Raw genomic sequence first — 72,089 nt, 5'->3', positions numbered from 1 at the left:
AAACTCCGCCATGGACAGATGAGCAACCCAGTCAGTATGACACTTGGAGACATAACACCTGAGGAACTGCTCCAAGGACTGGTTCACCCTCTCAGTCTGCCCATTAGACTGTGGATGGTAGCCTGACGACAAGCTCACAGAAATCTGGAGATCAGAACAAAATGCCCTCCAGAATTTGGCCACAAACTGGGATCCACGGTCAGAGACCACATCAAGTGGCAACCCGTGGAGGCGCACAACATGCTGCATAAATAATTCAGACAGGCGTCTGGCCGATGGCAACCCAACCAGTGGAACGAAATGCGCCATCTTCGAAAACCTGTCGACGACAACCCAAATGGCTGTCATCCCCGAGGATTTGGGCAAGCCCACCACAAAATCCATGGAAATGTGGGTCCATGGCTTAGACGGAATAGAGAGTGGATGTAATGGGCCGACAGGAACCCCTCTAGGAGTTTTATTTCGGGCACAAACGTCACATGCCCGAACCCACTGATCCACATCCCTAGCCACCGAGGGCCACCACACCGCCCTAGACAGCAACTCCCGAGTTCTGACAATACCCGGATGCCCTGCCGACCTCTTGGCATGGAATTCCAGGAACACTCGCTGTCTTAACCTAGAAGGCACAAACAAGAGACCTACCGGAAGGTCTGGAGGAGCCTGCTCCTGTGCTCTAAGGACTAATGACAAGAGGTCCTGGGTAATGCCCACTTTAATACATGATGGGGACACAATGGGCAATGGCTCCTCGGTGGTCTCTTGAACTGGAGCAAAACTCCGCGAGAGCGCATCAGCCTTGATGTTTTTTGACCCAGGGCGATATGTTATCAAAAAATTAAAGCGAGCAAAAAACAAAGCCCATCGTGCCTGCCTGGCATTGAGCCGCTTCGCTGACTCTAAATATGCCAGATTCTTATGGTCGGTGAGAATTGAGACCACAAACTTAGCCCCCTCAAGCCAGTGTCTCCACTCCCCGAGTGCATCCTTTACAGCCAACAATTCCCGGTTACCCACATCATAATTCATCTCGGCACGGGAAAAGTAAGCACAGGGATGAAGGCGATTATCAGACACCCCCATCTGAGAGAGCACTGCCCCAATACCTATCTCAGAGGCATCCACTTCTACCACAAAAGGACGCTCTGGATCTGGGTGTCGCAGCACCTTGGCCGAGACAAATGCCCTTATGAGATGGGCAAAGGCCGCTTTGGCCTCACAAGACCAGTGAGCAACATCCGCCCCTTTCTTAGTGAGTGCCACCAAGGGGGCCACTATAGATGAAAATCCAGCGATAAACCGTCTATAAAAATTTGCAAAGCCCAGAAAATGCTGAAGCGCCTTCAAACTAGTGGGCTGCACCCAATCCAGGACTGCCTGTACCTTAGAACCCTCCATTTGGAAACCTTCTGAGGAGATAATATACCCTAGAAATGCGATTTGCTGGACTTCAAACTCGCACTTCTCCAGCTTCGCCCCAAGCTGGTGGTCTCTGAGTTTCTGGAGGACTAAGCGTACATGCTTCCGATGTTCCTCCAGGGAATGAGAGAAGATTAGGATGTCATCTAGATAAACAACTAAGAATCTATCCAAATATTCCCTGAGCACATCGTTCATGAATTCCTGGAAGACTGCCGGGGCATTAGAGAACCCAAAAGGCATCACCAAATATTCATAATGCCCTGAGTGGGTATTAAAGGCAGTCTTCCATTCATCCCCCTCTCTTATTCGGATTAGATTGTAAGCACCGCGTAGGTCAATCTTAGAAAAAATGGTGGCAGTACGAAGCTGGTCAAACAAAACCGAAATGAGAGGCAGTGGGTACGAGTTTTTAATCGTGATACGGTTCAATTCCCTGAAGTCGATGCAGGGTCGCAACGAACCGTCCTTTTTACCCACGAAGAAGAACCCCGACCCAACTGGGGACTGTGAGGGTCTGATAAATCCCTTAGCCAAGTTCTCCTGAATGTACTCTGCCATAGCCTGAGTCTCAGGACGTGACAGGGAGTACAACCTGCTCTTGGGAAGCTTAGCATCCGGCAACAAATCAATGGCACAGTCATAGGGGCGATGGGGAGGTAGTACCTCCGCAACTTTTTTGGAGAACACATCCGCAAAATCTGCATAACATCCTGGCAATCCTGGCAAACTTAGCTGCGAGAGCCTGACTGGAAGGCTCAAGCAACTCCTGAAACAATCACTACCCCAACTAAGAATCTCCCCAGAGACCCAGTCAAATTGAGGGTTATGGGCCCTTAACCAGGGTAACCCCAAAACCAATGGGGCAAAAGAACAGACAGTCACATAAAAAGACAATTTTTCAGAGTGTGTGGCTCCAATAAACAAAGGAATTTGGCTGGTGCAGGAGGTAATTTTACCCTGGGACAATGGTTCCCCGTTTAACCCACAGATCTCAATCTCTGATGCCAAAGGTACTGAGGGAACAGAGTGTTCCAGGGCGAATTGACGGTCCATGAAAACCCCATCGGCCCCACTGTCAACAAAGGCCTCAGTCTTGACAGTTTGACTGAGGATCTCCAAAGTCACCGGAATGAGAAAAGTCTTTTCGGGAAATTCTGACTTCTGGCCTGACAGGATATTTCCCATCACCCTCAGGCCCTGAAGTTTTCCGTTTTTTCTGGGCATGATACTACAACATGACCTTTATTCCCACAGTACAAACACAAACCCTGCTGTCTCCTCCGCGTCTTCTCACGCGAGGAGAGACAGATAGCCCCAATCTGCATAGGCTCCTCGGAATATTCCTCAGAGTCTGAGGTTCCCTTGGGAAAAAAGGAAACTGCGGTCTCCCTTTCAAGCCTACGCTCTCTCAGCCGTCTATCCACCCGGATGGATAACTGCATGAGCTGATCTAAGCTATCAGGCGAGGGATATTGTACCAGTTGGTCCTTTATCTGGTCAGAAAGGCCCCTTCGGTACTGGTTTCTCAGGGCTGGGTCATTCCACTGGGTATCATGAGCCAACCTCCGAAACTCCGTACTATAAACCACAGCTGGCCGTCGCCCTTGCTTAAGAACCGTAATCTGAGCCTCGGCTGAAGCCATCTTGTCAGGGTCATCATACAAAATGCCCAGTGCCGTAAAAAAAGCATCAACACTTTTAAGCGACGGACAGTCAGGCTGTAACCCATATGCCCAGACCTGTGGGTCTCCTTGTAGCAAGGAAATCACCATGCCCACCCGCTGAATCTCCGACCCAGAAGACTGGGGCCTAAGCCTGAAATATAGCTTACAGCTCTCCTTGAAACAAAAGAACTGTGAGCGATCTCCAGAAAAACGATCCGGGAGATTTACTTTCGGCTCCTTAACCCCTGAACTTGCCGCTGCTGCTGCGGGAGCTCCGCTAGCAGCCTGCGGGGTGTTCATTTTAATGGACATCTCATTAAATTGTTGAGTCAGGACCTGCACCTGATCGACCACCTGTTGCAAAGTATTTTGAGGGGTATGCTCCATATTCCCACAAAATTTCAACAGGATTAGGGCTGCTGAATATGTTACGCACACCAGTGCTAACAGGAGTATACCGGTGTATGAACAGAGAGGGAAGCGAAGCAAACGAACTCACAGACAGTATAACATAACATACACAGGAGGTGATGGAATAACTAATAAACACAAAGTGAACGGAGAAGCCCAAAGGCTCAGGAATTGGGTGTCTCCCTAGTGTCAGGAATGCTCAGATGGAATAGAGCGGACAATGAAGCGAGGTGTAGTGATTTAACATGTGGAGCACCTGAAATGATGTTGCTAAGAGCAACAGAAAAAACCCCAAAGGGTTACCAACGGGTGTGGGAATAAACTCCTTGGTCAGAGATAGAAATATAGACACAAGGAGAGTATCCACAATCCTAACCCCCACTTGCAGGGCACAGGTTCAGCTTACTGCCACTAAACTGACACCTGGACGCCCTGCACAGTGAGGGAGGATTAAGCAAGCAGGTCTGAGAGTACAGCCGCAAACCTGCTGGGTTCACAGAATAGCAAAAGAACCCCAGCAGGTCAAACAACTGACTCCAGTCTTACTGCTAGGTCCGGATTGGCAGAATGAAGTACCGAATCCCAAGGCCTATTCGCAGTAAGCAACAAGTAAATACAAAGTCACACAGTACTAGCTAACTCTCTGGAACTGACTAACAAACAAAGATTCAGCAGCATTTGCCTAGCCTGAGAGGATGGTTTATATAGCAGGTGCTGTCCACGCCCCACTCAGACGTCACAGACTGTGAGCACAAAACCAGCGCCGGATTCCCTGCCGTGCACAGAGCCTGTAACCACTACACAGTAAAAACCCGGACCGGAGTATCAGCTGCGATCAGGTTACTTCGCTAACACTTGCCTCCCGGTTGCCATGGCGACGTGGCAGCACAGAGCAGGAGATCCTAACAACGGGTGAAAGAAACGGACCGTGGAATCACGTCTTATCACAACATTGTCTCTATTGATGGGTCATAAATTAAATCAGTTGCTGTACCAATGCCCCCGCTCCTCAAACTCATCACTTTGGTACCGCGCTTGCACCGCATTAAAATTCGAACACATCTAAATATCAAACCAATCATTATGACAACTCCCAGGATACAAAGGAGAAACTTTCCTACACTCACGATAACATTTTGAGCCCATTCTCCTAAACCTGAGAACCAATTGCATGGGTTCAACCATGAGACCCAGCCGGTCAGTTCATTACTCACAGCAGTAAGGGTAAGGTTGTGTCTCCTTCGGAACTCCCACTTCAACTGCAAGATATCGTCCATCTTTTGATCTATGACCTCGGTTGGGTCATCAGTGCTGTTTGTAATATACGTGCAGCACTTCACACCATACTGATTTGCCAAGGTGACACAGTACCCGTCTGTCACCGCTGTGATATAATTTAGAACCATCCTGTGCTGGATTAGTTCCGTTTTGTAAGCTTGCAACTCCCTCCCTGTATACCTGAAGGTGTCATCATACATCTCGGTGATATTATCTATCAGGTTCGCTAGCGCATGAATATACCTATAATTTATAATTCCTCTGGCGGTACGGGTGATATCTAACGCGAGTAGGAATTGAATCCCGGTGGATTCGTGGATCAAATCAGAGGCTGCGTGCTCTGTCCTATCTATAAGGTGTCTCTTAACGATGTGTTCATAGTGAGTGTGAGTGTATGGAGCTTGAGCATTGCGGTGAACGTCTTTCATCTTATTATGGGTTATGGTCATAACTTCTGGCAACACTCTTCCAATGTAACACAATCCCTCTGAGTTTGGGGCAAGCCACTTATACGCCTTCCTCCCGCATATGAAATATGCATCAACGGGGAGAACATATGGGACAGAATATGACATCACCATATTGCAAACCTTCCAAGTGAAAAATACTATCCCTAACTCTCTGATCTGTTCAGTACACGTATCAGGCTGTATGATATGCGCACAGTACCCTGGTGATACTTCTCCAACCCGCATGGTCCTACTTCCTAGAGTATACCTGTACCGAAAATACCTTCCACCGTCGGCTATTTGGCGTATAAGTTCTGAGTCTACGGGCATTCTGTCGGCTCTGTGTGAAAATGCCATGGTTTGGTTATTCCATGTCACTTCCCAATTTCCCGGCTTTCGGGAATTGGAAATGTTGAAACATACTAAGGATTTATCCACGTGATATTGGTGGAGCTTCAAACTAGGGGCCTAGAAATATTAGATTTCTTGTCCACCGGTCTCCCACCCCTTAATTCAAGTACCTCATCTATTGTTAAAGGGTACGGTACTAGTCCTGACTTGCTCTGACCTTGAGGTACTTGTGAGCACACCCAGCATTCTGTTTGGTTTAAAACCTTACCCACTAATGAGTGATAGTCACTCAATGGATGACGGTCCATGTTGATATTAAGGCTGGACTGACATCTCTGGATGCACCTGTCCTCAACTATGTTTTCACAGTTTCTACAGATACAATTTTCCTCAGCCAATAACCCTTCACAGTGCCTCCTAGTTTCTTGACTACCAGATCGTTTTCTGATACTTGCCTTTGCTCGGTGGATGTGTTGCTCTTGGAATTCTACAAATCCGTCCTTGTCATCAGAACCCATTCCAGATCCTTTCTCGACCTCTCTGGTACTCTCACCGAAACAGACTGCTCTGGTCAACAACAGGGTCAACAGGAAAACCCGGAATGCAGTCTCTTGGGGTAAGTCCATCTTGCTAAGGGGAGAGAAAAAGGACCAAGGAAGGGGGGAAAGGAGGGTAATGGGAGGTGGAGAAAATAATAAAAAGGAAAAAAGAAATTTTGTGCGACAACCGCCTCTGGTCTTGTAGTTCTCTGTGCTCAGGTGCCGTGACAACAGTCCTGCCTCTCAACCTTCCCGGAACAGGCACTCCAGTGATACGATTTCCTCTACACTCTGATCTTTGTCACGGGCTCTCTATGGGTCAGTGACCTTCTTACAGTGGGACGAGTGGACCCAAGTCTCTCTCTCGGCAACCTTTAATGCTGTCGTGCTGGTTAGTAAGACTTTGTACGGTCCTTCCCACCGGTCAATAAGACAACCTGAGCGTAGAAAATTTTTAATCATTACATAATCCCCAGGTTCAATGTCATGACAATTACTGTTTGGTAGGTCAGGAATCACCAGCTTTAGATTTCTGTTTTGATTCCTCAGCTGCTGGCTCATCTTAACCATATATTTTACAGTCACCTCATTATTGCATTTCAAATCATCCTGGGGGTCAATCATTACATGGGGTTGTCGACCAAAAAGAATCTCAAAGGGTGATAGGTTAAGGGGGGACCTGGGAGTGGTTCTGATGCTGTACAATACAAGTGGCAAAGCTTCTGGCCATAACAATCCAGTTTCAGCCATTACTTTGCTCAGCTTGTTCTTAATAGTGCTGTTTACTCTTTCCACTTTCGCACTCGCCTGTGGGCGGTACGGAGTATGCAGCTTACTATTAATTCCCATCAGTTTGCACATTACCTGAAAGACTTCACCTGTAAAATGGGTACCCCTATCACTTTCAATTATCCTAGGGATACCATATCTGCACACAAATTCCTGCACGATTTTCTTTGCAGTGAACGTAGCAGTATTTGTGGCAGCGGGGAACGCTTCTACCCAATTTGAAAACACGTCAATACAAACTAACACATACTTTAAATTTCTGCAGGGTGGCAACTGTATGAAATCAATTTGTATTACCTGAAAAGGGCCGTCTGTTGGCGGGATATGGGATGGTTCTGTTGGTATTGACTTTCCAATATTCTTCCTCAAGCAGGTAAGACATGTCATTGCTCTCTTACCCGCATGAGAAGAGAATCCTGGCGCACACCAGTAGGCTCTCACCAGCTTACACATACCCTCTTTGCCCAGATGAGTCAGACCGTGTGCCGCCTCAGCTAAGCTTGGAAGATATGCTCTGGGGGCTACTGGCTTACCTTGTCCATCTGTCCAGAGTCCTGAGGACTCCTGGCCATATCCTTTTGACCTCCAGACTGCCTTTTCCTGTGGAGAACACAAATTTTGTATTTCACTTAATTTTTGTGTGTTGACGGTATTGAATACCATCAGTTGTGTGATATCTGTCTGTATGGGGGTGCTGGCTGCTGATTTAGCAGCTTCGTCTGCCCGGCTGTTACCAAGTGACACTGGGTCTTGGCTGTAAGTGTGGGCTTTGCACTTGATAACAGCCACTCTGTCAGGTTCCTGTATCGCTGTTAGAAGCCTTTTTATGTGGGATGCATGCGCTACAGGTGTGCCAGCTGCCGTCATGAAATTTCTGAGGCGCCATAGGGCCCCAAAATCATGCACTACTCCAAAGGCATACCTAGAATCTGTATATATATTGGCTGACTTACCCTTAGCCAATTCACACGCTCTGGTTAGGGCGACCAGCTCAGCAACTTGTGCTGAGTGCGGTGGGCCCAGGGGTTCAGCTTCTATGATACCTTTGTCATCTACGACTGCGTATCCAGTACACAAGTCTCCCGAGTCCGTCTGTGTGTGGCAACTATCGTCAGTGTAAAAAGTAAAATCTACACCTTCCAGTGGGTTGTCACTAATGTCGGGTCTTGCAGTGAAAGTTTGGTTCAGATATTCCATACAATCATGTGTGTTAGTGTCTGTACTACATCCTCCTTCACCATCACTCTCATCCTCCACCCTTTGTGCCTGTCCAGGCATACCTGGGAGATAAGTTGCAGGATTTAGTGCGCTGCATCTCCTTATGGTGATGTTTACTGGTGCCATTAGTGCTAATTTCCACCTTGTAAACCGTGCTGATGAGACATGTCTGGTTTGGGCAGAGTTCAGTAAGGCTGATACTGCATGAGGTGTATGGATGGTTAGGTTGTGTCCCAACACTACATCTTCATTTTTATTCACTAGCAATTCTGTCGCTGCAACACTTCGCAAGCATGTGGGGAGAGACCGTGCTACGGTGTCCAACTGTGCACTGTAGTAAGCTACCGGCCTGCTGGCATCACCATGTCTCTGGGTTAGGACACCTGCTGCACACCCAGCACTTTCCGTACCATACAACTCAAAAGGTTTCCCATAATCTGGCATGCCTAATGCAGGTGCCTGTGATAGGCATTGTTTAAGTCTCTCAAATGCCAGTTCGTACTCATCTGTGTGAGAGATCCGATCTGGTTTGTTCGAGGAGACCATTTCCTGGAAAGGTAAAGCCAGTATGGAGAACCCTGGGATCCAGTTTCGGCAGTACCCACACATTCCAAGGAAAGTGCGGATCTGCTGCTGGGTTTGTAGCAGAGTCATGTCGCGAATCGCCTGTATTCTATCAGCGGTGAGGTGTCTCAGTCCTTGTGTCTAGCAATGTCCCAAATATTTCACCTTGGTCTGGCACAACTTTAACTTATCCTTTGAAACCTTGTGTCCCGTGTTAGAAAGGTGAAACAGAAGCTGTTTTGTGTCTTTCAAGGACGATTCGAGTGAATCTGAACACAGCAGTAAGTCATCTACATACTGTATTAATACTGATCCGCTCTCAGTTTGATAGGATTGTAAACAGTCATGCAAAGCCTGGGAGAAAATACTTGGGCTGTCAATGAAACCTTGGGGGAGACGAGTCCAAGTGTACTGTACTCCTCTGTATGTAAATGCAAACAAATATTGGCTATCAGGGTGCAGAGGGACCGAAAAGAAAGCAGAACAGAGGTCAATGACAGTGAAAAATGTCGCAGTAGGGGGAATTTGCATGAGGATGACAGCTGGATTTGGCACTACGGGGAATTGGCTCTCAACTATCTTGTTTATCCCCCTTAGATCCTGCACTAGCCTGTAACCCCTCCCCCCCTCTTTTTCACAGGGAAGATGGGACTATTGGCAGTGCTGGACGTCCTAACTAGGATGCCCTGTTGTAGCAAGCGCTCTATGACTGGGTACACTCCTAATTCCACCTCTGGCTTCAGAGGATACTGTGGGATTTTTTGAGCTATCCTACCATCTTTTACTTGCACTACTACAGGAGCTACATTTGCCATCAATCCAGTGTCTTGTCCATCTTTGGTCCAGAGGGATTCCGGTATCTGGGAGATCATTTCCTCTACCTTGGATGGACACCTGTCTATAACAGCAGAGTGTGACATTAACCTTTGTGGGGTATCTAACATATCCTGCACTTCCTGAACGTGATTCTCGGGTATATCTAAGAAGACACCCTCAGGAGTAGAGTATATGACACACCTCATCTTGCACAATAAATCTCTCCCAAGTAGATTAGTCGGAGCCGATGCAGCTAGCAAAAAGGAGTGCTTGGTCTGCAAAGGCCCTATCGTAATCTCTGCTGGTCTACTTAAAGGATAGTGTTGCACTACTCCTGTTACCCCCATTGCTGAAATTGTTTTACCCGTTGTTTTCATACCTACCGTTGAATTTAACACTGACCTGGCCACCCCTGTATCTACCAGAAAAGGTAGTGATCTACCAGCTACGTCAACTGTAACCTCGGGTTAATTTCCAAGGCTAGCAATCAACTTCACTGGCTGCAAACTACAGGTGTGGCCTAACCCCTATTGTATGTTGTGACCCTCCCGCAGCGCGCTGGCAGCTACAATATGTGAGGGGGGTAGCTGAGAATTTCCGGAGGTCTGCCAGTCCTGCCTAGGTGGGTACCTCCTTGTTTCCCCTGCATGTGGCTCATAATTCCTCCTATGCGGTCCCTGATCCCATTTACGTGTGTTATGCTGTGAGTCATGTTCTGGTCTAGGGGGTCGATATACGTTGCTTTTATAATTACAGTTCCGTGAGTAATGTCCTTCCCTCTGACAATTATAACATTTTACTACATACGACTTACCATCAGCGGTCTGGGGTTTTGGCTGATGTGGCTTCGTTGTCAGGGCTTTGATACTTACGGTCATCAGCTTATCCCCCTGTGACTCCCTGTGTTTAATGATGTTCCGATCGTGCTCGATAGCGGACTCTCTTAATGCAGCCACCGAAATACCTCTCCAGTTAGGTTGAGTGTTTTGTACCCTTGTTCTCAACGTTTCTTTCAAGCCGTCCATTAATATGGACACAGCTACCTCTCTATGGTGTACATTTTCCTTAATGTCCTCGACCCCAGTGTATCTAGCCATTTCCTGCAGTGCTCGATGGAAATATTCAGAAGCAGCTTCACCTTTTTTTTGTCTAATGGAGAAGATTTTATTCCACTTGACAACAGTTGGGAAATATACTCCTAATTGCAGATTGATCTGTCGTACATTCTCCTGAGTGTATTCATCAGTGAGAGGTACCTCTGCGTCTAATTTACAATCAGCAATGAATTTCACAGGGTCAATATTGGAGGGCAAACATGCCCGTAGCACTGTCCGCCAATCTTTGTTTGTGGGTTCGGTGGCGTTACCTAGTTCTCTAATAAACCTCTGACATGCGGCTAGATCTTTTCTGGGATCAGGAAATTCAGACATAATTGTCCTCAATTCTGTCCGGGACCAGGGACAATGCATAGCAATGTTCCTGACGGGGGTGATTCCCTGAGCGTCAGTCTTCCCATTGGGGACTGCGATCACCCTGACAGGATTTAGTTCAATTACATCATTCTGGGTTGCTTCTACAATGTGAGGTGCAATTGTCTCTGCATAATGTACTGTACCGTACTTACGTGTGGACACGACCTCACCTGTCCCTCCGCTAGGTGCCTTTGCTACTGTTCTTACTGGTTGGGCCGTGCCCACTTGTGTGTCTTGTATGGTAGCTGCCAGAGAGAGTGCCGATATCGTGCTGGGCTCATCTTCTTGCTCGCAGTCCTGAGGGAAGTTTAAGATGGGATACAACTTGCATGGGTTAGCATTAATACATTTATCAAGCTCACTCTTATCATATATTAGTATGCCATTCTCTGTAGCCACTTTCTCCCCTGTAATATACGGTGGTGGTGGTGCAGTTGCAATCAGTTTCCTGCTAGGGTTGGAACCAGCTGCGTGAGCTAGTTCCCTTTGCATATCACTCTCTCGTTGCCATAAATGTAAACCGTTTGAGTGTCTGATCCTTTCTTTTCGGGATTTTAACAGACATATCCTAATCCTTAAATTCTGCAACACCTCTGGATTAAAACTGCCTACCTTAGGGAATGGTTCCCTATCTTCCGCAATCATACGTTCCCATTCATTGCATAAAACCTCTGTGTGTGAGCCATATTTCTCACACATTATGTACCTCGCCGACCCCTTGGGCCGCGGAATATCAACCTGAACCATGGTTGATCGTCCCTTACTTGAGCAACTGGCCCCCATCTTTTGCAGGTATTGCCTTCTCAGCAAATTCCTACAAAAAAAACAAAATACTCAGTGATAAGGCAACGGTGAAAGTTCTCCGAGCGCTCTCACCCACTCACGCCCACGTTGGCCAATACACCTAAACACTGTCGTCAGCGCCGGTCGTACCCAACCTCGGGCCCTGTGTAACTTCTATTTACTGAGAGTGTGTGGGAGTGACTTACCCTTCCCAGTAAATATTGGTCGTTGGAGATTTCCTGAGTGACCAGCGAAACTCCCTTAAAACAAAAAATTGTTACACAAATCACGTTGCGTGTACTACACCTAGCGCCAATGGTCCCGTGATTTTTACGCACAACTCGTAAAAGGGTATCGTGGTGGGCTAAGTATTGCACTCACGAATGCGCTGTACAATCGCCCAGCGTATAGGTAACTGTTACTTATCCGCTGTGCGACCAATGGAATCGTTTTTTCAGGCTGCGAAACCTCAGCCGGAGCGTATCTGAACGGGCCTATATGGGTACTACGCCAACCACCTGGGCTGCGCTCTCTTACACAAAACCTCGCTGACCTTTTAGGCCGAGGTATTCAGAGCTTCGCGTGACTTTGTCAGCGGTTTTCTGACTTCGCTGACCTCTTGGTCTGCTGTTATACTAATTGCTCCTTTATACCTTAATCAATGTTAACGTGAGCAAGCCACTCTCATGCCACCAAGTGTCCACTCACCTGGTGTGGTCTCCGACGGGATCCCGAATTCCCTGGGTCCACAAACCCTTTATTGTTTGCACACTCACGCTCGTTCACTCATATACACTTTGGTTTTTCTGTACAGAAAATTAACTTTCATTCAGGAAAACAGCCCCAATTCCAGAGGTGATACAGTAAAAAAGGTATTTAAACTAAATATTGGACACTGATCAATTTGTGCTATTATCGCGTGGCTACCGTTTCGCGCCTAAACTAAAACAATGCTATTGTGTGCTTTGTATTTAGCGGTCGTACTTTTACGCACGTTGCGTGAACACGCCACGTGTGTATGCCTTTACGTTGCGTACGCATTCCCGTATGCTATTCGAGACACGTGTACAAAGGCTGTACGTCCGCAGTACTACAAAACCCACACTTCTAGAAATGTAAGCGATATTTAACTATAATCACTTACTTAACACACACACAGTTTCTACTGTATAAACCTTTACAACTAGGCCAGGCTGCGTGTGCGTCTTACACTTACTTCCTTAACTATTAACTCTATATTTTAACTAAATAGCAACAAATTTTCTCAGTACAGGTCAAAATGTATCTAGTAATCAATGCTTACGGCAAAAATGCGAGCAGATATGCAAAGTACAAAATACAGGTGTATGCGTGTGCTGCGTGCGCATTTGGCGCCAATACAGAAATTTACAGATTTTAAAAAGGAAAAATAGCTTTTGCGTTCTTACCTTACGGATCCCTCCAGCATCCCTTCAAACCATGCAGCGCAGACGCTTATCTAATCAGCACTAGTGTATCCACCGACCAAGAGAAGGCTTACAGAGGATACCTTTCCGCCCTTTGTTGATGGATAAAGTCTGCGTAAATCTGCTAGGCTGCGGGTATGAGTAGGATTCGGACGAGCTCCCAATTGATAATGCCGATATTATCTTAGACCGTAAAGCTATACCTCTAATTACACTTTTACCGTGGAGCCGCTATGGCCGCTAGACTGAATACACGTGCTACGCACTTTGTACGCTATTTGCGTACAGAGTCCTGCATGTGGTACGCACTTGGCGTACACACGCCGCGCTGAGTGTACAGAGTACACGCAGCGAGCGCACACCAATTGATAACCTTTAAACCTTGTTAATGATACAATGTAATGATTTGCTTACACTTTAAACCCTTAATAGCAAAGTACTGCAATGATGTTATACCTTAAACCTTAAGTAGCACTGACGGTATAAAGTAACCGCAGTGCGTACACCTTATTGATACTTATACACCTTATACAGATAAATACACTCTAAAGCCCATGCAGGAAAGTGAAAACACAACACTGATTTGTAGTTGCAACCACAGGGTTCTAAGGCCACAGTGGATTAATTCCAAAAGGTAAAACAGTACAAATCATACACTACAGGCTAACAAGTAAATCTAAACAGAATAATGGCTACAGAGAATGTACATACGTGAGAATGTTCGCAAGCGCAACCTGAGTCGGTCCTCCGCTGGTCATACAGATAGCGTTCACAGTCTTCTGACCGGCTAGGCAACAATGGGCTTTTTATACACAAAATGCATACACAATACAATGGTCACTGTAATCTCATTGTCCATTGGACACAGGGATGTGTCTCTACATTACAGAAGAGGTCATAGGTGGATTTGAATAGGTGGGCGATGTCTTTCCCCAACTGCTCTTGTGGGTGGTATCCTCTGGATTCCAGCCGCATACATAATATACTGTAAATACAGTTAATGTTCATATTCTACTTTTGCACATAACTATACGCAGGAACAAGCGATCTTTCTCTAACCAACACCGGAATGTTACCCTCAAAATACCCTACAGCTGGATACTAGACATCACCTTCCAACCTTTATCTGACCCTTCCTATCATGCAAAGGCGAATCCCCTTGTCCAGGAACTGTTTAAACTATTAATACTCGCTGACATGGTGCAAGGGAACTATGGGTACAAAATGCACTATTTGGGTTAAATATGTAATGTTCTAATAACCCTCTATGCGTTCACAAACTCTACCGTAAATGCGCATACCACGCGATAAGGCGCATGGCCGTGAAAAGCTCCGTTACGCAAATTGCGGATATGTGCACGCACGGCAGACCGAGTGCACGCGCAGCGGGCATGTGCATGGGGTTAGTAAAGGCATATGCATTACAATATTTTGCGACTTTGACAGGGCAAAACTGCCCAAAGATAGGTGTGCCAAGCTTGTGGCATCATATTCAAAAAGACTTGAGGCTGTAATTGCTGCTAAAGGTGCATCAACAAAGTATTAAGCAAATGCTGTGAATACTTATGTACACGTGATTTCTTAGTTTTTTATTTTTAATAAGTTTGCAAAAATCTCAAAAACACTTTTTTCATGTTGTCATTATGGGGTCTTGTGTGTAGAATTTTGAGGGGAAAAATGAATTTATTCCAGCTTGGAATAAGGCTGTAACATAACAAAATATGGAAAAAGTGAAGCTCTGTGAATACTTTCCAGATGCACTGTGTGTACATATACATACCTCCCAACATGACCCACTCCAGGAAGGACAAAATGCTCTGCTCCTGGACTTTCCTCTTAATTTATGATTGCCAGCAACTGTGTTGAACAGGTTAATGGATAAGAAAGGTGTTTCCGCACAGGTGAGGGCAATCATACATTAAGAGGGAAGTCCAAGAGTAGAGCATTCTGTCCCTCCAGGAGTCTGTTATATTGGGAGGTGTGTTTATATATATATATATATATATATATATATATATATATATATATATATATGGAAATGTCTGCTTTAGGATCCAGCTCTGTCGGAGCTCAAGCACCCCCAATATTATTGAATTTTTGAGTCCTATGGTGAATGCAGACTCTACTCCTCCAAAAAATCCCATGCTCACAGCTCTGTTATTTCAGACTTAATAAGGCAGAGACATAACTAGGTGTGTGCCGATGGTGCCTTGCTCACAGCGCAAATGCACTGAGCGCGCACCATCGAGCATCACACCCGCACGGCTGCAGATTCACTGTTTTAGGTGGCGGAGCCACCTGCGTCCCGCTGACGGCGGCGCCGCCTGTGTCCGACTGAAGCCGCTGCCGCCCACACGACTCTGTTCTGCAGCTGATGCCGCCACCCGCCCACCCGTGTCCCGGTGAAGCCGCCCGCCTGTGTACAGCTTAAGCCACCGCTGCTGTTGAGGTCCCGGCAACGCTGCGGCTGAGTTCTGTGAAGTGGACAGGAGGAGTCAGGTGCCTACACTACACTATACTACAGTAGCGTCACCCGGTGCGCGCTCGCGGCAAAAGGGTGCGTGGCCAACAACAAAGGGGCGTGGCCTTGCGGGGTCGTCACTCCAGGGGCGTGCCCAGCATCTCTGGAGGTGTTGGGCTGTACTGAGCTGCCCCCGGAGACTGTCTACCAGCACTGCCGGCTCCTCTTCTATGACAGGAGACGGGTGCTGTAGCAGACTTTCACACTGCAGCGCTCGGCTCCTGTCACTGCGGAGGAGCCCACAGTGTGGTGTCACCCATTCTAGGCGTCACACCCAGGTGCGGGCCGTACCCCCCGCACCCGGCTTGTGACGCCACTGCAATACTACACGACACTATACTACAGTACACTACACTATATTACACTACACTTCACTACACTATATTACACTACACTACACTTCACTACAGTACACTACACTACAGTATATTACACTACACTTCACTACAGTACACTACACTACACTTCACTACACTACACTCTAAGGGTGGGGGTGGGGTGTAAGGGGGAATCTGCCTGCCGTACTGTGTTAAAGGGGGACTCTGCCTGCCATAATGTGTAAAAGGGGGACCTATCCTGCCGGTAACGTGTAAAAGGTGGACTCTGCCTGCCGTAACGTGTAAAAGGTGCACTCTGTCTGCTGTAATGTGTAAAAGGGGACGCTGTCTGCCGTAATGTGTAAAAGATGGACGCTGTCTGCTGTAATGTGTAAAAAGGGGACGCTGTCTGCTGTAAAGTGTAAAAAGTGGATGCTGTCTGCCGTAATGTGTAAATAGGGCACGCTGCCTGCCGTAATGTGTAAGAAGGGGACACTGTCTGCCGTAATGTGTAAAAAGGGGACGCTGTCTGCCGTAATGTGTAAGAAGGGCATGCTGCCTTCCGTAATGTGTAAGAAGGGGACACTGTCTTCCGTAATGTGTAAAAAGGGGACGATGCTCTACCTGGTGTAGTGGCGCTACTGTAATTTGAATAATGGAGACTACTGTGCACCATTATATGCACTGGTATTATTTTGTGGCCACACCCCTTTTCCGTGAAACCACGCCCCTATATACGTTAAGGGGGGGGAGGCGCCGATGATGTTGCTTGCACACAGCGCTAAAAATAAGATTTTAAACCTACCGGTAATTCTTTTTCTCGTAGTCCATAGAGGATGCTGGGGACTCCGTAAGGACCATGGGGATAGACGGGCTCCGCAGGAGACATGGGCACTTTAAGAAAGACTTTGACTCTGTGTGTGCACTGGCTCCTCCCTCTATGCCCCTCCTCCAGACCTCAGTTAGAGAAACTGTGCCCAGAGGAGACTGACAGTACGAGGAAAGGATTTTTGTTAATCCAAGGGCAAGATTCATACCAGCCACACCAATCACACCGTATAACTTGTGATATACTATCTAGTTAACAGTATGAAAAAACAACATATCATCGGCCCAAAACCGATGAAACTATAACATAACCCTTATGTAAGCAAAACTATATACAAGTCTTGCAGAAGGAGTCCGCACTTGGGACGGGCGCCCAGCATCCTCTACGGACTACGAGAAAAAGATTTACCGGTAGGTTTAAAATCTTATTTTCTTTAACGTCCTAGAGGATGCTGGGGACTCCGTAAGGACCATGGGGATTATACCAAAGCTCCCAAACGGGCGGGAGAGTGCGGATGACTCTGCAGCACCGATTGAGCAAACAGGAGGTCCTCCTCAGCCAGGGTATTATACTTATAGAACTTTGCAAAGGTGTTTGACCCCGACCAAGTAGCAGCTCGGCACAGCTGTAGTGCCGAGACCCCTCGGGCAGCCGCCCAAGACGAGCCCACCTTCCTAGTGGAATGGGCCTTAACCGATTTCGGTAACGGCAATCCTGCCGTAGAATGCGCCTGCTGAATCGTGTTACAGATCCAGCGAGCAATAGTCTGCTTTGAAGCAGGGCCGCCAACCTTGTTGGCTGCATACAGGTCAAACAGTGCTTCTGTTTTTCTGATCCTAGCCGTTCTGGCCACGTAAATTTTCAAAGCCCTGACCACATCCAGGGACTCGGAATCCTCCAAGTCCCGTGTAGCCCCAGGCACAACAATAGGTCGGTTCATATGAAAGGATGAGACCACTTTAGGTAGGAATTGAGGACGGGTCCGCAACTCCGCTCTATCCATATGGAAAACCAGATAGGGGCTTTTATGTGATAAAGCCGCCAATTCCGAAACTCACCTAGCCGAAGCCAAGGCTAATAACATGACCACCTTCCAAGTGAGATATTTCAACTCCACTGTTTTAAGTGGTTCAAACCAATGTGACTTAAGGAAACTTAACACCACGTTAAGGTCCCAAGGCGCCACCGGAGGTACAAAAGGAGGCTGAATATGCAGTACTCCCTTCACAAAAGTCTGTACTTCAGGTAAAGAGGCTAATTCCTTTTGAAAGAAAATGGATAAGGCCGAAATCTGAACTTTAATGGAGCCTAATTTTAGGCCCAAATTCACTCCAGTTTGTAGGAAGTGAAGAAAACGGCCTAGATGGAATTCTTCCGTAGGAGCATTCCTGGCCTCTCACCAAGAAACATATTTACGCCATATTCGGTGATAATGTTTAGATGTCACGTCCTTCCTAGCCTTTATTAACGTAGGAATAACCTCATCCGGAATACCTTTTTCCGCTAGGATCCGGCGTTCAACCGCCATGCCGTCAAACGCAGCCGCGGTAAGTCTTGGAACAGACAGGGACCTTGTTGTAACAGGTCCTGCCTTAGAGGAAGAGGCCATGGATCTTCTGTGAGCATTTCCTGCAGATCCGGATACCAGGTCCTTCGTGGCCAATCCGGAACAATGAATATTGTTCTCACTCCTCTTTTTCTTATTATCCTCAACACCTTGGGTATGAAAGGAAGAGGAGGAAACACATAGACCGACTGGAACACCCACGGTGTCACTAGGGCGTCCACAGCTACCGCCTGAGGGTCTCTTGACCTGGCGCAATACCTTTGTAGCTTTTTGTTGAGACGGGACGCCATCATGTCTATTTAGGGCAGTCCCCACCGACTTGCAATCTGCGCGAAGACTTCTTGATGAAGTCCCCACTCTCCCGGATGCAGGTCGTGTCTGCTGAGGAAGTCTGCTACCCAGTTGTCCACTCCCGGAATGAACACTGCTGACAGAGCGCTTACATGATTCTCCGCCCAGCGAAGAATTCTGGTGGCTTCCGCCATTGCCACTCTGCTCCTTGTGCCGCCTTGGCGGTTTACATGAGCTACTGCGGTGACGTTGTCTGACTGGATCAGAACTAGTCGATCGCGAAGTAAGATCTCCGCTTGACGTAGGGCGTTGTATATGGCCCTCGGTTCCAGGATGTTGATGTGAAGACAAGTCTCTTGACTTGACCAAAGGGCCTTGGAAATTTCTTCCCTGTGTGACCGCTCTCCAACCTCGGAGGCTCGCGTCCGTGGTCACCAGGATCCAGTCCTGAATGCCGAACCTGCGGCCCTCTAGAAGGTGAGCACTTTTCAGCCACCACAGGAGAGATACTCTGGCCCTGGGGGACAGGGTGATCCGCTGATGCATTTGCAGATGTGACCCGGACCATTTGTCCAATAGGTCCCACTGGAAGGTCCTTGCATGGAATCTGCCGTAGGGAATGGCTTCGTATGTCGCCACCATTTTTCCCAGGACTTGAGTGCAATGACGTATTGACACTTGTTTTGGCTTCAACAGGTTCATGACTAGAGTCATGAGTTCCTGCGCTTTTTCTGTTGGAAGAAAAACCCTCTTCTGGTCTGTGTCCAGAATCATGCCCAAGAAGGGCAGACGAGTTGTAGGATTCAGCTGTGACTTTGGAATATTGATAATCCAGCCGTGTCGCTGTAACATAGTCAGTGAAAGTGATACGCTGTTCAGCAAGTTCTCCCGTGATCTCGCTTTTATGAGGAGATCGTCCAAGTACGGGATAATTGTGACACCCTGCTTGCGCAGGAGCACCATCATTTCCGCCATGACCTTGGTGAAAATTCTCGGGGCCGTGGAAAGCCCAAACGGCAACGTCTGAAATTGGTAATGACAATCCTGTACCGCAAATCTCAGGTACGCCTGATGAGGAGGATATATGGGAACATGCAGGTATGCATCCTTTATGTCCAGAGATACCATAAAATCTCTCCCTTCCAGGCTGGCGATGACCGCTCTGAGCGATTCCATCTTGAACTTGAACCGTTTTAAGTAAAGGTTCAGGGATTTTTAATTCAAAATGGGTCTGACCGAACCGTCCGGTTTCGGGACCACAAACAGAGTTGAGTAGTACCCCTTCCCTCTTTGAAGCAGGGGAACCTCTACCACCACTTGTTGAAGACACAATATGCGAATCGCATGTAACACTATCTCCCTTTCCAGGGGGGAATTCGGTAGGACCGATTTGAAAAACCGTCGAGAAGGCACCTCTTCGAATTCCAACTTGTAACCCTGGGAAACAATTTCTATTGCCCAGGGATCCACCTGTGAGTGAACCCAGATGTGGCTGAAAAGTCGAAGACGTGCCCCCACTGGGCCGAACTCCCTCAGGGGAGCCCCAGCGTCATGCGGTGGATTTTGCAGAGGCCGGGGAGGACTTCTGTTCCTGGGAACTAGCTGTGTTGTGCAGCTTTTTCCCTCTGCCCTTACCTCTGGCAAGAAAGGACGATCCACGTGCTCTCTTGCTTTTATTGGAACGAAAGGACTGCATTTGGTAATGAGGCACTTTCTTAGATTGTGAGGGAATATATGGCAAAAAAATCGATTTACCTGCCATAGCCGTGGAGACGAGGTCCGAGAGGCCCTCTCCAAACAATTCCTCACCCTTGTAAGGCAACAACTCCATATGTCTCTTGGAGTCGGCATCACCTGACCACTGTCGGGTCCATAAGACACGCCTAGCAGAAATAGACATAGCGTTTATCCTGGAACCCAGTAAACTAATGTCTCTTTGAGCATCCCTCATATATAAGACAGCATCTTTTATATGCCCTAGGGTCATTAAAATGGTATCCTTATCAAGGGTCTCAATATCCGCTGATAAGGAATCTGTCCATGCTGCTACAGCACTACAAACCCAGGCCGACGCAATAGCCGGTCTGAGTAACGTACCAGTCAGCAGGTTCCTTGAGGGTAGCCGTATCTTGGGATGGAAGCGCTATCTTTTTTGATAAGCGCGTCAAAGCTTTGTCTACCCTAGGGGAGGATTCCCACCGGATTCTGTCCTGCGACGGGAAAGGATACGCTATTAGAATCCTTTTGGAAATCTGCAGTTTTTTGTCTGGAGTTTCCCACGCTTTTTCGCATAATTCGTTCAGCTCATGTGATGAGGGAAAGGTGACCTCAGGTTTCTTTTCCTTATACATGTGTACCCTCGTGTCAGGGACAGGGGGTTCCTCAGTGATATGCAAAACATCTTTTATTGCGATAATCATATATCGAATACATTTAGCCACCTTTGGCTGTAATTTTGCATCATCGTAGTCGACACTGGAGTCTGAATCCGTGTCGGTATCTGTGTCAACTATTTGGGATAGTGGGCGCTTCTGAGACCCCGAAGGTCCAGGCGACACTGGGACAGGCATGGGTTGACTCCCTGACTGTACCACAGGTTCAGCTTTGCCTAATCTTTTGTGCAATAAATTAACATTAGCACTTAAAACATTCCACATATCCATCCAGTCAGGTGTCGGCACTGCCGATGGAGACCTAACATTCATACTCCCCCTCCTCCTTAGGTGAGCCTTCAATCTCAGACATGTCGACACACGCGTACCGACACACCACACACACACACACAGGGAAGCTCTTTTCTGAAGACAGGTTCCCCACCAGGCCCTTTAGAGAGACAGAGAGAGAGTATGCCAGCACACACCCCAGCGCTATATGACCCAGGTAAAAACACAGTATGTTTACCCAGTAGCGCTTTTGTTATGTATATGCGCCAATTATGTGCCCCCCCTCTACTTTAAAACCCTTCTTTCACTGTGTGTTAAGCAGGGGAGAGTCCGGGGAGCTTCCTCTCAGCGGTGCTGTGGAGAAAAATGGCGCTGGTGAGTGCTGAGGGAGAAGCCCCGCCCCCTCGGCGGCGGGCTTCTGTCCTGCTCAAATTTCTCAATAACATGGCGGGGGCTCTTTATATACATGTACAGTGCCCAGCTGTACATGTATATATCTAAATATGCCACAGGAGAGGTCCATATTGCTGCCCAGGGCGCCCGCCCGCCCGCCCCCCGCCCCCCCCCCCCCCCCCCCTGCACCCTTACAGTGACCGAGGTGTGTGAGGTGAATGGGAGCAATGGCGCACAGCTGCAGTGCTGTGCGTTACCTCTATGAAGATCAAGGTGTCTTCTGCCGCCTCTGATGTTCTTTTCCTCAATACTCACCCGGCTTCAATCTTCCGGCTCTGCGAGGAGGACGGCGGCGCGGCTCTGGGACGGACGGCTAGGGTGAGACCTGCGTACCGATCCCTCTGGAGCTAATGGTGTCCAGTAGCCTAAGAAACAGAGCCCTGAAACTCAGAGAAGTGGGTCTGTTTCTCTCTCCTCAGTCCCTCGATGCAGGGAGTCTGTTGCCATCAGGCTCCCTGAACATAAAAAACGTAACTAAAATGCTTTCTTTACAGGAAACTCAGGAGAGCTCCTGAAATGCACCCAGTCTCCACTGGGCACTGTATCAAACTGAGGGCTGGAGGAGGGGCATAGCGGGAGGAGCCAGTGCACACCCAGAGTCAAAGTCTTTCTTAAAGTGCCCATGTCTCCTGCGGAGCCCGTCTATCCCCATGGTCCTTACGAAGTCCCCAGCATCCTCTAGGACGTTAGAGAAATGTCTAGTAATAGCACTGTAATAAGGGATACATTTATAGCATGCTGAAGTAACATCGATGATATTGCTCCTAATTACTGTATAATAATTACTGTATAAGAGTTACAACTAGAATCTCAGGAAAGGGTATTAACTGTTTACACAGTGCACATTACACACGTTCCCCTGTTAACATCTGTGAATATCTAACTGCTGCTCCTAAAGGGACTGTGGCTATTTGTGTTTCCTTTCAGAATACTGCGCTCCGGAGAGCCTGCCTCTTGCAGCAGTTCTGTGCTACACACACTTCCTCCTCCGTCCCTTAGCTTTGTGTATGTGTCTCTGAGCCGCACCCACACAGCTCCAGGTTCTCCGGTCACTCACATCTTATTATCTGGCTCGCAAGAAGCTCTTCTATACGGAATACAATAGAGAGGTAAGTGCTGATCGTCCAGAAAGCTTTCCAGGCTCTCCTGGAATTGTTTCATGGACTTTTCATTTGCCCTATCCAAAGCTTTAGTGTTCTGCATATGTTACATTGTAACTTTCAAACTTTGCTGTGATGATAATGTTTAGCTGTAAGTTATTTATGTATTGTTATTTATATAGCACACATCGTGCAGCACAACTAGTAACAGCATAGTGAGTAGTAAGTGGCTAGTGGCTGCTAGGTGTGGCTATTACAGATGCTGCCAGTGTGTGAATGGACTGTAGTCCTACTCAGACACTGCTCTGTGGTTTAGTGCTGCCTTATGGGAGGCTGCAGGGTTGCAGTAGACCTAAATGTTGACGTCTGTGTTATAGCTGTTGTTTATAATTAATATATGATGGGGTCTAGGAAGGACACATTTCTGTACTGGGCAGCAAACTTTGTGTAGCTGGAGGAGCACAGCTGTTCTACAGCAACTCTGGAGTTACTGGGGGTTGTTTGCACAGTATATATCAGAGATAAGTAAAGGAATTCTTTTTGTGTCCTTACACTACATGTGCTGATCACTGGGAGATGCGGAACAGTAATTGCTGGTGTTTGTCTATACAAACTTCATTATTGTGTGTGGCTTATTGTAGCGATGTAAGTTCAAATCCCATACAGAAGTTCTACACAGCAGTAGCTGATATCCATAGCTCTAGGCAAGGCTTCTCTCCAGCACACCCATGTTTGTCTGGTTTTGTTAATAGCACTGTCAGAATAGGATTATGACCATAAGTGGACAAGCGAGACAGCATGTGTCTGCCAGTGATCCTATAGGATTTGCCTTTTAGTCAGTCAGAATACTTGTCACATACATCTAGAATATTATGTGTTTATTACTTTTGTTTGTTACATTTTTAGAGTATAGCAATATGTTTATTCAGTTTCCCCTGGGGGGCGGCAGATATAACATGTGCAGAGAGAGTTAGATTTGGGTGTGGTGTGTCAAACTGAAATCTAAATTGCAGTGTAAAAATAAAGCAGCCAGTATTTACCCTGCACAGAAACCAAATCTAAAGGGCCACATACACTTATGCGACCACATGTTGCAGGCAAACACCCCGGCAGTCTCTCGGGGGGGCAGGGTCACACAAGATACATCGTATGCTGACCTTTTGCATACGATATATCTTGTGCGATTCCACCCATGCCCCCAGGTCGGACCTGATTGAATGTGCAGCATCCGATCTGATGCTCACGGGAACGCGCATCGGATCGGAAACGCCTAAAAAAAAAAAATGCCCGATTCCATCCAATATATCGGGCCAAATGCCCGAAATTGGGCATTATTGCTCTAGTGTATGGGGCCCTTAACTCTCTACAAATGTTATATCTGCCGGACTGAGATTAGACAGAAAGGGAGGGGGGACACACACACACACACACACACACACACACACACACACACACACACACACACACACACACACACTGCTGCAAATCCCCATTTTGCTGCTGGTTTTTTATTTTATTTTTTTGGAGGATCACAGATTTTTGGATCATCAACTTGGGGAATTTTAGCATTTTGATTTTTCCTGATCTGCTAATTGATAGTCGGCAGTCACCTGTTCAGATCTTTGGGGGTCATTCCGAGTTGTTCGCTCGCAAGCTGCTTTTAGCAGCTTTGCACACGCTAAGCCGCCGCCTACTGGGAGTGAATCTTAGCATAGTAAAATTGCGAACGAAAGATTCTCAAAATTGCGAATAGACACTTCTTAGCAGTTTCTGAGTAGCTCCAGACTTACTCGGCATCTGCGATCAGTTCAGTGCTTGTCGTTCCTGGTTTGACGTCACAAACACACCCAGCGTTCGCCCACACACTCCTCCGTTTCTTCAGCCACTCCCGCGTTTTTCCCAGAAACGGTAGCGTTTTTCCGCACACACCCATAAAACGGCCTGTTTCCGCCCAGAAACACCCACTTCCTGTCAATCACATTACGATCACCAGAACAAGAAAATACCTCGTAATGCCGTGAGTAAAATACCTAACTGCATAGCAAATTTACTTGGCACAGTCGCAGTGCGGACATTGCGCATGCGCACTAAGCGGAAAATCGCTGCGATGCGAAGAAATTTACCGAGCGAACAACTCGGAATGACCCCCTTTGTTGTGGAATCACAGCACTGATGTGTAGCTCGCGTTACACAGTTTCTAATTATATTTTATGTGGGAAGCTGTAGTGTAAGCAGGAATCACATCCCTATCTTACATTTTACAGACTTCAGAATCTTTGCCTTTTGTTCACTTTTTTACTTTTTTCTGTTTTCAGTGTAGATAGCACATTATATTATACTGCCTTTGTAATAATACTGAAAGCTTGTAGGTGTACGCTGCAATAAAATAAAGAAATAATTCTATTCTGTAGTATATTTAACTTCTCTATTCTAGCTCACCCCCTCATGTAAACTTTGATCTTATCAACATAGTTTCCTGTTTGGTGATCTGAGGGCCCATTGTCACTGCAGGTTTCTGAAAAAAAGATTAGTTATTACTGCATTCCTGTAATGGGTTACAACTAATGGTCTCTTGTGTTCATTTTGATGCAGTGTCCTTCTTGCTAATGTCCGTGATTTAGTACAGTAGCTATGTGATCTTAAATTCACTGCAGAAATTATACAGATTGCTGTAGCACACACTCATATGGGCTTGCCAAGCACTGTTTTTGAATGGTATCCGGTCGACAGGGTTTCTAGGTCAACAGGATCTCTAGGTCGACATGTTCTAGGTCGACAGGTCAAAGGTCAACATGAGCCCCCCCCCCCCCTTTTTCATACTTAATGATCCACGCGGACTACGATTGGGAATAGTAACCGCGAGGCACCTTACCCTCACATGGCGAGCGAAGTGAGCCATGCGAGGGGACATGGTGCACTAATTGGGGTTCCCAGTCACTGTACGGAGAAAACGGCACCTAAAAAACTCATGTTGACCTGTCAACCTAGACCATGTCGAAAACCAGACCCTGTCGACCTAGTATCCCTGTCGTCCTAGTTACTGTCAACCAATAGTGGTCGACCTAGACACTGTCGACCTAGTTATTGTTGACCCTCCATACCACACCCATTGAAAATTGGGTCTGTATTTTCCTTGCAGGCATGCAGCATGGTGGAACCTGGTCTACACAGTCATACATAACTGACTGCATGCTGACTTTGGGGGAAGTGTATGAAAGTCTGGAGAGAGAGATAAAGTACCGGTCATTCCGCTTCTGTCGTTGTACAGTATGTGAGCGGGATGTACTAATGGCAAAATGCAATTAATACTCAAAAAACTGCTGTCTTTTGGCAGGTTTGACCACAACTTCCATATGTAACCAGCTCAATCTATAGATGGCATTGCCTATAGAAGCCTGTGGACTTTTCACATAACTTCCCCCAGTGTACCACGTGGCTCACAGCTGCAGGGCCGGATTAACAATGGGGCTGATGGAGCTGCAGCTCCAGGCCCACCTTCAAAATAGGCCCACAGCAACTGCAGACTGCTGTGCTGCTGTAAACAGAAAAAAAAACATTCCTGCTACAGCACATTGCCAGTGACGATGCAGTGTGTTGAGCACAGCTGCAGTGCAGAGCCACCCCGCCAGCACCTCTGTTTACTGCCGGCTGCAGGGCAAGACGATCTAGCCAGCGGCACTAGGACCCAGCACTGCTCTGCTGCTGCCGCTGGCGGCTTCTCCGCAGTGGGGATGAGGGCGAGGGGACAGGGAAGGCCCTACCATTACACTGCGTACGCGCCGAGCAGCCTACCAGGAAGCCCTTGCTGAATTCCCGGCTCTGGCGGCTCCCGCGCTGTTCTGTTCTCAGCCGCGGCTCCCTCTAGATGCCCGACGGGCTGTCCGCGAATGTGCAGTGAGTGGCGGCCGTGGAAGGCCGGGTGTCCCCCTCACACTGTCCGGTGCAAGTAGGTCAGAAACGCTGGAGCCCCCTATTATAGCATCAACGGAGCCGCCATCTGCAAGTGACAGGTACTGTCATATATAGTATAAATTACATAACCCAGAGCTCTGCAATATGTAGCAACAGCATCACAAGCGAAAGTGCCACCTGCGCCCCCCCCAACCAGACGTATCCCCTCTCCTCCCACTGTCACCAGGCTAATCCCCCTCCCCAGACCAGGCTAATCCCCCCCCCCCCCCCCTGTCAGCAGGCTAACCCCCCATCCCCAAGACTAGACTAATCCCCCTCCTTCCCCTGTTACCAGACTACCCCCTTCCTCACCAGCCTAAACCCCCCCCCCCTTCTTCCCCTGTCACCAGGCTACCTCCCCTCCTCACCAGCCTAACCCCCCCCCCCCCCCGCCTGCCCCTGTCACCAGGCTACTTCCCCTCCTCACCAGCCTAACCCCCCCCCCCTCGCCTGCCCCTGTCACCAGTCTATCACCCCTTTTCACCCTGTCACAAGGCTAACCCCCCTCCCCCCCCCCCCCTCACCAGACTAATCCCCCCCCCTCTCACCCTGTCGCCAGGCTAACCGACACCCCTCACCAGACTAAACCCCCTCCTACCCTTGTCACCAGGCAAATTTGCCCCCACTCTCTAGGCTAATCCTCCCATTCTCCTGTCACCAGGCAAATCCCCCCCCCACAAAAATAACTCCCCCCCCCCCCCCCTCCCCCTGTCACCAGGCTAAACCTCCCCCTCACAGAACTAATCCCCCTCCCCCCTGTCACCAGGCTAACCCCCCCCCAACCAGACTAATCTGCCCTCCTCCCCATCACCAGGCTAATCCCCCCCTCCTCACCCTGTCACCAGGCTAACATGCCCCCACTTACCAGGCTAATCCTCCCATTCTCCTCCTGTCACCAGGCAAATCCCCCTATGACCAGGCTAACCCCCTCACAGAAATAATCCCCCTCCTCCCCCTGTCACCAGGCTAACCCTCCCCCTCACAAAACTAATCCCCCTCCTCCCCCTGTCACCAGGCTAACCCCCCCAACCAGACTACTCTGCCCTCCTCCCCCATCACCAGGCTAATCCCCCTCCTTCCCCTGTCAGCAGGCTAACCCCCCCCCCACCAGACTAATCTCCCCCCTCCCCTTGTCACCAAACTACCCCCCCCTCCTCCTCACCAGGCTAATCCCCTTTCCATCCCTTGCCACAAGGCTAATCCCCCTCCTACTTCATCACCTGACTGTTCTTCCCCCTGTCTTCCTCCCATCTTCCATTGCTCTTCCCATATCTCCCTTCCGTCTTCCTCCCATATAGCCCCTATTCTTCCTCCCAACCCTGTTCTTCCACCTGTTTCCCTTCCAGTGGTGGAACTAGAGAGTGGTGGGTCCAGGCGCATCAATATGCATTGGGACCCCCTCCCATATATAAAATAGGGACCACCCAAAAAGTGGGGTTTGGTCTCATTGAGAAAGGGCATCACCACATAATAGTACCCTCAAAGTGCACCACACAGCAGCGCTCATTATACACCTTACACTACACAGCAGCGCTCCTAATACACCTTACACCACACAGCAGCACTCCTAATACACCTTACACCTCACAGCAGCGCTCATTATACACCTTACGCCACACAGCAGCGCTCATTATACACCTTACGCCACACAGTAGCGCTCATTTTACACCTTATGCCACACAGCAGCGCTCATTTTACACCTTACACCACACAGCAGCACTCCTAATACACCTTACACTACACAGCAGCGCTCCTAATACACCTTACACCACACAGCAGCGCTCATTTTACACCTTACACCACACAGCAGCGCTCATTTTACACCTTACACCACACAGCAGCGCTCATTTTACACCTTACGCCACACAGCTGCGCTCATTATACACCTTACGCCACACAGCAGCGCTCATTATACACCTTACACCACACAGCAGCGCTCATTATACACCTTACACCACACAGCAGCGCTCATTATACACCTTACACCACACAGCAGCGCTCATTATACACCTTACACCACACAGCAGCGCTCATTATACACCTTACACCACACAGCAGCGCTCATTATACACCTTACACCACACAGCAGCGCTCATTATACACCTTACACCACACAGCAGCGCTCATTATACACCTTACACCACACAGCAGCGCTCATTATACACCTTACACCACACAGCAGCGCTCATTATACACCTTACACCACACAGCAGCGCTCATTATACACCTTACACCACACAGCAGCGCTCATTATACACCTTACACCACACAGCAGCGCTCATTATACACCTTACACCACACAGCAGCGCTCATTATACACCTTACACCACACAGCAGCGCTCATTATACACCTTACACCACACAGCAGCGCTCATTATACACCTTACACCACACAGCAGCGCTCATTATACACCTTACACCACACAGCAGCGCTCATTCACCTTACACCACACAGCAGCGCTCATTATACATCTTACACCACACAGCAGCGCTCATTATACACCTTACACCACACAGCAGCGCTCATTATACACCTTACACCACACAGCAGCGCTCATTATACACCTTACACCACACAGCAGCGCTCATTATACACCTTACACCACACAGCAGCGCTCATTATACACCTTACACCACACAGCAGCGCTCATTATACACCTTACACCACACAGCAGCGCTCATTATACACCTTACACCACACAGCAGCGCTCATTATACACCTTACACCACACAGCAGCGCTCATTATACACCTTACACCACACAGCAGCGCTCATTATACACCTTACACCACACAGCAGCGCTCATTATACACCTTACACCACACAGCAGCGCTCATTATACACCTTACACCACACAGCAGCGCTCATTCACCTTACACCACACAGCAGCGCTCCTAATACACCTTACACCACACAGCAGCGCTCCTAATACACCTTACACCACACAGCAGCGCTCATTATACACCTTACACCACACAGCAGCGCTCATTATACACCTTACACCACACAGCAGCGCTCATTCACCTTACACCACACAGCAGCGCTCATTATACACCTTACACCACACAGCAGCGCTCATTATACATCTTACACCACACAGCAGCGCTCATTATACATCTTACACCACACAGCAGCGCTCCTAATACACCTTACACCACACAGCAGCGCTCCTTATACTTGTAATATCACACAGCAGCACTACTTATACACGTAACGTCACCCAGCAGTGCTCCTTACACATGTCCCGCCACTCAGCAGTGCTTCTTATACACGTAACGCCACACAGCAGCTCTCCTTATACACATAATGCCACACAGCAGTGCTCCTTATACATGTAATCCCACACAGCCGCACTCCTTATACATGTCCCGCCACACAGCAGCGCTCCTTACACATGTCCCGCCACACAGCAGTGCTTCTTGTACATGTAACACCACACAGCAGCGCTCCTTATACACATAATGCCACACAGTAGTATGCCTTATACATGTAATGCCGCACACAGTAGTGCTCATTATACACGCCACACAGTAGTGCTCTTTATACATGTAACGCCACACACAGTAGAGCACCTTATACATGTTGCGACTCACTGTAGTACTCCATACCTCCCAACTGTCCCGATTTTTTTGCGGGACAGTCCCACCCGCGGGCCGCAGTGTCCAGCGGTGAGGGGGGCAGTTGGGAGTCTCTGTGTCTCGCTGCCCTGCTTAGCAGAGCAGCGGTAAATAGACGCTGGATTCAGAGCTAGAGGGGGCATGCCAGCGACTCACAGAGCTGGGGCATGCCCCCTCAGTGACGGAAACGGGGCGTGGCTCGCGATCGCGGGTTCTCCTTCGAAGCCACGCCCCCTTTTCTTAGGCCACACCCCTTTTCGCGCGTGTGTCCCTCTTTAGGGAACTGTCAAGTTGGGAGGTATGGTACTCCTTATACACGTTATGACACAGTATGTGAGTGCACTATTTTTATAGACAGATAGTTAAATATATACACACAAAGTAAAAAACACACACAAAGTACAACACACACATAGTAAAACACACAGCAAAACACATATATATACTGTACACAGTCTGGTATTTACAGTTTTTTATGTTTTTTTTTTTTCCCACAACATACTGTACTGTGCGCCCCTCCTGGCTAGCTCTCTGGCTCCAGCAACGCTCTTCAGGGCAACTGCTGACGTCTCCTGGACACAGCATGCTCCCGAGACGCTCCCTCCCCCTTCTCCCAGCACACAGTGGTGGACCCTCGGCCAGCAGAGACAGAGCTGCATACCTCCCAACTGTCCCGATTTTCGCGGGACAGTCCCATGCGCACAGCGTGTATATACAGGTGACAGAGGGACTGGGGGCATGCCAGCAGCTCATAGAATGCTGGGCATTCACCCAGAGTGACAGAAATGGGGGGCGTGGCTCACGATTGTGGCATTGCCGCAAAGCCATGCTCCTTTTACATAGACCACACCCCCTTTTCGGGAGCACGCACCTTCGACTCGTGAGAGGTACCTATTTAGGGATTCAAAATGCTGGGAGGTATGGAGCTGGTTGGAGGAGATTGTGACAGCCAGCAGTGCGCACTGTGCAGAGTTCAAAGAAGGGTGGTGATTGATCTCATCACCCTTCTCCTTTGCTGGTGCCGCAGACCACATTCAGGCTTCCTTCATTGGGGGTCATTCCGAGTTCGCTCGCTAGCTGCTTTTAGCAGCATTGCACACGCTAGGCCGCCACCCTCTGGGAGTGTATCTTAGCTTAGCAGAATAGCGAACGAAATATTAGCAGAATTGCGAATAGAAATTTCTTAGCAGTTTCTGAGTAGCTCCAGACTTACTCACAGATTGCGATCAGCTCAGGCCGTTTCGTTCCTGGTTTGACGTCCCAAACACGCCCTGCGTTCGGCCAGCCACTCCCCCATTTCTCCAGACACTCCCGCGTTTTTTCCTGGCACGCCTGCGTTTTTCCGCACACTCCCAGAAAACGGCCAGTTTCCGCCCAGAAACACACACTTCCTGTCAATCACACTCCGATCACTTCAACAATGAAAAATCTTCGTTCGGACGTGAGTAAATCTACTAAGTTTTGTGCTAAAATACTAACCGCATGCGCATTTTTGCCTTAATTGCTCCGTTGCGAAAATCGGCAACGAGCGAACAACTCGGAATGACCCCCATTGTTAGGGCCTGCAGTGTAATGGCGGGCAGCATGTAATGAGTCAGTCTGTCTCATTATACTGCTACCGACTGTGGGCCCCTCCACAGCGGCGGGGCTCGGGGCAATGCACCGGCGCATGTTCCGCCGCTGCTCCCTCCCTTCTTCCTGCCATCTTCCTGTCTCCCTCATCTCCTACTATTCTTCCCCCTATATCCCTCCTGTCTTCCTCCCATCTAGCCCCTATTCTTCTCCCTGTCTTTCTCTTGTCTTCCTTCCATCTAGACCCTGTTCTTCCTCCTGTCTTCCTCCCATCTTCCACTGTTCTTCTCCCTTTTTTCTTCCCCTCTTAATAAAATAATTATTATAATATAATTATTTAAGTACTGAGATTTCTCTGTTTCAAACACACACACACCACTGGTCACACCCCCATACCAGTAGCCACACCCCCACCATGCTGGCCACACCTTTTGTGGCGACACACAATAGGCCCTTCATAAATTTCAGCTCCAGGCCCATGAGGACCTTAATCTGGCACTGCACAGCTGCGGTGGCTAACAGCTGTGCATGCGCAGAAGGACCCCGGGTTATAAACCCAGAAGAGCTCTCCTTTGCGTTTACATTTGCAACTCTACAAGCATACAACATTAAATACCGCTGTGCATGCGGTAAGTGGCATGATGTATCGCATTCGAAATGCCATGCGTGATTCATCCTGCATTGTATTTGAAAAATGACAGGAGCTGTTTGGTTGGTACTTTATCTCTTTCCAAGGTTTGATATACTGAAACTCCCCCTTTGTTCTTAAAACCCCCTTTAGACTGCCAGCTGTGCATTCAGGGTTTCTGTGCGGTCTGAAAGGGCCCAGGGGAAATATCCCGGGTTTTATTCCTGGTCGCTGCGGTATAAACGAGTTGCTGGCTTGATGCGACCCGTTTCCCTTTCACACTGTATGGACGGGCGGCACTTGGAGATCATCTTATCTCCAAGCGCCGATCCCCGCTCGCGCCACTGATCAGGCAATATGCCGGGCTGCTGACAGCGGTTTGAAAGGGGCTCAGGTGGGTCGCATCCGGGAAGCACCCTTGTACAGCTCCTGGGTGTGACCCACCTGTTGCGGTTTGAAAGGGGTGTTACGGTACTTATTTATTCTTGTTTCGTAAGCATATTTACAATGAGTGCAGAATGTGCAGTGTACACGGAGAATGTGGCTGACGACCTGCAGGAGTGCGCATCCTCAGCCAACTAGTGGGTACACACTAGACGATGTGCCCGATATGTTGGTTCTATCTGCCGACATATAGTCTAGTGTGTACCCAGCTTTAGAATACTCTGCTTTTTGTTTTTATTGACATGAGAAGTGGTCAGAATGGGAATCACCCAGCCACTGAAGCATTAAGGCAGGCCTGGCCAACCTATGGCTCTCCAGATGTTGTAAAACCACATCCCAGCATGCTTTGCCACAGTTTTAGCATTCACTAATAGCAAAAATGTGGCACGGCATGATGGAACTTGTAGTTTTACAACAGCTGGAGAGCCACAGGTTGGCCAGGCCTGTATTAAGGCATTTGATAGGTGTAAATTCATTTTAGGCCCAGCTACATTTTTTGAATAAAGTGTTTTTTTATTGAGCTTTTCAGAACACAACATTTAATGCAATTAAAACCAAGAGCACAGACATTAGAGGCATAAGGGCAACATGAGTCAAGTCCTCAATGAGTACAAGCATTGTATCAAGTATATGTGTACAAAAAACAGCAGGCATATGTGTCCATAACACAGGAGGCGGTGTCCATGCGGGGAAGGACCCATGACTCTCTGTACAAAGGTGCAGTCCAGAAGACATAATGACAGCTTATAATAGTATTCAGAGCTCAGAATAAAATCCGGAGATCCCCGTAGGAGATGGTGAACTATTATAACTGTATAGTTATGCCATTCATGCTGTGCGCACTAATAAAATAATCATACAATATATAAACTCAACACTCCGAGGGCTGCTGGCATCTATGGTGAAGGCCCCCGACATCACTGACATTTCTAGCTAAGTACACAGATTTTCCGTGAGCTACTGTATGGTAGTATTAAGTAGGGACAGCTAAGTTTTGTATTCTGGCCCAGTGACAGCCATCCAGGAGTAAACAATGCATACTTTGGCAAGTGTACATAAGTAACACTGCCTTGTATATTTATCAAGCAGTTCTTCTGTGACCCCCAATACACACACCACAGGTTAGGCTGCGGGGAGAGGTTTAGGGTTAGTTTAGTGCAACTCGCCTGCCGGGATTTTAGGCAGTCGGTATGCCAGTGTCTGTATTGTGACCGTCAGCATCCTCACTGCTGCTATCCTGTGCCCAACTCTAACAACCAGAATCCGCCTTAAGCTGGGTACACACTACAATAAATTGTGTGATATATCATGGATCGGAACAATCTACCAAACACCTCGTATAGTGTGCCCCCTCTGTCGTTCCTGCCCGTCGTTTATTGAATCATCCCATTGGATGTGCTGCATGTCCAATTGGATGATTCCATAGCCAACACTTTATAGTTGCATGCAGCAGCTAGAGATACATTATGCCATCGTACAACCAGACCGTTTAGCGTGTAGGGTGGATGCAATGTGTCGCTTGTACATACTTACCAACTCTCCTGGAATGCCTATATGACTCCTGAATTTCCAATGGACTCTGGAAGAGCGGGAGACCTCTACAACCAGGCCCACTTCCTAGTGAAATGTCCAGGATCGGGAGAATAAAACGTGACTCGTGGCATTGCGCAGTGGGCGGTGGGGCAATGATTATTTACTGCATTTTTGTATTTCATGCATCCCACTCCAAACATGGGCACATCATATAAACTGTATATACACTCACATGCAGGAACACACAGCTGCTCCTCCTGATGTGATGTATATCTGAGTACTAACGTGTGTGTGTGTGTGTGTGTGTGTGTGTGTATATATATATATATATATATATAATATATATATAATTTTTTTTCTTTACTTTGAGCTTCTGTTAATGTTATCCTGCCCCCCATTTACCAAATATGTCTGACTTCTGACTGTAACAGAGTCTCGGAGACTGAATGAGAGGTGTCCGCAGATGCCATCACTATAGCTATCCCGTATGCAGCGGATCTGTAAAAATGTGGTAATACCTCAAGCTGCGAGTATTTGTGCAGAGACGCATACTGATGGCATCTGACCCACCCTTTACATACAAAAACCCCATGGTTGCTCAGAATGTCTGTCACAAGAAAGCCGCCTGAGCCTTTACAAGTGCGTATGAAGACTCAGTCGCAGGCTAAGACACTCTTCCGAAACGGTTGCGACCAGGGACGTGCAGTCAGGGGAGGCAGTGCCTCACCTGTCATTAATGATTATAATAATGCAAAGAAGATACTTATGACATATTATGTGCCATAAGTATATGCTTTATATTATTGTAATCATTTGTATATTAAAAATAGGTTTAAATTAGATTTTGGAGGCACAGAATTCAGTGCCTCCCGCGGGCAATGATAAAGGACCGTAAGTGAGGGGCGGGGCCAAGCTATGGGCAGTAAAAAGCCCATTTAAAAAAACAGGATAAGCGGCACTAGTATAACTGCCTCAGTGACAGGGGCGTGCTTTCAGCCCATATGAAAGCACGCCCCTGTCTCTGAGGCAGATATGGTTAGGCATCAGATTTGAAACTATCCTTGGTTTCACTGAAACTGAGAGACTCCTTTGTCCACACTCTACACCACACCTCCACTCTTCTCATTCATCGCCACTGGAAGCCCGGAGTAGCTGCATTCTCTGCCACCAGGGCTGGCCGCACCATTACTCCAGGTAAGGCGTCAGACCGCACCGCAGCCCGACATCCTCTTCAGCTGTCACCTGGTCCCCACCCGCCTCAGACACTGTCAGAGACTGGCGCACAGTCCCCCGCCCGCTTCCCTCCAGGATCCTCGTTCTCGTGAATGAAGTGCTTATCTACACAGGTCTGTGTCCTTGCTGAGTGCCTCTGTGTATTGAACACAGGCTGTCCTGCTCTCATTGTTTCAGTGAGATGTGCGCACTGTGCCAGGGGAGTGTGTGGGGGGGTTATTAGTGCGTTTGTGCCGGGTATAGGGGTAGGGTGTGTGTGATTACTGCATGTGTGCCGGGTATAGGGGTAGGGTGTGTGTGATTACTGCATGTGTGCCGGGTATAGGGGGGTGTGGGGGGTGTGTGTGTGGGGGGGGGGGTGATTAGTGTATATGTACCAGGGTATAAGAGATGGGGGGAGTGGGGTGATTAGTGCATATGTACCAGGGTATAAGGGGAGGGGGGAGTGATTAGTGAGTGTGCGCACAGGTATAAGAGGAGGGGTGGAGATTACAGCCACTGGCTCGATCAACTGCCCTGCAGCTCTAAACCTACTTCCATGCCTCCAGGCAGACCCTCTGCTGCTCTCCTTAACCCTGGGCACCTTTGCTGCCCAGACCTTGGCTGCCACTGCTCCCCAGACTTCGCGGGCATTGGCGGCAGCATCGGACTGGCAATTAGCAGTGGGGGCAGTACCTGGCGGCAACATTAGCAGGCATTGACAGCTGGCGGGGGTCACAGCACAGTAGCGATCACTGACAGTGGAAAGAAGGGCAGTACGGATGGTGTAATAGTTAGCATTACGGTCTCACAGCACTGAGGTCATGGGTTCGATGCCCACCATGGCCCTAACTGTGCAGAGTTTGTATATTCTCCCTGTACTTGCGTGGGTTTCCTCCGGGTACTCTGGTTTCCTCCCACAATCCAAAAATATACTGGTATGTTAATTGGCTCCCAACAAAAATTAACCTTAGTGTGTGTGTGTGTGTGTGTGTGTGTGTGTGTGTGTGTACATGTGATAGGGAATATAGAGTGTAAGCTCCACTGGGGCAGGGACTGATGTGAATGGCCAAATATTCTCTGTAAAGCGCTGTGGAATATGTGTGCGCTATATAAATAATGGGTAATAAATAAATAAGTCAGAAAAAGTAGAAGAATCCCACAAAGCTGCAGAGCGAAATTACAAATTCCACAGTGATAGGACCTGTATGACCTTATGACCCCAGCACTGTGAGGCAATAAAACTTTCCACTGTACCTCAGTGCAGCTAATTCCTGTCCCAAAGTTATCCTCTGTTTATATTTATTAATTCATATATGTATTTTTTGTTCTATGTACTACCTTTACAGTACAGTTCGGGTGGTCTTCAGTATGCCGAATGTTGGGATCCCGGCGCACAGTATACCGGCGCCGGAATCCCGACACCCGGCATACCGACAGATATTCTCCCTCGTGAGGGTCCACGACCCCCCTGGAGGGAGAATAGATACAGCTTTTTCTTGGGCCAGTATGAGGCTTGCTCAATGAGCAGAGAGAGGTGACCTGGCATTATGCATATATGTCGGGTCACCCCGCTAATATATACGGTGGCAGGATTAGGGGCAGAGCTAGCCTGCAGCAGGCAGCAAACTTAGGTGACCCTACACATTATATACAGGTCAGAGTGGTGGTGGGGGAGCAGATTTTTTTTTTATTCTGCTACTTTCCCCTGGGACACATCTGATTGGCTGGTGATGGAGAAGGGGGCGGATAGAACAGGGAAACATCCATCGTCACTGCTTTACTCCTGTCAAGAGACTCATTACGCCATCCTGAGCTACCAAATAAATATATATATATATATATATATATATATATATATATACCGTATATACTCGAGTATAAGTCGACCCGAATATAAGCCGAGGCACCTAATTCTACCACAAAAACCTGGGAAAACTTATTGACTCGAGTATAAGCCTAGGGTGGGAAATGCAGCTCTAGCCGTACACAGCCCTCAGTGCCAGATATGCCCTCATAGTGCCAGATATGCCCCCACAGTGCTGCCAGATATGCCCCCACAGTGCTGCCAGATATGCCCCCACAGTGCTGCCAGATATGCCCCCACAGTGCTGCCAGATATGCCCCCACAGTGCTGCCAGATATGCCCCCACAGTGCTGCCAGATATGCCCCCACAGTGCTGCCAGATATGCCCCCACAGTGCTGCCAGATATGCCCCCACAGTGCTGCCAGATATGCCCCCACAGTGCTGCCAGATATGCCCCCACAGTGCTGCCAGATACGCCCCCTCATGATGCCAGATACGTTCCCTCCCCAAGTGCCAGGTATGCCCCACAGTGTTGTTACTTACCCCTCCGTCGATCCCGCGCTGTCTTCTGGAGGGACACGAAGCGCACAGCACGCGCCTCTCCTGTGTCCCTCCTGCATCTTCGGCGGCCGCGGCGGGTCTATTAAAGGAAGTGCCGGTTCGTGATCAGAGGTCACGAACGGGTACTTCCTGTAATAGAACCGCCGCTGCTGCCGCCGGAGATGCAGGAGGGACACAGGAGAGCCGCGCGCTGTGCGCTCCGTGTCCCTCCTTCACACTGCTCTGCCTCTGCCTGTCACTGACTCGAGTATAAGCCGAGGTGGCTTTTTCAGCACAAAAAAAAGTGCTGAAAAAGTCGGCTTATACTCGAGTATATACGGTATATATATATATATATATATATATATATATATATATATATATATATATATATATATATATATATATTTATTTATTAGTGATGAGCGGGTTCGGTTCCTCGGGATCCGAACCCCCCCGAACTTCACCCATTTTTGCACGGTTCCGAGCAGACTCTGATCCTCCCGCCTTGCTCGGTTAACCCGAGAGCGCCCGAACGTCATCATCCCGCTGTCGGATTCTCGCGAGATTCGTATTCTATATAAGGAGCCGAGCGTCGCCGCCATTTTGCACTCGTGCATTGGAGATTATAGTGAGAGGACGTGGCTGGCGTTCTCTCAGTTTCTGTGCTCAGTGTGCTGCAAATATCTGTGCTCCGTGTGCTGCAAATATCTGTGCTCAGTGTGCTGCAAATATCTGTGCTCAGTGTGCTTTATTGTGGGGACTGGGGACCACCAGTATTATATAGTAGAAGGACAGTGCAGAGTTTTGCTGACCAGTGACCACCAGTATTATACGTTCTCTGCCTGAAAAACGCTCCATATCTGTACTGCATTGTAGTATATAGTAGGAGGACAGTGCAGAATTTTGCTGACCAGTGACCACCAGAATTATATCAGTACGGTACAGTAGTCCACTGCTCTACCTACCTCTGTGTCGTCAAGTACACTATCCATCCATACCTGTGGTGCATTTAAGTTTTCGTGCGCAGTGTGTGTGTATGTATGTATGTATGTGTGTATATATATATATATATATATATATATATATATATATATATATATATATATAGTAGTAGGACAGTGCATCATTTTGCTGACCACCAGTATATAATATATAGCAGTACGGTACAGTAGGCCACTGCTCTACCTACCTCTGTGTCGTCAAGTATACTATCCATCCATCCGTGCATTTAAGTTTAAATTGATATATTACTGGCATATAATTCCACACATTAAAAAATGGAGAACAAAAATGTGGAGGGTAAAATAGGGAAAGATCAAGATCCACTTCCACCTCGTGCTGAAGCTGCTGCCACTAGTCATGGCCGAGACGATGAAATGCCATCAACGTTGTCTGCCAAGGCCGATTGCCAATGTCATAGTAGAGAGCATGTAAAATCCAAAAAACAAAAGTTCAGTAAAATGACCCAAAAATCTAAATTAAAAGCGTCTGAGGAGAAGCGTAAACTTGCCAATATGCCATTTACGACACGGAGTGGCAAGGAACAGCTGAGGCCCTGGCCTATGTTCATTGCTAGTGGTTCAGCTTCACATGAGGATGGAAGCACTCATCCTCCTGCTAGAAAACTTAAAAGAGTTAAGATGGCAAAAGCACAGCAAAGAACTGTGCGTTCTTCTAAATCACAAATCCCCAAGGAGAGTCCAATTCTGCCGGTTGCGATGCCTGACCTTCCCAACACTGGACAGGAAGAGGTGGCGCCTTCCACCATTTGCACGCCCCCTGCAAGTGCTGGAAGGAGCACCCGCAGTCCAGTTCCTGATAGTCAAATTGAAGATGTCACTGTTGAAGTACACCAGGATGAGGATATGGGTGTTGCTGGGGAGGAAATTGACAAGGAGGATTCTGATGGTGAGGTGGTTTGTTTAAGTCGGGCACCCGGGAAGACACCTGTTGTCCGTGGGACGAATATGGCCATTGACATGCCTGGTCAAATTACAAAAAAAAATCGCCTCTTCGGTGTGGAATTATTTAAACAGAAATGCGGACAACTGGTGTCAAGCCATGTGTTGCCTTTGTCAAGCTGTAATAAGTAGGGGTAAGGACGTTAACCACCTAGGAACATCCTCCCTTATACGTCACCTGGAGCGCATTCATCATAAGTCATTGACAAGTTCAAAAACTTTGGGTGACAGCGGAAGCAGTCCACTGCCAACTAAATCCCTTCCTCTTGTAACCAAGCTCCTGCAAACCACACCACCAACTCCCTCAGTGTCAATTTCCTCCTTAGACAGGAAAGCCAATAGTCCTGCAGGCCATGTCACTGTCAAGTTTCACGAGTCCGCTCCTGCCTGGGATTCCTCCGATGCATCCTTGAGTGTAACGCCTACTGCTGCTGGCGCTGCTGTTGTTGCTGCTGGGAGTCGTTCGTCATCCCAGAGGGGAAGTCGGAAGACCACTTGTACTACTTCCAGTAAGCAATTGACTGTTCAACAGTCCATTGCGAGGAATATGAAATATCACAGCAGTCATCCTGCTGCAAAGCGGATAACTCAGGCCTTGGCAGCCTGGGTGGTGAAAAACGTGGTTCCGGTATCCACCGTTAATTCACAGGGAACTAGAGAATTGATTGAGGTACTGTGTCCCCGGTACCAAAAACCATCTAGGTTCCATTTCTCTAGGCAGGCGATACCGAAAATGTACACAGACGTCAGAAAAAGAGTCACCAGTGTCCTAAAAAATGCAGTTGTACCCAATGTCCACTTAACCACGGACATGTGTACAAGTGGAGCAGGGCAGACTCAGGACTATATGACTGTGACAGCCCACTGGGTAGATGTATTGCCTCCCGCAGCAAGAACAGCAGCGGCGGCACCAGTAGCAATATCTCGCAAACGCCTGCCTAGGAACGAGTTGGCTACGCTTTGTATCACCGCTTTCCATAAGAGGCACACAGCTGACAACCTCTTACGGAAACTGAGGAACATCATCATAGAATGGCTTACCCCAATTGGACTCTCCTGGGGATTTGTGACATCGGACAACGCCACCAATATTGTGCGTGCATTACATGTGGGCAAATTCCAGCACGTCTCATGTTTTGCACATACATTGAATTTGGTGGTGCAGAATTATTTAAAAAACGACAGGGGCATGCAAGAGATGCTGTCGGTGGCCCGAAGAATTGTGGTCCACTTTCGGCATTCAGCCACCGCATGCCGAAGACTGGAGTACCAGCAAACACTCCTGAACCTGCTCTGCCGTCATCTGAAGCAAGAGGTGGTAACGAGGTGGAATTCAACCCTCTATATGCTTCAGAGGATGGAGGAGCAGCAAAAGGCCATTCAAGCCTATACAGCTACCTACGATATAGGCAAAGGAGGGGGAATGCACCTGACTCAAGCGCAGTGGAGAATGATTTCAACATTGTGCAAGGTTCTGCAACCCTTTGAACTTGCCACACGTGAAGTCAGTTCAGACACTGCCAGCCTGAGTCAAGTCATTCCCCTCATCAGGCTTTTGCAGAAGAAGCTGGAGAGATTGAAGGAGGAGCCAAAACAGAGCGATTCCGCTAGGCATGTGACATGGGACTTGTGGATGGAGCCCTTAATTTGCTTAACCAGGATTCACGGGTGGTCAATCTGTTGAAATCAGAGCACTACATTTTGGCCACCGTGCTCGATCCTAGATTTAAAACCTACGTTGTATCTCTCTTTCCGGCAGACACAAGTCTGCAGAGGTTCAAAGACCTGCTGGTGAGAAAATTGTCAAGTCAAGCGGAACATGACCCGTCAACAGCTCCTCCTTCACATTCTCCCGCAACTGGGGCTGCGAGGAAAAGGCTAAGAATTCCGAGCCCACCCGCTGGCGGTGATGCAGGGCAGTCTGGAGCGAGTGCTGACATCTGGTCCGGACTGAAGGACCTGCCAACGATTACTGACCTGTCGTCTACTGTCACTGCATATGATTTTGTCACCATTGAAAGAATGGTGGAGGATTTTATGAGTGACCGCATCCAAGTAGGCACGTCAGACAGTCCGTACGTATACTGGCAGGAAAAAGAGGCAATTTGGAGGCCCTTGCAGAAACTGGCTTTATTTTACCTAAATTGCCTCCCCTCCAGTGTGTACTCCGAAAGAGTGTTTAGTGCAGCCGCTCACCTTGTCAGCAATCGGCGGTTACTTCCAGAAAATGTGGAGATGATCCGTGGAGACATTCACCAGCCATTGCTTCCAGAAAGTACACAGGGACCTGAGATGGTGGATTCCAGTGGGGACGAATTAATAATCTGTGAGGAGGGGGATGTACACAGTGAAAGGGGTGAGGAATCGGACGATGAGGAGGAGGTGGACATCTTGCCTCTGTAGAGCCAGTTTGTGCAAGGAGAGATTGATTGCTTCTTTTTTGGTGGGGGCCCAAATCAACCAGTCCTTTCAGTCACAGTCGTGTGGCAGACCCTGTCGCTGAAATGATGGGTTTGTTAAAGTGTGCATGTCCTGTTTATACAACATAAGGGTGGGTGGGAGGGCCCAAGGACAATTCCATCTTGCACCTCCTTTTTTTCTTTCATTTTTCTTTGCATCATGTGTTGTTTGGGGACTATTTTTTGAAGTGCCATCCTGTCTGACACTGCAGTGCCACTCCTAGATGGGCCAGGTGTTTGTGTCGGCCACTTGGGTCGCTTAGCTTAGTCATCCAGCGACCTCGGTGCAAATTTTAGGACTAAAAATAATATTGTGAGGTGTTCAGAATAGACTGAAAATTAGTGAAAATTATAGTTATTGAGGTTAATACTATGGGATCAAAATGACCCCCAAATTCTATGATTTAAGCTGTTTTTGACGCGTTTTTGTAAAAAAAACACCCGAATCCGACAAAAAAATTTCAGGGAGGTTTTGCCAAAACGCGTCCGAATCCAAAACACGGCCGCGGGACCGAATCCAAAACCAAAACATGTCCGGGGCACACTATATATATATATATATATATATATATATATATATATATATATATATATATATATATATATATATATATATATATATATATATATATATATATATATATCTATCACACACACACACACACACACGAAAGCAGTTTTCCATGCATATATGAATTGCTCTTTTCATATAAGTGTATGGGGAAGCGATAGTACACTAGTCAGGGGCAGTGCTGGAGAAATCTGAGACTTCTCCACGGTAACCCCTTCTATGAATAGGACATTGCAGAGAAAAGCCCTGTTCACTGCAGTAGTCGCCAGTCATGCTAACAGATTATTACACAGATTGTGACTTCTAGACTGGTATCCAGGAAGTGCCCCACCTATGTGTAGCTGTGCTCCCTCCTGTTTCTGCATTTTTACTTTTATGGCTGGTTACCTCATTCTGCAGAGAGGATGCTTTCAGCGAGAGAGCTGTGACTCATATACTTAGACTGCCAAAGTACATATGTATGTTTCTTTCCATCCTGCTTTAAAAAAAAAAAAAAAATCTATTCCACCACCCCCATCCTCCCCACCCCACCAGAAAGTAAGAATTCTTAAAGACCACAATATACTACATTCTGTCATCGCAAATATGCGCTATAGTGTGTATTATATGTGCTACAGGCAGTGAGGGATTTGGAAAATAAGTGGATCCTATAGAACGTGCTGTGATTAACCGACCTCTGTCCCCCCCACTGCTAATAGCCGCTGGCAGCTTCTCCCTTCATGCCTGCCAGCGTCCAGCTGACGCCGGCGTGCCACAGTTGGCGCTCTGCAATTTGAATCTGCAGTAGTTCTGCATCTGGGAATGCTCCTTGGAATACAGGCCCCCCTCTCACATCATATCGGTGATGCCAAGCCCCCCAGCCCCCCCCCAGCAGTGTTGTATCTCAGATTCCTTCAGCCAGATCTCTTCACACAGAAGGCCAGTTCTAGCTGGGTGCTGAGGGACAAGCTGGCATAGAACAGTGACCCGACTGGGGTCACTATATTGCTCCAGCAGCTATCTTCACTTACCCCTCCTTGAACCCGTTACTGCCCCAGCACCTATCTACCCTTACATCCTACCTACTCCAACTGCTATCTGCTCACAGCACTACCCAAACTGTTGCCTGCCCTTACCCCCTCCCTACCCCCAGCACTGCCTGCATCTTTTGTAGATAGATTTGGTGAGTTTTCGCACTGCGCATGCTCTGGGGCAGACACATTCAATTAGGGGAGATCCAGGGGCAAATTCAAAAAAGTCAAGGTCATGCTGCACTGGGGATGTCTTGTCCCCATGGGCATGTGCAGGGCTTCTGAATTGCAGGGCACATCAAACACCCCTCTCCTCTCCCAAAAAACATCATTAAGTTGCCACATGCATCAGGGTAGAAGAGCCTCTTTCAGCTTCTCACAAGTCAGGCAAACGTGCAATGAGTCTGACTGCCCTGTGCAAATCACAGCAATTTGGAGCTACTGTAAAAGTTGTGTACTAGGGATCACGAGGCGGGTGTGGGGGCAGTACTACAAGATGACAGAGGAATATGTGGGTGTCACTGCTGTTTAAGGGGAAAATGTTTGGTTCTGTTGTCGTGGGTTTGGTACTGCAGAAGATTAAACTACTCTAGAATTTTGCTGCTTTCAGCGATCACATACTGTATGGGGACAAATGCAAATGGTTATTGTCACTCATCTTTACAACCTCTTCAGTGCTTGGTCTCATGTGGTGACTTGCAAAGGGAAGTTGTACATCAGAATATTCAACTAGAGGTAACACATGTCCTGTATTTGAGGAAAGCTTTCAGAATCTGTATTGATGGATGTTATCAGTAAAGTTAATAAAATCAAACAATATTTTAACCTAAAAATTAACATCAACAAATGAGTTTCATTGAAGCATTCACAAATGCTGTTTAAGAAATGTCCGCAAATGAATTCTGCTTCCATATAAGGTCCCTCCCTGCGGGGTTTGGCTCTGTTCCATGCACTTCAGTAAGTGTATTGCTGGCTCAGTCGCACAAGCTGTAGAAGATGTTAACATGTCTCTAATGTACTGTGGTTTTCTCACAATGGAAAATTTGGCAATGTGAGCGTACTATCAGTTAATACACTTAAGAGATCTGGATTAGGCCATCGCAGATTTTCAGGCTCCGACCTTTAAAATCCTCTTCATTACTTCATGTATTTGGTCTTACACCTTGTTTTAGAACCCACATGCACAAAGTCTAGATTTCTGTAATTTATTAGCCATATATCTTGAAGCTGTTTCATACAAGCTGCATTTAATTAAAGAGAAATGAATACATTGTATAAATCTGTAAACTATATTTAAGCAAAAAGTTGGGCACTGCAGTGGCACAGTGGTTACCATTGCTGTCTCTCAGTACTGGGGTCATGGGTTGTATTCCTAGAGCCCTATCTAGTGTGGAGTTTGTATGTTGTTAACATGTTTGTGTCAGGTGCCCCGGTTTTCTTCCACAAGCCAAACTGGCCAGACAATTTTAGCCCTATAGTGTGTGTCTGTGTAAAGGGGAAAACATTCTGTGAGCTTTACTGGAGAAAGAACTGCTTAATATGAGCGCAAATCTAATAGGAATCTTCAAATATACGCAGGATTACATCTTATGGCTACCAGACCTTTTGTCACTTATTACAATGTTGTGGGTCTGCATTGACTTCACTGCCTTTTATGACTGATAAGAACCTTTTCAGCCATCAGTGATATTAAACACTGTATATGGGTCCTCATTCGGAGATGATCGTAGCTATACCAAATTTAGCACAGCTACGATCATTCATACAATCATTCACACTGACATGCGGGGGGACGCCCAGCACAGGCCAAGTCCGCCCCGCATGTCAGTGCCGCTTTCCCCCCCGCAGAAGTGCAAAGGCATCGCACAGCGGCGATGTCTTTGCACTTCCAGAGTAGCTCCCGACCAGCGCAGCTCTTTGGCGTGCTGGCCAGGAGCTACTTGTCGCTCCCCGGCCCGCAGCGGCTGTGTATGACGTCACGCAGCTGCTGCAGGCCGCACCTGCGTTGGCCGGACCGCGGCCACGAAACGGCGGCCAAACGCAGCCGTTCCGTCCTCTCCCGCCCAGCGACTGCCTCTGCCCTGCTACGGCCTTCAGCCGTCTGGCATGCGCCGGCGCACTATGGCGCTGGCGCATGCGCAGTGGGAACCCGTTCGCTCGGCTACGATAAAAAGCACCGAGCGAATGGGTCAGAATGACCCTCATGATACACAGAATTTCTAAGTGCAATGATCTGTTTCTCAAAGCTCCAGTCAGTTATTGATGCTTGGCAGCCTAGGGGAGAATGACTGCTGTATATGCACATTATTAGCAGACACGTAGTAATTTCCATTCCTGAAGTTTGGCACAATATAAAGCCCCATTTAAAGTTTTTCATGTCTGAAATAAACTGTGCAGTGAATTAATCCATATGGAATGTGAATTAGCAGGTTGGCTTACTGTAGGGGGCTAACCAGTCATCTCCTAACTGTCATTTTATTTACAAACGGCTTGTAAAATGACAGTTTGAAGATGATTGGTTGTTACTTTATCCCTCTTTCTATCTCCTAGCTTTGATAAAGGCCCATACACACTAGACGAGAAAGTAAAAGATCTCGCTCAGAAGGGCCAATCTGAGCGAGCTCTTTTACAATCTCGTCTAGTGTGTATACTCAATGCCGTTAAATATGCGCGCTCCCGCGCATCGTTAACAACCCCCTACTTCGTCTGAACATGTACAGAGGAGGGAGGTCCTCGCAGCATGGGCGCTGTCCCCCCCCCTGCCATCGCTCCCTTCCCTGGTGGCATCGGCAAGTGTTTGCACTTGCTAATGCCGACACCCCGCCAGGTCCCAGCTGTTGCCAATATCGGCGTCGGTGGGGGTCATGTAGTGTGTATTGGGCCTTAAATCTCCCCCTATGAAATCAGTGGTCCTCAAGTCACAGAGGGGTAGATGTTTTAAGCCTGGAGAAGTGATAAAGTAAAAGATTATAACGCACCAGCCTTACTTGCTCCGTAACCTCTTCACATAGTTTGCATAATATATGGAAAAGTATACAATAAGCTAGAGGCATTGTTTTTTTGCTGTCTCTCTGACCAGTGCAATATCCATTTATTTCTAAATGGTGCCATGCAGCAAATACAAAACTAACTTTAATGAGTTATCGGGCCTAAATGTTCAGGGGCATGTTCAATTAAACCCCAAAAAACCTTTCCCCACGAAAAAGTATATACACTGCTCAAAAAAATAAAGGGAACACTAAAATAACACATCCTAGATCTGAATGAATGAAATATTCTTATTAAATACTTTGTTCTTTACATAGTTGAATGTGCTGACAACAAAATCACACAAAAATTATCAATGGAAATCAAAATTATTAACCCATGGAGGTCTGGATTTGGAGCCCCCCTTAAAATTAAAGTGGAAAAACACTACAGGCTGATCCAACTTTGATGTAATGTCCTTAAAACAAGTCAAAATGAGGCTCAGTAGTGTCTGTGGCCTCCTCGTGCCTGTATGACCTCCCTACAATGCCTGGGCATGCTCCTGATGAGGTGGCGGATGGTCTCCTGAGGGATCTCCTCCCAGACCTGGACTAAAGCATCCGCCAACTCCTGGACAGTCTGTGGTGCAACGTGGCATTAGTGGATGGAGCGAGACATGATATCCCAGATGTGCTCAATTGGATTCAGGTCTGGGGAACGGGCGGGCCAGTCCATAGCATCAATGCCTTCGTCTTGCAGGAACTGCTGACACATTCCAGCCACATGAGGTCTAGCATTGTCTTGCATTAGGAGGAACCCAGGTCCAACCGCACCAGCATATGGTCTCACAAGGGGTCTGAGGATCTCATCTCGGTACCTAATGGCAGTCAGGCTACCTCTGGCGAGCACACGGAGGGCTGTGCGGCCCCGCAAAGAAATGCCACCCCACACCATTACTGACCCACTGCCAAACCGGTCATGCTGGAGGATGTTGCAGGCATCAGAACGTTCTCCTTGGCATCTCCAGACTCTGTCACGTCTGTCACGTGCTCAGTGAGAACCTGCTTTCATCTGTGAATAGCACAGGGCGCCAGTGGCGAATTTGCCAATCTTGGTGTTCTCTGGCAAATGCCAAACGTCCTGCACGGTGTTGGGCTGTAAGCACAACCCCCACCTGTGGGCGTCGGGCCCTCATACCACCCTCATGGAGTCTGTTTCTGATCGTTTGAGTAGACACATGCACATTTGTGGCTTGCTGGAGGTCATTTTGCAGGGCTCTGGCAGTGCTCCTCCTGTTCCTCCTTGCACAAAGGTGGAGGTAGCGGTCCTGCTGCTGTGTTGTTGCCCTCCTACGGCCTCCTCCACGTCTCCTGATGTACTGGCCTGTCTCCTGGTAGCGCCTCCATGCTCTGAACACTACGCTGACAGACACAGCAAACCTTCTTGCCACAGCTCGCATTGATGTGCCATCCTGGATGAGCTGCACTACCTGAGCCACTTTTGTGGGTTGTAGGGAGGTCATACAGGCACGTGGAGGCCACACACACACTACTGAGCCTCATTTTGACTTGTTTTAAGGACATTACATCAAAGTTGGATCAGCCTGTAGTGTGTTTTTCCACTTTAATTTTGAGGGTGACTCCAAATCCAGACCTCCATGGGTTATTACATTTGATTTCCATTGATAATTTTTGTGTGATTATGTTGTCAGCACATTCAACTATGTAAAGAACAAAGTATTTAATAAGAATATTTAATTCATTCAGATCTAGGATGTTATTTTAGTGTTCCCTTTATTTTTTTGAGCAGTGTATATTATTTCTCTAACGTCCTAGTGGATGCTGGGGACTCCGTAAGGACCATGGGGATAGACGGGCTCCGCAGGAGACATGGGCACTTTAAGAAAGAATTTAGGTTCTGGTGTGCACTGGCTCCTCCCTCTATGCCCCTCCTCCAGACCTCAGTTTGATACTGTGCCCAGATGAGCTGGGTGCTTTTCAGTGAGCTCTCCTGAGTTTGCTGAGAGAAAGTATTTTGTTAGGTTTTTTATTTTCAGGGAGCTCTGCTGGCAACAGACTCCCTGCATCGTGGGACTGAGGGGAGAGAAGCAGCCCTACTCTCTGAAGCTAGGTCCTGCTTCTTAGGCTACTGGACACCATTAGCTCCAGAGGGATCGTACGCAGGATCTCACCCTCGCCGTCCGATCCCAGAGCCGCGCTGCCGTCCCCCTCGCAGAGCCGGAAGACAGAAGCCGGGTGAGTATGAGAAGCAAAGAAGACTTCACAGGCGGCAGAAGACTCCGTTCTTCACTGAGATAACGCACAGCACTGCAGCTGTGCACCATTGCTCCCACACACCTCACATACTCCGGTCACTGTAAGGGCGCAGGGGGGGGGGGCGCCCTGGGCAGCATTTGGGACCTCTTTTGGCAAAAGTTAAACATATATACAGCTGGGCACTGTATATACAGTATGTATGAGCCCCCGCCAAAAATGGCATATTTAAGTGGGACAGAAGCCCGCCGCAGAGGGGGCGGAGCTTCTTCCTCAGCACTCACCAGCGCCATTTTTTCTCCACAGCTCCGCTGAGAGGAAGCTCCCCAGGCTCTCCCCTGCAGATACACGGTAGAAGAGGGTAAAAATAGAGGGGGGGCACATAATTAGGCGCAAAAGCAATATATAAACAGCAGCTACTGGGTTAACATTAAGTTACTGTGTTATTCCTGGGTTTATAGCGCTTGGGTGTGTGCTGGCATACTCTCTCTCTGTCTCTCCTAAGGGCCTTGTGGGGGAGCTGTCTTCAAAAAGGGCATTCCCTGTGTGTGTGGTGTGTCGGTACGCTTGTGTCGACATGTCTGATGAGGAAGGCTATGTGGAAGCAGAGCGGGAGCAAATGAATGTGGTGTCTCCGCCGACGGCGCCGACACCTGATTGGATGGATATGTGGAAGGTTTTAAATGATAATGTTAATTCCTTGCATAAAAGGTTAGAAAAAGCTGAAGCCTCAGGACAGTCAGGGTCCCAACCCGTGCCTGTTCCTATGTCGCAGAGGCCGTCAGGGTCTCAGAAGCGCCCACTATCCCAAATTGTTGACACAGATACCGACATGGATTCTGACTCCAGTGTCGATTACGATGATGCAAAGTTACAGCCAAAATTGGCTAAATCCATCCGTTATATGATTATAGCAATTTAAGGATGTGTTGCACATCACAGAGGAAATCCCAGTCCCTGACAAGAGGGTACATATGTATGGGGAAAAGAAGCCGGAGGTAACCTTTCCCCCCTCACACGAGCTAAATGAGTTATGTGAAAAGGCTTGGGAATCTCCAGATAAAAAACTGCAGATTTCCAAAAGGATTCTTATGGCATATCTTTTCCCGCCAACGGACAGGTTACGCTGGGAATCCTCCCCTAAGGTGGACAAAGCTTTAACACGCTTATCCAAGAAGGTAGCCCTGCCGTCGCAAGATACGGCTACCCTCAAAGATGCTGCGGATCGCAAACAGGAGGTTAACTTGAAGTCCATTTATACACATTCAGGTTCCTTACTGAGGCCGGCGATCGCGTCGGCCTGGGTGTGTAGTGCTGTAGCAGCATGGACGGATACCGTGTCTGAGGAAATTGATACCTTAGACAAGGATACTATATTGCTGACCTTGGGGCATATTAAAGACGCTGTCCTATATATGAGAGATGCTCAAAGAGACATTAGTCTACTGGGTTCTAGAATAAATGCTATGTCAATTTCTGCCAGAAGGGTCCTGTGGACTCGGCAATGGACAGGTGATGCCGACTCAAAAAGGCATATGGAAGTTTTACCTTACAAGGGTGAGTAATTGTTTGGGGAGGGTCTCTCGGACCTGGTCTCCACAGCTACTGCTGGAAAGTAAATTTTTTTGCCATATGTTTCCTCACAGCCTAAGAGAGCACCGTATTATCAAATGCAGTCCTTTCGATCACAGAAAAACAAGAAAGTCCGAGGTGCATCCTTTCTTGCCAGAGGCAGGGGCAGAGGAAAGAAGCTGCACAACACAGCTAGTTCCCAGGAACAGAAGTCCTCCCCGGCCTCTACAAAATCCACCGCATGACGCTGGGGCTCCACAGGCGGAGCTAGGCCCGGTGGGGGCACGTCTTCGAAATTTCAGCCACAGGTGGGTTCACTCCCAGTTGGATCCCTGGGCAATAGATACTGTGTCTCAGGGATACAAGCTGGAATTCGAGGAGATGCCCCCTCACCGATACCTCAAATCGGCCCTGCCAGCTTCCCCCCACGAGAGGGAAATAGTGTTAACTGCAATTCACAAATTGTATCTTCAACAGGTGGTGGTCAAGGTTCCCCTCCTTCAACAAGGAAGGGGTTATTATTCGACCATGTTTGTAGTCCCGAAACAGGACGGTTCGGTCAGACCCATATTGAATTTAAAATCCCTGAACATGTACCTGAAAAGGTTCAAGTTCAAGATGGAATCGCTGAGAGCGGTCATCGCAAGCCTGGAAGGGGGGGATTTTATGGTGTCTCTGGACATAAAGGATGCATACCTTAATGTCCCCATTTATCCACCTCATCAGGCGTACCTCAGATTTGTGGTACAGGATTGTCATTACCAATTTCAGACGTTGCCGTTTGGTCTCTCCACGGCACTGAGAATATTTACCAAGGTAATGGCGGGAATGATGGTACTCCTGCGGAAGCAATGAGTCACAATTATCCCATACTTGGACGATCTCCTCATAAAAGCGAGATCAAGAGAGCAGTTGCTGATCAGCGTAGCACTTTCTCTGGAAGTGTTACGGCAACACGGCTGGATTCTAAATATTCCAAAGTCGCAGTTGGTTCCTACGACTCGTCTGCCTTTCCTGGGCATGATTCTAGACACAGACCAGAAAAGGGTTTATCTCCCGATGGAGAAAGCTCAGGAACTCATGACACTGGTCAGGAACCTATTAAAACCAAAACAGGTGTCAGTGCATCACTGCACTCATGTCCTGGGAAAGATGGTGGCATTATACGAGGCCATTCCCTTCGGCAGGTTCCATGCGAGGACTTTTCAATGGGACTTACTGGACAAGTGGTCCAGATCACATCTTCAGATGCATCGGTTAATCACCCTATCCCCCAGGGCCAGGGTGTTGCTCCTGTGGTGGCTGCAAAGCGCTCACCTTTTCGAGGGCCGCAGATTCGGCATTCAGGACTGGGTCCTGGTGACCACGGACGCAAGCCTCCGAGGTTGGGGTGCAGTCACACAGGGAAGAAATTTCCAAGGTCTGTGGTCAAGTCAAGAGACTTGCCTTCACATCAACATCCTGGAACTAAGGGCCATATACAACGCCCTACGTCAAGCGGAGACCCTGCTTCGCGACCAACCGGTTCTGATTCAGTCAGACAACATCACCGCAGTGGCTCATGTAAACCGCCAGGGCGGCACAAGGAGCAGAGTGGCGATGGCGGAAGCCACCAGAATTCTTCGCTGGGCGGAGAATCACGTAAGCGCACTGTCAGCAGTGTTCATCCCGGGAGTGGACAACTGGGAAGCAGACTTCCTCAGCAGACACGACCTACACCCGGGAGAGTGAGGACTCAATCACGAAGTCTTCGCACAGATTACAAGTCAGTGGGAACTGCCACAGGTGGACATGATGGCATCCCGCCTCAACAAAAAGCTACAGAGGTATTGCGCCAGGTCAAGAGACCCTCGGGCGATAGCTGTAGACGCCCTGGTGACACCGGGGGTGTTCCAGTCGGTCTATGTATTGCCTCCTCCAAGGTGCTGAGGATAATAAGAAAAAGAGGAGTTAGAACAATACTCATTGTTCCAGATTGGCCACGAAGGACTTGGTATCCAGATCTGCAAGAAATGCTCACAGAGGACCCGTGGCCTCTTCCTCTAAGACAGGACTTGTTGCAACAGGGGCCCTGTCTGTTCCAAGACTTACCGCGGCTGCGTTTGACGGCATGGCGGTTGAACACCGGATCCTAGCAGAGGAAAGGCATTCCGTATGAGGTCATTCCTACGCTGATAAAGGCTAGGAAGGACGTGACAGCTCAACATTATCACCGTATATGGCGAAAATATGTTGCTTGGTGTGAGGCCAGGAATGCTCCTACGGAGGATTTCCAGCTGGGCCGTTTCCTTCACTTCCTACAGTCCGGAGTGAATTTGGGCCTAAAATTGGGTTCCATTAAGGTCCAGATTTCGTCCCTATCCATTTTCTTTCAAAAGGAGTTGGCTTCTCTACCTGAAGTTAAGACGTTTGTAAAGGGAGTGCTGCATATTCAGCCTCCTTTTGTGCCTCCAGTGGCACCTTGGGATCTTAACGTGGTGTTAAGTTTCCTGAAATCCCACTGGTTTGAACTACTTAAAACGGTGGAGTTGAAATATCTCACGTGGACGGTGGTCATGCTATTGGCCTTGGCTTCGGCTAGGCGTGTGTCAGAGTTGGCGGCTTTGTCACATAAAAGCCCCTATCTAGTTTTCCATGCGGATAGAGCAGAATTGCGGACCCTTCCACAATTTCTGCCGAAAGTGGTTTCATCCTTTCATATAAACCAACCTGTTGTGGTGCCTGTGGCTACTACTTACTTGGAGGATTCCGAGTTACTTGATGTGGTCAGGGCTTTGAAGGTTTATGTAGCCAGAACGGCTAGGGTCAGGAAAACAGAGTCTTTGTTTATCCTGTATGCTTCCAACAAGCTTGATACTCCTGCTTCAAAGCAAACTATTGCTCGCTGGATCTGTAACACGATTCAGCAGGCTCATTCTGCGGCTGGATTGCCGCTGCCAAAATCAGTTAAGGCCCATTCCACTAGGAAGGTGGGCTCTTCTTGGGCGGCTGCCTGAGGGGTCTCGGCATTACAGCTTTGCCGAGCGGCTACTTGGTAAGGTTCAAACACTTTTTTGCAAAGTTCTACAAGTTTGTTACCCTGGCTGAGGAGGACCTTGTGTTTGCTCAATCGGTGCTGCAGAGTCATCCGCACTCTCCCGCCCGTTTGGGAGCTTTGGTATAATCCCCATGGTCCTTACGGAGTCCCCAGCATCCACTAGGACGTTAGAGAAAATAAGATTTTACTTACCGGTAAATCTATTTCTCGTAGTCCGTAGTGGATGCTGGGCGCCCGTCCCAAGTGCGGAATTCTTCTGCAAGACTTGTATATAGTTATTGCTTCAATAAGAGTTATGTTATGGTTGCATCAGGGTTGACCTGATGCTCTGTTGTTTATTATACTGTTAACTGGTTGTTTTCACTTGTTATACGGTGTGATTGGTGTGGCTAGTATGAATGTTGCCCTGGATTAACCAAAATCCTTTCCTTGTACTGTCAGCTCTTCTGGGCACAGTTTCTCTAACTGAGGTCTGGAGGAGGGGCATAGAGGGAGGAGCCAGTGCACACCAGAACCTAAATTCTTTCTTAAAGTGCCCATGTCTCCTGCGGAGCCCGTCTATCCCCATGGTCCTTACGGAGTCCCCAGCATCCACTACGGACTACGAGAAATAGATTTACCGGTAAGTAAAATCTTATTTTTTTAAGTGAGACCGAGATGGTGAAACCTTTGCTTTCTGGTGTGTGTGTGTGTGTGTCTCTCTCTCTGTCTCTGTGTGTCTCTCTGTCTCTCTCACTGTCTGTCTCTGTGTCTCTCTCTCTCTCTCTCTCTCTCTCATTTTTTTATTGTCTAAATCAATTATACCAAAAGTTCAGTGATCATTTGTCCCTTATATATCCCTATATCACAACAATTCCTAGTTTTGTTTTTTAAGGACATAACGTTGTATTTGTTTGTTTTATGTGAATGATGTTCATAAGGCTGGGGGTAGGTAGGCAAGTTCTAGTGCATCAGTTAGAGCAAGGAATATATCTCTTAAGGTAATTATGTTGATGAGATTAACAGGATACTCAGGGCACGTTTTGCTTAATTGATACAGATTTTGAGGTCCTACTTTTCCTCACTTTTTTTTTTGTTTTGTTTTTTTAAACCTTCAAAAACTTAATTTCATGCTTTGGCTTTAAGATATTACTAGGTTTGACATAACTTTGCTTTCTTTTCAAAGGTCCAGCAACCATGCCAGTCCAACGCACGAAAATCGTGATGGGTAACACCCAAACCCTAAAGTCTCCAGTTGGGATTGTTCGAATTCTGGCGGTCATCTTTTCCTGTGTCACGTTCAGCTTGATTGTGCACAGAGGAGCTTGGTATGGTGGAGCCGGCGACCTGTGCATGTTCTCTTGGTGCTTCTGTTTCGCAGTCACTATAATTATCCTTGTGGTGGAATTTGCAGGAGTGCAAAACCGGATGCCAGTGTCTTGGAAAAATTTTCCCATCACCTTTGCTATGTTCGCTGTGCTGATGTGCCTCTCTGCCACCGTTCTGTACCCACTGTTCCACTTGGAAGACGGAAGCTACGGTAACACGCGCACTTACCAGATCGTGGCTATTGTGTTTTCCTGCCTCACCACCGTGGCATATATAATTGAAGTGTCTTTAACCAGAGCCCAACCTGGAGAAGTTACTGGATACATGGCTACTGTTCCTGGACTTCTAAAAGTTATAGAAAGCTTCATTGCCTGCGTCATTTTCGTGTTCATTTCAGATCCCCCTCAGTACGAGAAACATGATGCGCTTAAATGGTGCTTGTCTGTTTACTGTATTTGTTTTATCCTGTCTGTTTTGGTGATTATTTTATGTGTCGGGGAATGCACTAGTTGGTTGCCCTGCACTTTTGAGAAGTTTCTCAGTGCTTATGTCCTCCTTTCTGTCCTCTTTTATGCTTCCGCCTTGATCATCTGGCCAATCTTCCAATTTGACTCGAAGTACGGGGGAAACAAACAACGTCCAGGTGCCTGCAACAATCATTCAGCGCTACGTAGATTGTGTGATTGGGATAAATTAGTAGCCATTGCTGTTCTGACAGCTGCCAATCTTATAGCTTACATTATAGATCTTGTTTATTCAGCAAGGCTTATTTTCGTCAGTGTATACTGATACTGTAGCTTAGGATTTGAATCCAACCATTTTCTGCTTCTTATTTGACCAAAACAGTTGATTTCACTAGTCTGAGAACATTTCCAGTTAAAAGTTCTATGCATATTTATTCACATAACATTACATGCCATTTCTGGACTGTGCCCAGCTGTTACAAAGTTTTTATCCAGAACCAATGGCATCCTGCACTGGTAACTAGAGAAAAGGTGCTGTAGTCCGTACCGCCCAGCAGGGAGAGTTGTTTTCAATTCTTAAACATTTAGAAAAGTTACAGTTTCTAAATCAGGTTTCTGTGCGTTCTAACATCTTGTTTGCTCCGTTACCATTGCAACAATTTTATAAATGTCTCCAAATTGCTTTAGTCATGGACCGATGAAATTAGACCATTGCTTTTAATGTTACGTAGATTTTTCCAAATCTGGCGCTCGGGGACTGCTGTCCGTTCAGGTTTTCAGGACATCTTGGTTGATGCAGCAGTAAAAACACCAAGCAAATGTCAAAATTTGCATTCAAAAAAGAAATAATAACAATTAAAAAAAAAGTGTGTATATGTATAAATATAAATATATATATATATATATGTATAAATATAAATATATATATATATATATATATATATATATATATATATATATATAATCTCCATCCCATACAATTAAGTAATGTGTGCTGCTGGAAAGTTGTGATTGCACCTGATATGCGGCAGAACCATTGTGTTTGGTAATTCCCCTTCCTCCCACAATGGAATAAGAACTTCTTCCAAATGTCATTAGTTCTGGGAAGATCCCTAAACTAATATACATGTGTTTGTTGTTGCTAATTATTTTCTACAAAGTGACTTGTATTATAGGTTTATTTGTCCTTTTAATTGTTACCGCAAACATGAAATGCACATAATATAATGCTATTTATTATGTGATGTTTGTATTTGAAATATTACCAAGATATGTAAAAAAGTAAAGATTATTACATGGAATTGGGAACTAAGCGTTAGGTTAAACTTAGTAAAGGACGGACAAATGTTTCAGATGTTTTCTTTTTAAGCTGTCATGTACACTTCTATATCCACATTTAAATCACACACAAGAGTTGAGGTAGTATGCTAATAATTATTGATAAGAACATATAAGGTGAGATGTAACAGCGTCCAAGATTGCCGGAGGTGCGGGATGCTGACCGATCTTGTGTGTGTTTCATTTTTTTTTTTTTTTAAAGCGGCAGTCATTTACAAGGCAAAACCATGTCTTGCAAATGACTGCCGCTTTAAAAAAAAAACGTCTGAGATGGGCTGGCATCCCGCACCTCTGGCAATCTCGGATGTGGTTACATATCACCTACAGAGTTGCTTTCCCTTACCATAGCCCACTTTTAGGTGCGTCTATATATCCAGTTCTTTCCTACTTATGGTGCATTTCTCCAACCTCACAGCTTTCAATACTAACCGCATGTATTGGTCTCATTATTCCTGTTGGAACAGGGCAAAACACCAACCGAAAATAAGTGATAACCTATAGTATGAGTGTGGTAGAAAATGGACCACTTTAAGAAACTATGTATGTGGTCCTTTTCCACGTGCCCTATTTTTCTTCTTATAGAGATCAATGCACTTTATATGCTGAAACCTGAGCATATATTCCTGAGCTCTTCCTTAAAGCGGAGAGAGACATAGCTTTATGTGCCCAGACTTTACCCCCTACTATGATAGAACACAATTTACTTGCCTTTATTATTGTCCTTTATTTATATGGTGCCACAAGGGTTCTGCGGCACCTAACAAAGTACATAAACGAGCAAAACAAGAAAGCCGCGACTTACAGTGCAAAACATTGTATCACATGGTACATAAACATTGCTGCATCAGCGGTCATAACACTCAAATAAGCAGCAATGTGGCAGAAACCAAGGGTTAGGTGCCGCTGTAGGAATCCTTTTTAAGCATAATTTCTTTTCTTTGATATTCCACATTTCCTCTCTGAAATGCGAGCCATTGAATTGGCCATTATCTCTACTTTTATTCGATATGCTTTGCCCCTGCGATTGAAAAGCATTTGGTGTAACTGGTGCCGTTGTAGGGAGTTTGGAGCAGTGATGTGCGGTCAGGGTAGGCAGAGCCTCACCAGAGTTTTTGACTATAAAAATGATTAAAATAATACAACGTAGATATTTAGGACTTAAAATTATAATCTTTGTATTATTCAAATTCTTTTTATTTTATTTTTTAGTCAAAACTCACAAAATTTACAGTTTTATAGAATGCCCAGAAGCACATAAGGGAAGAGAGCCCTTCTCGTTAGAGCTCACATTCTGAAGAGGAGGGCAGACAGACGTGTTCCTTGCCATATGCAGGTATAGAAGAGGCATTGATAACCCATATCATCTAGTACTGATCTACAGTACCTTACAGTCCCTTTTCCTGTAGACTTAAGCTTCACAAGGAAGTTCGATGTCCTGGAATTGAGCGTGCTGTTCTGACCAAATTTACATAAGTCCAGAACAGTACATGTTGGTTTTGTTTTTTTCTTTGTTTTTCTTTTATAGCTTGTGCTTATTTGCCATTTTTAAGCAAAATTTCCTTTGATCTTCCATACATCCTCTCTGATGTAAAAATAAACAAAAAATAAGAAAATGCTGTTCAATGCAATCCGTCCTCTTTAAGATTCTTTTTGATTTCTATGATTTCGCAAAGCCTTAACCCCTTTCCTTCAGATAAGAGTGGCCTTTTTTTCTCCAATGTTTTTTTCCCTACAAAATGAGTCCTTTTTTATTTTATTTTATTTTCATGGCTTTATCTTCCTCTTGACATTTGCATATTCTCGTCTATGCAGCCTTTCAGCTTCCAAGGACTCAAAAGTAGTCTGTTTCCATTATGTCCTTCAGGCTTTGCACCCCCTGTCTTCATGTGCTTCTCTGCCTTCTGAAGGCATTACACTGCGCCCAAATCTCAGTGATATTTTTGCTTTATATCATACACACACTTTCTTTTGTGTACTTTTATTTAACTCTTTTGGGAAACTACCATATAGCTATGCATCTGTTTTTTTCCAGGTCACTTGGCAGTTGAATATTTACGTATTTAGCCATTTTTCTATTTGCACATCCAGATTTTGTATTGTTCACTTTTGTAGTGCCCTCATTCAAACGTAAAATTAGCTCTGTGCTACACATACAACAAAGTTATTTTGTTTTGCACGAACTGTATCATTAGTATACTCTGTGCTTTTTGTACCAAAGTGCCTTCAAAAACAGTATTGTAAACTTATATAAATGTATGCTTTTTTATTTTTACAAGTATTATTTTTTGTTCTCTTCCTGTGCTTTTTAGAAAAGATAAATAAATACATTGGTGTATACTACTTGAGGTTGTCTTCTTAATTGCATGATACTTTTATATTTACCTGCATTATATTTACAGCATTTAATCACCATAATAATTTCTAGAGGTGAGCAAGTACGGTTTCCTAGAATTCTGGGTAGATCAGAGTCCCAGCACAGATCCAAAATGAGGAAAAACAATGTTCCTGGCATCGGATCTCTCATGTTTTGGGTTGAATAAGTGTCCCTCCCTTGTAATTCAGTTGCCTTTTCATACAGGACGCGGAGGGAGAGGGTGTGGGACTGATCTCTGTGAGGGTGGTATTCATGTGACCGGCGGTCTGCTGACCGACAGTCACATGACCTCCTCCATCGTCCCGAAGGCTCGCTATCCCGATGGTCGGCATGCCGACCAACTGGGACTATTTCCACTCGTGGGTGTCCACGACACCCATAGAGTGGGAATAGAACCCATGGCGACCGCAGGTCGCCACCGAGCCCGCAGCGTGGCGAGCGCAGCGAGCCCGCAAGGGGCTTGCTGCACTCGCCCCTCCCCGCCGGGATCCCGGCGTCGGTATGCTGCCGGGATCCCGGCGTCGGTAAGCTGACCGGCGGTCAGGAGACCGCCGGTCAGCCATAGTACACCCTTCTGTGAGGCAGTAAAACACACAGGACATCAGTGACCAGAGGAAGAGGACGAGGGCTGTGAGGTTGGACTGGACTCTGAAGCACTGTGTAACTTCAAAGGCAAAGCCTCACTCAAGTAATAATGGGGCACTGTATCATCCATTTTATTTATATATATATATATATATATATATATATATATATATATATATATAACAATAGAGAATAGCGCCCAGGTGAATTCGATAAGACAAAGGAAAATTACTGACTTTTTGGTCAGACCTAACACTCCTCACAAATAAGTGAGTGGCAGCTCTTAAACAATATAAAGATAAATATTTAAAAAATGAAGTATAAAAAGCGCCTAATAGTGTCGGTGAATCACTCTTCGTGAAAATAAACGTGATAATAAAACAGACAAAGTATAACAACTTAGCTGTGGATATTTACTGGTAGATGACTCTTAGACGCCGGACATGTAAAGGAGAGATAAATTTGACATAGTGTGTACTGTTTTAAAATTCCACAGGTGTTTAAAAAACAGTTTAGGAACTGTGCTGGTTCCAATTTTTAGTAAGAAACTGTATCTTTTAAAACCAATAACAATTTAATAAACACTCCTGCCATACATGCAGGTTACATATATAGACAATAAACAGTAAAAAGGCTTTTAAGGACGTATATAGCAGCACATTCAGTTATAAATGTAGGTATTAATCGTACAAGATTAAGAAGTATAACAGGCTTATCTGTCCTCGTATAGAAATTTTGGGATAGAATTCATCCGTAAATGCAAGTATCAAACGTACAAGATAAAATGTAAAAGCATAGCTTATCTGTCCACGAATGGGAAGTCAAAGGGGTGAGCATCCAATCCCTGTCCCAACGCGTTTCGTCCTGGTATAAGGACTTCTTCAAGGGGAGAAGATTTGCGTCAATAAACAATTCAAAATTATTTGGATTCTTATTAGGTGCAAATAAATACATACATACATACATACATACATACATACATACATACATACATACATTCATTGCATCCGGAAAGTATTCACAGAGATTTTTGCAAATTTATTAAAAATAAAAAAACAAAGAAATCACATGTATATAAGTATTCACAGCCTTTGCCATGAGGAATTGTCTGTAGACGTCTGAGACAGGATTGTCTTGAGGCACAAATCTGGGGAAGGGTACTGAAAAATATCTGCTGCTTTGAAGGTCCCAATGAGCACAGTGGTCTGCATCATCCGTAAATGGAAGATGTTCGGAAACACCAGGACTCTTCCTATAGCTGGCCGACCATCTAAACTGAGCGAACGGGGAAGAAGGGCCCTAGTCAGGGAGGTGACCAAGAACCCGATGGTCACTCTGTCAGAGCTACAGCATTCCTCTGTGGAGAGAGGAGAACCTTCCAGAAGGACAGCCATCTCTGCAGCAATCCACCAATCAGGCTTGTATGGTTGAGTGGCCAGACAGAAGCCACTCCTTAGTAAAAAGCACATGGCAGCCCGGCTGGAGTTTGCCAAAATGCACCTGGAGGACTCTCAGACCATGAGAAACAAAATTCTCTGGTCTGATGAGACAAAGTTTGAACTCTTTGGCATGAGTGCCAGGCATCATGTTTGGAGGAAACCAGGCACTGCGCATAACCAGGCCAATACCATCCCTACAGTGAAGCATGGTGGTGGCAGCATCATGCTGTGAGGATGTTTTTCAGCGGCAGGAACTGGGAGACTAGTCAGGATAGAGGGAAAGATGAATGCAGCAATGTACAGAGACATCCTGAATGAAAACCTGCTCCAGAGCACTCTTGACTTCAGACTGGAGCAACGGTTCATCTCTCAGCAGGATAACGACCCTAAGCACACAGCCAAGATATCAAAGAGTGGCTTCAGGATAACTCTGTTAATGTCCTTGAGTGGCCCAACCAGAGTCCAGAATCCGATTGAACATCTTCTATAGAGATCTGAAAATGGCTGTACTTCCCATCCAACCTGATGGAGCTTGAGAGGCGCTGCAAAGAGGAATGGGCGAAACTGCCCAAATATAGGTGTGCCAAGCTTGTGGCATAATATTAAAAAATACTTGAGGCTGTAATTGCTGGCAAAGATGCATCATCAAAGTATTGAGCAAAGGCTGCGAATACTTATGTACATTTGATTCTCTTAGTTTTTTATTTTTAATAAATTAGCAAAAATCTCAAACACTTTTTTCACGTTGTCATTATGGGGTATTGTGTGTAGAATTTTTAGAGAAAAATGAATGTATTCCATTTTGGAATAGGGCTGTAACATAACAAAATACGGAAAAAGTGAAGTTCTCTGAATACTTTCCTGATGCACTGTACATACATATGCTTTTTAATAAATAAGATACAGTATTTGATATTTATTTGTTATTGTACTTTACTGTTCAGTGCTACCTACTACTTTCTCTTCTCCTGCAAGTGCTGCTGCCAAGAAAAAACGGACCATATTCTGGATCATTGGGAGATTTCCTTTACTCCTCCTTTAACTTCGGTACTCTCTTGATATGGGCCGTCATAGGGTAACAAATGTCTGTAAAGTCTAGCTCAATAAAGTCTTGGAATATTATTGCATGTTTGTATCCAAGCAATATATGGTTCAAGTTTATTATAGGAAAATGATGTACATGGAAATGCTGTGTCATCCATCTTGTGCAAATGTCTTATCTTCATGGGCTCTTTCTTTCAAGAAACTTCTCTCAGGCCATCGTCATCACAGGCACATCTCGAGTGAAGTCCTCTCATCTCCTCTTTCAAGCAGTGTAGAAGTAATCAGCCTGTTGGCTTAAGAACAATAAACAGTGTGAGATAAACCATTACATTAAAACAAAATAAACATTTCTTTATCCTACTGCTAATGGGGGTCATTCCGAGTTGATCGCACGTAGCAACTTTTTGCTGCCCGTGTGATCAACTAGACGCCACCTATGGGGGATGGCTTTTTTGCATAGCAAGGCTGCAAACGCTTGTGCAGCCCTGCTATGCAAAAAAAAGTTTTGTGCAGAAGTAGACTAGGGTAAGACTTACTTACCCTGTGTGATCGATCCAGCGATGCAGGTCCCGGAATTGATGTCAGACATCCGCCCTCCAAAAGCCTGGACACGACTGCGTCGGAATCACCACTCCCAGGAAATGGTGAGTTGCCGCCCTGGAACGCCTTCCTGCTGTCAATTCTTCTTGCGATCTTGCCAGCGATCGCTTTCTTCGGTCTTCTGGTTGTTGCCCGGCGACGGCTGTCGCTGGGCAACGACGTGCGTGCGCATTGCGGGCCGCCGCGTAGGCCCGACCCGTTTGCACCGCTGTGACAACCAGCAGCGTGCGAACGGGTCGGAATGACACCCAATATCTCTTCTACCTGTTTCTATTTCTAAACATTTCTTCAACACAATCTTATCATATCTATGAAATACCTGAAAATATTCCCAAAAAGTTCAAGCTTTTACCACCCTTCGGTTAATAAAGCATATAAACATACAGCCTGTTCTAAAAACCTAATTTGCATATGCAGGAACATTCCTGTTTCCTAAACAACACAGCTATTCAGTCATACTGATGTCAGTTTTGTGAATGATATGAATCATTATAAAGAACCAATATACTCATGTTTGTGTCTGTTAAATGGGTGTCTGTCTGTTTTAATCTTCTTGGACATCCCATAATAACAACAAAAAGTCTTTCGAGGATATTCAATTTGTCCCGAAGCTGGCGGGTGATAAGTATCGCCGCTGGGGGATATTTAATTGGCCATGATAAGCCGGCGCGTGCCGCGGCTTATTGGGGGTTTTGCGGGCAGGCGAAGCAAAATGCCCGATTACAGCCCTGTTTTCATCCGAAAATGGGGCTATTTCACCCAAAAACACACAGGTTTCACTGAACCTGTGTGTTTATGGATAAAAAAGCACGTTTTACCGTCCGAGCTAATTAAATAGCCCGACCGCAGCACCCGAAGAAACATCGGGGGTTTTTACTCCCGATGTCTCTTCGGGCCAAATTGAATATTCCCCTTTGTCAACATCAGGATAGTCTGTTATCTTGTATCTCTCTGCTTGAGACAACTTCACTCCTGGATAACAATGTTCTGTAGCTGTTAAATACAGCATTCTTCTCCTTATTCTTGGCAGCAAACGATAAATTCAAATTGCCATACTTCTGCAGTGTATATGTCAAAGTTCATGTGCCCCTTTTCAGTGTCAGGGAAGATAGTCCACATTTTCAACTGCTAGCAAGCTTGACAGTTCTCCGTAATATCAACCATGGTCTGGACCAGTGGCGGAACCAGCGAGCAATGGGCCCATGTGCGACAAAATGCTTTGCCCCCCCCCCCCATCTAAGTCCACCGCCTCACCCCTGGAGAGGATCTGGTGAGGGGGACCTGCTCAGGGCCAGGGAAATGGATACCTAGCAACAGTGCCATAATTAGTAATTTTAGTGTTGTGTGCAAGAAATGGCATCGGAGCCCCGCCCCTCTATGTAAAACAGGGGCAGTGTGCGCCGCAGGCGTGCGTAAAAAAATTAGGGGTGTGGCTTCATGGGGAAGGGGTGTGGCCACAAAATAATACCAATTCATATAACGGTGCACAGTAGTCTCCATTATTCAAATTACGCCGCACGGTAGTACCACTACACCAGGTAGAGACCCTTTTACACATTATGGCGGACAGCTTCCCCTTTTTTACACATTATGGCAGACCGCGTCCCCCTTTTTACACATTATGGCAGACAGCGTCCCATTTATTACACATTACGGCAGACAGCGTCCCATTTTTTGCATATTACGGCAGACAGCGTCCCATTTATTATACATTACGGCAGACAGCGTCCCATGTTTTGCACATTACGGCAAACAGGATAGATAGATAGATAGATAGAATAGGTATACTTACCGTTTCCGCTGGCTCAGGCTCCTCGTGCAGCTTCTGTTCTGGCAGGGGAGAAGAAGGTGGAGGAGGGAGCCGCAGCAGCGCTATGTCATTGGTAGAAGCGCTGCTGCTGCTGGACCTCTCCTTTACCATAGGCTGCCCTCCGCCGCTGTGAAAGCTGGGATGCGATGCGCAATTGTCCAGTTTTCAAAGCAAAGATTTACTGGGTCTATTGTCATTGCAGTGGCTCCTGTTGGAAGTCTGACAGTCTGTAAAGGTTGCTGCAGTGCTGCATCAGCTGTCCACACTTGGTCTTCATCTGTGAATGTAAATTATGCATAAATCAGTATTTCACCCCATCTTCCAATGGTTCCTCCCACCGTGGAGCTGTGCTCATGAAGAAATCCACTTCAGATGGTTCTATAATCTCTGACAACACTGGTTCAAATTTGACAAGACCAGCAAGTAGATTTGCGGTTGCCATTGGTAACTGCGCATCTTTCAACAGTTTCTGTACCACTGAATACATTGAGGTTCGAATTTCAGTACCAAACACAAAATCTGAACTAAATCCCCAAATCAGTGGGTTTTTAACTCTCTGTTGCTCTCTGTTTTCAGACAGTTTGTCTGTAATGGGTTGCACATCGTAAATCTTTATCAGTGTGTTACCAACCCCCTTGTGGAATGTGTATCTCCCAGCTCCTGCATCATCATCAGCTGGTATACAGTTTTCAGGTAACCAGTTTACTTTGCATTTTTGCTCCTGAAACACATCTTGTTCACTTTTTTCAGCAAGAAACTTAAAATAATTCAGTATTTGTTCACATGTAACTTTCTTAAAAGAATCTTCTACCACCTCACATTCACACTTCTGCTCAGATTTAATGTCCTTATCTGTAGTGTAAATGTGCAAGGTCATTTCTGACTGGCAATATGTTATTACAGTTTGGGCTGTGTCTGTGATATTCTGTATGGAGAAGAAATTCTCTCCCCCCTCTGTGTTGTGTAAATCAAACCCCCCTTTCACACATGCAGTTTGTGAAATCTTGTGGGTATCAACAGCAGTCCCTCCTAACTCTGAACAGCCCCCCTTGATTTTGTCACTATCTGGGCTGAAACTATGTGAGTGCGTGCTAAAACTTCACACTGTTTGTGAATTTCAACATCCTTTGTTACATCTGCAGTTTCCACTACATTCTTATCATCTACTGTGGTTTGTATACAGTTAGTGCAAACAAACTGATTAGGCGTCCCATCATCAATTTGTCTACTCTCTTGTGTAGAAGTGCAAGTAGTGTATCTGACAGGATGCAGCTGCACTGTTACATCTTCCTCATAGTCTACCTCAGTATCACTGTCTAACTGTTCCCAGTTTTGTGAGGTAATCAATGTACGTATCTGCACAGAATCATGTTTGGGCTTTTTACCCAACTGTTTTTACGGTTCACTCTTTTAACAACATAATTTTCAAACTGTGTCTGCAATTCACGTGTACACTGTTCCTGGGACCATACATGGGTTCACAGGACAGCATTTTTCTCCCATAGAGCGAGATGCATTATCAGCATTTCCTGTACATGCAAAACAAGTGTACAGATAGCCTGTGCATTGAGTTTCTGAATTGCAGTCGCGGCTCGACACTCATTTTCCAGAACAATACTTAAATCAACATTCTGTAAATCTTCTAAAGGTGTTACAGTTCTGATTGGTTGAATGCATTTAGCAGCAGTCTCCAAAATATCATAACGGTCTGTATCTATTTAGATATGATGGAACACTTGCCCCCTTCTTACTGAATAACCTTTTAAACATTTTTCTTACACAAAATTATAGCACTTTCTGGGGGTCCAAACAGGGTCTCCTGGCTGGCTCGCTAAAATGTTACAGGTGGGTTAAGTTCGCGGAGACCCAGATGGGTGTATTCCCAGAAAAGTACTTCAACAAACAACTTGAAAATGTGTGTGTGAATTTATTGTATACTTAGCTGAGGTTATTGATCAATTCAGCAAATGTTCAATACAGCAATCACATCAGCATACTCAGGAGCCTCGCCCTCTGCGTCTAGAGGCTAAGTTATATTCAGATCATCCTGGCACTTCTGCAGTCAGTGGTTCATCCAGGCTGTTAAGGCTACTGACCCACCCAAAGATCACATACTTTATAGTGCTACTAAGCAGCCTCAGATGTGACAATACCTTAAAAGGGCATAATCCTAAAGGTCACAAACTGATTGGGTTACTGACCAACAGGATATATGATGCACAAAGGAATGTACAATGCTGTATGTAAAGTCCTGTTATTCACACTCATATAATGAACAGAATGAAGTTTGAAACACGTATTGTGTATAGTCAGTATACAATCTGACATGTAATATCTTCAGTATGTTTATTCATTCTGTTCTCTGTATTAGGTGCTAAAACTGCCTGAAAGCATGAGTTAAATATAAGTGAAACTTGTATTTTTGTATCACTCCTGACACTTTGCTTTACTTACGTTGCCCACCCTCCAGTGTGTACTCGGAAAGAGTATTTAGCACAGCCAGGAACCTTGTGAGAGATTGGCGTAGCAGACTACTTTCTATAAACGTGGAAAAGCTGATGTTCTTCGTGATGTAGTTATGTGACCTGACCGTCGGTCACATTACCATCAGTTACATCCCGCCTCCCTCTAAATCCTGAAAGTCAGCTTGCCGACTAGCAGGGACTATACCCACTCGTTGGTGTCCGCGACACCCATAGAATGGGAATAAAACCTGAAATCAGCGCAGCTCACCACCGAGCCCGCAAGGAGCTTGTTGCGCTCGCCCCCACCCCGTCTGCATTCCGCTGCCAGGATCCCACATCAGTATGCTGACCGCTGGGATCCCCAGCGGCAGCAACCCATACCCAACCCATAAATTCCATGGGGGAGACCTTTCCTGCCAAGTACATAAATATACAGAGATTTCTGTAATAGTGGATTCCAGTGTGGAAGAGCTAATAATGTGTGATGACGATATTAACACTAATGAGGATGAGGAGAATGACCTCTTCCAACTGTAGAGATGATAAACTGATTAACAACTGTCAGCTGCTTTAAGCCCATTGGTAACTTGTTTTGTAGGGCCCAAACAATCCAAGCACTTCAGCCACAAAATTGTCAGTCCCTATCGCTGAAGATCTTGCTTTGTTAAACTGCATGTCCTTTTTAAAATACAACATAAGGGTGGCTGGCAGAGGCCAAAGACAATTCCATCTTGTGCCACTTTTCATTATGGATTGTATTTTGGGGGGCATCGGTGACTCTGTTTTTGCTTAGACAAACATTTTTAGTAGTTATTAGTTATTATTTTGACTAATATTGGTGAACAAAATTGTGAACTGTGAGGTTGTGAAAATTGACTGTAAATGAATGTTAATGATTTTTAAATTTCATGATTTTAGGTGTTTTTAGCAATTTAAAAAAAAATCCAGATTCAAAACACCGGAGGGTGGTTTTGCCCAACCAGAAAACCGTATCCAGAGTCTGGGTCAACACCCATTAGGTTGACACTAGAAATAGGTCGACACGCAAAAAGGTTGGATAATAAAAAAGGTCAACATGAGTTTTTCACACTTTTTTTTCTTTTTGTAACTTTTTCATACTTTACAATCCACGTGGACTACGATTGGGAACAGTAACCTGCCCGAAGCATGGCGAACGAAGTGAGCCATGCGAGGGGACACGGTGCACTAATTGGGGTTCCCGGTCACTTTACGAAGAAAACGACACCAAAGAAACAAGAAACTAATGTCAACCTTTTTTCATGTCGACCTAGCCACTGTCGACCAATAGGTGTCAACCTAATGGGTGTCGACCTAGACACTGTCAACCAGGAGCAGGGCCAAAACTAGGATTAGTAATTTGGCGCCCCCTCTCCCCCCTCCCCATTTCAAAAATAAAAATAAATTATGCAACACAATAGAGCCCCTTACATATAATACACAACACAGTAGTAATGCTCTTTATAACAAATTATGCCATACAGTAGTATCCCTTATACATGTTATGCCACACAGTACTTTCTCATACGTCCTAGAGGATGCTGGGGATGACATCAAGACCATGGGGTATAAACGGGATCCGCAGGAGACATGGGCACTCTAATTACTTTTCATTGGGTGTGAACTGGCTCCTCCCTCTATGCCCCTCCTCCAGACCTCAGTTGTTTTAGAAATGTGCCCAGGTCGACTGGATGCACTCTGAGGAGCTCTACTGAGTCTCTCTGAAAAGACTTATGTTAGGTTTTTTATTTTCAGGGAGATCTGCTGGCATCAGACTCCCTGCTTCATGGGACTGAGGGGGCAGAAGTAGGAACCAACTTCCTAAAGAGTTTCATGGTTCTGCTTCTGGCTGACAGGACACCATTAGCTCCTGAAGAGAACTGAACGCTAGCCGTGCCTAGATGCTCACTCCCACAGCACGCCGTCACCCCCCTCACAGAGCCAGAAGTCAGAAGACAGGTGAGTGTTAGAAGACAGATCTTCAATCAAGAAAGTGACAGCTGAAGGTGCCGCGCGGCTGGCGGGAGCGCAGCGTGCCATGTTGCCCACACATACACCGTCACTGCAGGGCGCGGGGGGCGCCCTGGGTGGGTTCACTACGATATGCCGGCGGTCGGGCTCCCGGCGACCAGCATACCGGCGCCGGGAGCCTGACCGCCGGCTTACCGACAGTGTGGCGAGCGCAAATGAGCCCCTTGCGGGCTCGCTGTGCTCACCACGCTACGGGCACGGTGGCGCCACACTATTTTATTCTCCCTCCAGGGGGGTCGTGGAACCCCATGAGGGAGAATAAGTGTTGGTATGCCGGCTGTTGGGATCCCGGCGCCGGTATACTGTGCGCCGGGATCCCGTCAGTCGGCATACAGAAGACCACCCCCCTGGGCAGCATGAAACCTATGGAAACTGGCATAAATAAGGGGCATAAGTTGCTGAGGCACAGTCCTACCCCCACCAGTATAAAAAATTACCTCATAAAAGCTGAGGAGAAACACGCCATTGAAGAGTGGAGCTTCCTCCTCAGTCAGCAAGCACACTGCTCAGCGCCATTTTCTCTCTCTCCTCAGGCTGCAGAGACAACGCTGGTCCTCCTCCACTACTGAACAAGTATCAGGGTGCAAAACAGGGGGGGGGCCACAGTGAATTTGGTGCTATATAATTGTGTGATTAACATTATAAAAGCGCTGAATGTCAGTGAGCATTTTGTGTTCACAGACATTGTGTTACTGGCGCTGGGTTGTGAACTGGCGAATCCCATCTGTGTCCCTCTGACAGATTTTACTGTGGGTCTGTCCCCTATAAATCCTGGAGTGTCTGTGGTGTGGTTCTGCACGTGTGTGACATGTCTGTGGCAGGGAACTCTGTGGAGACATGTTAGGGACACAGAGGTGTAATATGACACCAAGAGCCTGACTGGGTGAAAGGTTACATGATAGTGTGAATCATATCGGTAAGAGGTTGGACTGAATCTCATACAGAAAATGAAAATAATCTGTTGAAGATGTGATTTTTAATAGCTCTGCCTTTCATCCACAGGGACCTATCTGGTTCACATACAAATTTGCACAAGTAGTACAAACTGATACCGACACGGACTCTGATTCCTGTGTCGACACTAGTGATTCCAGGGGAATAGTTCCTAAGTTATCAACAACAAAAAAAGCATTCAAAACATGTTTTAGCTATAAAGGAGGTGTTAGAAGTTACGAAGCCCCCTCTTTTACCACAAGGAGAGGGTTTACTTTAGTAAAGAAGTAATGTAATTTTCCCTCCACCTTAGGTCTGATTTAACCTGAAAAGAAATTTCAGATTCCCAAAAGGAATTCAGGCAGCTTACCTTTTTCCAAAAAAGGTGGGAGTCACCCCACATTTTAGACAGGACCCTGTCATAAAAGAGAAAAGGTGTTTCTCCCTGCACCTGGAATGGCTTCACTTAAGGAGCTGACAGACCGCAAGTGAGTGAGGTGATTTATTGATGTGGCCAATGAGACATTACTCAGGCCTACCATTGTTTGTGAGTGGGTGAGTAGTGCTATTGAAAAGTGGTCAGAAAACTTGTCATTAGACATTGACACAATAGATGGAGACGAGATACTCCTAACGGTAGGTCATATCAAAGATGCTGCTGCGTACGTACTAGAATCCATGAAATATATTGGTTTCTTGGGATCAAGAACCGCTACCATAGCAGTATCGGCTCGGAGGGCGCTGTGGATTCGCCAGTGGAATGCTGATGTAGATTCCAAAATAAAATATGAAGGCTCTCCCGTATAAAGGTGAGGCCTTGTTTGGTGATGGGCTGGATGCGAGTCTCGGCGGCTACCGCAGGAAAGTAGTCATTCTTGCCTTATGCTCCTACACCGGCGAAAAAGAAACATCACTCTCACATACAGTCCTTTCGGCCCAACAAATACAAAAAGGCCAAATGTCTCCCCTTTTTTTGCAGGTAGGGGAAGTGGAAAAGGTAAGAAATCCGCAGCGTCTCCCGGATCGCAGGAGCAGAAGTCCACCCCTGCTTCTGCCAAATCTGCAGCATAACGCTGGAGCTCCCTTGCGGGAGTCCTCTCGGGTGGGAGCACGTCTGAAACTTTTCAGCCAAATCTGGATTCAATCTGGCCTGGACCAATGGGTCTTACAAATTGTGTCCCATGGATACAAACTAGAGCAGTGGTTCTCAAACTCGGTCCTCAGGACCCCACACAGTGCATGTTTTGCTAATAACCCAGCAAGCGCACAGGTGTATTAATTACTCACTGACACATTTTAAAAGGTCCACAGGTGGAGCTAATTATGTCACTTGTGATTCTGTGAGGAGACCTGCAAAACATGCACCGTGTGGGGTCCTGAGGACCGAGTTTGAGAACCTGTGAACTAGAGTTTCAAGACATCCCCCCATACCGATTTATCAAATTGACCTTGCCAGCTTCTCTTCCGGGAAGAGAGGCAGTAACGGCAATTCAAAAATTATGTCAGGATCAGGTCATTGTCCTGGTACCCTTGGCACAGTAAGGAGAAGGTTTTTTATTCAAGCCTCTTCGTAGTTCCGA

The 72,089-nt window shown here is 46.7% G+C and overlaps 1 protein-coding gene across 1 annotated transcript; it reads left to right on the top strand.

The window, feature by feature from the left end:
- The first annotated feature begins 22,746 nt into the window (after positions 1-22,746).
- MYADM (myeloid associated differentiation marker) lies at positions 22,747-59,550 on the top strand. Its single transcript, XM_063942768.1, has 2 exons — positions 22,747-22,951; positions 55,266-59,550. Exon 2 carries the CDS (start codon positions 55,277-55,279, stop codon positions 56,195-56,197), a length of 921 nt encoding a protein of 306 aa, XP_063798838.1. The 5' UTR covers positions 22,747-22,951; positions 55,266-55,276; the 3' UTR covers positions 56,198-59,550.
- The last annotated feature ends 12,539 nt before the right edge of the window (positions 59,551-72,089 follow it).

Source organism: Pseudophryne corroboree, chromosome 10 (assembly GCF_028390025.1).
Source record: "Pseudophryne corroboree isolate aPseCor3 chromosome 10, aPseCor3.hap2, whole genome shotgun sequence".
NCBI lineage: Eukaryota > Metazoa > Chordata > Amphibia > Anura > Myobatrachidae > Pseudophryne > Pseudophryne corroboree.
The sequence above is the reverse complement of the archived record's forward strand: the minus strand, read 5'-3'. Positions and strand labels throughout refer to the sequence as shown.

Coding starts and splice junctions, on each gene's coding strand:
- MYADM (XM_063942768.1), top strand. CDS start 55,277: ATGCCAGTCCAACGCACGAAAATCGTGATGGGTAACACCCAAACCCTA.